General features: G+C 42.7%; 1 protein-coding gene and 1 long non-coding RNA gene across 3 annotated transcripts; one reads left to right on the plus strand and one right to left on the minus strand.

Annotated features, from left to right (window-relative positions):
* Positions 1 to 12,567: 12,567 nt before the first annotated feature.
* Positions 12,568 to 31,305, minus strand: LOC137153843 (uncharacterized). Its single transcript, XR_010919907.1, has 3 exons — positions 30,952 to 31,305; positions 14,727 to 14,931; positions 12,568 to 13,154 (listed from the first exon to the last, which is right to left on the minus strand). It is a non-coding gene; the product is annotated as an uncharacterized lncRNA (long non-coding RNA).
* A 623-nt stretch (positions 31,306 to 31,928) lies between these two features.
* On the plus strand, positions 31,929 to 59,412 carry LOC137153840 (uncharacterized). Of its 2 annotated transcripts, none has more exons than XM_067549663.1 (8): positions 31,929 to 32,109; positions 49,249 to 49,515; positions 50,543 to 50,622; positions 51,039 to 51,117; positions 52,578 to 52,624; positions 53,459 to 53,579; positions 55,128 to 55,314; positions 56,881 to 59,412. In XM_067549663.1, the coding sequence occupies exons 2-8, from the start codon at positions 49,353 to 49,355 to the stop codon at positions 57,578 to 57,580; spliced, it is 1,377 nt and encodes a 458-aa protein (XP_067405764.1). In that variant the 5' UTR covers positions 31,929 to 32,109; positions 49,249 to 49,352; the 3' UTR covers positions 57,581 to 59,412. The 2 variants fall into 2 exon arrangements, with proteins under 2 accessions (XP_067405764.1, XP_067405763.1); XM_067549662.1 differs by having other exon boundaries at positions 31,929 to 32,074.
* The last annotated feature ends 1,536 nt before the right edge of the window (positions 59,413 to 60,948 follow it).

The following is a 60,948-nucleotide window of genomic DNA, read 5'->3' on the forward strand; positions in this document are numbered from 1 at the left end:
GCTAGCCTCGCCTTGCTGATTGATTAGCATGAGTGGGCAAGATGCCCACTCTTTCTGCTGGGGTTGTTATGAAGCAACAGGAAATATTCTCTTCCTTCCATGGTCTCAGCTTGCTGCCTTCACAACAACCCCTGCCTTTGCTGGCAAGATATACCGACCAAATTCCAGAGCAAGTAATTACATTCTGCCTGCCTGAAAATGTCCCTGCAGTTTAGAGTCAGCTTATTACTTCCTTCTCATAAACTGTTGTGTAATTCTGTTAAACAATTGCCATGTTTCTGGCATGAAACAGCTGGCATGCCAGCAATGGATGCATTTCAGTTGTGGGAGAAGTGATTACCATATAATTTGATGATGGCACCTAAATATGCTGTGCACCTATATTAATTAAGTTTGTAAAGCACTTTGGCACCTTTTGGATTGGAAGGAGCTATGTTCATGTAAAATATTTTCTTAATTTTCATTACTAACATGATATGTGCTCACACTTTTTTTTTGTTTGTTTGTTTTTTAATTTAATCCCAGTTGTGTGACACTTGTAAATGTCTGACCCTATAGCTATTGACATTTTCCCCTATTGACTAAGAGAAAATGGTGTCTTCACCTACCCTCTTAACTCTAAACATTGTTGGTAGAGGACAAACATGCATGCTCCTTATGCCTGACAATTCTGAGCACCACAGGGCAGGAGGCAGTATAGAGGCAGCGTAAACTAATAGAGTGAACACCAGATAGGAGTCTGCAGTTCTCATCCTAGTTCTGACAGTGACTCACTCTGTGGCCTCAAGCAAGCCACTTAGCATTCAATAACTCAGCTTCCCCATCTGTAAAATGAGGATGGCGTTTACTTTCCTATTTCACAGGGTGTTGTCCAGATTATTTAATAATTGTACAGCACTTCTCAGGTATAAAATGCTAAGTATTCCTACAATAGGCACGTGCATGTGACAGAGAGAGCATTATTGCTCACACCATTAGCTTCCTCTCTATATCACAACTCACAGTCATGTTCTGCTCTTCAATACACGAGAATATAATCTGGATTTACACCTGCATAACCAAGAGCAGACTTGGCCAGCTGTTCCGGTTATGGCTCATTTGTATCGAAAGGGAGACTTTTTGTTTCCTGCTTCATTTTTTATTGATTTACATCAAGTCATAGACATGCATGATGCCTAGAGGTGCATAAAAACACATGGCCCTGTCCTGTGAAGATTACAATAAAAATGAATAAACACAGTAGAAAGAAGAGCGGATGCCAATGAGCAAGGGAATCCTGCCCAGGGAGTATGTTTTTCCAACAATCTGACTGAACATGCATTTAGTAACTCATCATTTGTATCTGGACAGAGTTAAGTATTCCCCCCCCCCCCCCTTTTTTTTTTTTTTTTTTTTTTTTTTAAAAGAAGTAGATAGCAACGCCTGGTGGATAAGCACAGAAATGCTTTATAGGAGAAATGCATTTTTAAGGAGGGATTTGAATGAAGACAGCAGGGTGAATTTGTTCAGAAAGACTTCTCTGATAAGATTTACACCAGAAAAAAATATCACTCTTTTATACCAAAAGCTACTTCCTGAGGACTGAGAGTATAAGAAATAAAGCAACTTTTCCTATAGCATATTTTTATTATCATCAAAGAGTGCTCTTAGACACAGCACCTGCAGTGACATTACCAGACTCTGGCTGCAGTTTCATCACAGGATTACCTTCAGAAAATCCCCTGCCATTATCAGACATGCTGACAAAAAAAAAAAAAAAAAAAAAAAAGTGTGTGCTTCGTCCAAAGAGGAAAAATGTAATTAGATTCCATCCATCAAAGTTAGGTGAACTTCACTATTGAGAGCTATTGTGGCTTTCCACTGTATGTTAACTGGCTGCCTGCACCGAAACTGCAATGCATGGATCCAGTATCAGTTGTCCTCAAGCAGGAGTTTCAGCTGAACCTTATATCCATTTCAATCAATTAACAAAAGAGTGTCCTGAAGATGAAGTAACTGTTTCAACTTGTATTGCTGTGACTGCGTTCAGTTTGATTATTTATACCTAAATCATAAGAAGATTTACACTGCTTCAATTAAGACTCTTCTCAACAGCTCCTAGTTTTTGGACTAGCTCAGGATGTGCAATAATTTATACCTTATCCTGGTCAAGCAGCGTCAATGACAGCTTTGCCATAGACTTCAACGGGAGCAAGCTCTAGCCTTGCTCAACCTCCTCTCCCCACTGCTCAACTTCTATGATCAACAGTACACAGGGCCCAAACGAGCAAACCCATTGAAGCTGATGAGATTATTCATACAAGTAAAAAGTTTGTAGGATCAACCCAAAGTCTGATCCTGCAGATCATGCCTATGCAAGAGTTCCATCTATTTTACAGGGAGCTATTCACTCATCACCATTACTGCAGTTGTGTGTGGAAATCAGGTGCCTGCACATGGAAATGGCCCTAGATGGGGCAGGAACATCTGTTATCCGAAAAGCATCCTGCGTATTGTGTTTTCTCACTGAGTGATACTGAATGGAACAAAAACAACGAGAGTCCTGTAGCACTTTGAGGACTAACATTTAATTTCTGCAGACATAAGCTTTCGTGGGCTGTAACCCACTTCGTCAGATGTCCCTATCTGATGGAACAGTAATTTTGATGGAACAGTAATTTTATTCAATTTTTTCAATTATTCAATTCAGAATTTTATTCATTTCTGATGGAACAGAAATTTTATTAATTGAAGTCTAGGGTGGGATTTTCAAAAGAAGTCAGCACTGGCCGCCTAACCACTCCCACTGACTGCAGTGGGAACAGACTTTGACCGCCACTGAGTACTTCTGAAAATCCCATCCTAAATCATTCCATAAACTTCTAATCTCAAATCTTTATGCAAGCCTCCAGTCATCACTGGGAAATCCACTGGTGGTAAAGAGGCCTACATGAGCCTAGCTTTGTAATATTGACCCTTGGGGAATAATAAAGATATTATTGGCTCTTGCTCGAAAGGGGTTGACGCCCATAGTCTGCATGAGGCTGGAGCTATTGGCCTCTAGTTGAAACCAACAGAGATCAATCAGAACCAGCTGAAGATTTTGTAATGCAAACTCTTAATCCAAACAGTTCAGTTTAACCAGTTATCTTATTCCTCAGTCATCAAAAAAAAAAATCTAATTTGTTATTAAGACCCTTTCTATGCTAAAAAATAAGTTAAGCAGCCAGATCACAGAACTAGAAGCCAGGGACTGAATTCTAATCTCAGCACTGTTGATTATTTACACTGTGGGCTTGTCTACAATTGAAATGTTGCAGCTGTAGTGCTTCAGTGTGGACACTCCCTACACTGATAGGACGGGGTTCAGGTAGGTAAACCATCTCCCTGAGAGGTTCTTCTGTTGACCTAGTGCTGCCTACACCAGGGGTGAGGTCGGCTTAACTAAGTCACTCAGGAACGTGAATTTTTCATGCCCCTGAGCAATGTAGCTGGGTTGACCTAACTTTTTAGAGTAGATCAGGCCAGTGCCTAGTGCAAGTCACTTAACCTCTCAGTTTATCCATCTATAGAATGGGGATAATATTGTTTTACCTAATCCTCAGGGATCTTGTGAGGATTCATGAATTAATGGTTCTCGAGAGGTAGGGAGAAATAAAGCTCTATATAACTACTTAGTATTACTACTAATAGACATATCCCCAGGGAACTGCCATGACTAAACAAACATTATTAATAGTGTTATTGGATGTATAGAATGTGTCTAAGTTCATTGCTATGACGACTGTCTTCCCTTAACATTCCTTGATACTGCCAAAATGTCTGCTACTTCAGAAATGAAGATTAATTAAACACATCCGCCTATTAAAGCAAGGTGCAAACACTGTTCTTTGGCCCAAAGCTAGATTCTTCTAAACTGTCAATGTTGAAACTCAGCCACAGTTGGAAACTGAAGCTAGTCCTCAAGCAAAATAGTTTGTTAAAAACTCATTTGCTGCAACCAACACAAAAAGACTTTTCCCCAAGATTAATAGTTTCATCCTGTATTTGTCTAACTGTACCCAGTTTTTGCAAGAAACATTCCTGTTGGTATTTGTATGTTATAAGAGCCAAGACATTTTAAATCTTTCCTTATAGTGCTATGATTAGCACATGATGATGGAATGCTGGGGGAAAATCGTACTTTGCAAACACCACATTAGATAAATATAATTTAAAATGATTCATTTTTCCAATATCTATGCTGTTTATTTACCTTGGGCCTTTCACTCAACTTTCACATTGAAAACAGACCAGTCAATTCACTTTCATTTATTATCAGTTTCCTCTCAATTTCACTTTGTTTCTGATGCACTAGCAACACAGTGTTTCATTTGCATTCTTAGTTCTGCAGGGAGAGTTCAAGGACCCTGTAAGCTGGTGACACAGTCCAGCCGGGTCGTTGCAACTCTTGCTCCGGCCCAGGCTCTGAGGAAAGCCACAGCACCTTTGTCCAAGGGAATAAGCTCCTGGCTTAAGAGTTTTTCAGCCCCAGCCCCAAGTGCAGCGGGCTTTCCCTGCAGTCGATAGCCCCTTGGCTCTCATGTAGGGCAGGGCTCATATGGCGCCCACAGCCCCCAGCCTTCCAATAGGCGGGTCAGGCAAGTAGTCTATTGCGCCCAGCCCCCAGGCAGGGTGGGGTAGGCAAAGTAGTCTTTAGCCCCCAGCTCTCAAGCAGGGCTGGCAAGCACACAGTCTATAGCCCCCCGCCCTCATACAAGGCAGGGCTGGCAAGCCGTCTGTTGCCCTCAGTCTGCAAGTGGGCGGGGCAAGTACACAATCTATAGCCCTCGGCCTTCCCACAGGCCGGGCAAGCAAAGTAGTCTGTAGCCCCCAGTCTTCCAATAGGGGCGAACAAAGTAGTCTACAGCCTCCGGCTCTCAAGCCGGGCAGGGCTGGTGAAGTAGTCAATAGCCCCCAGCCCTCAAGCGGGCGGGGGAGGCAAATAGTCTAAAAGACCCCAGCCTTACAGGCAGGCAGGGCTGGTAAAGCTCGGGCTCCGCTGGTGGCACTCACAGGAAGCCAAGCACTCCTGGGGTGGTTAGGGAAGGGAGGAGGAGGACGCAGGCCCACCCGACTCCACTGTGTCCCAGCCCAGGGCCCTATCAGTGGCAAACTACTTTGCCACTGAGTCAGCGGAGATGCAACACGCTCACTGGTTTCGCCACGGACTCAGCCATTTTCTAGTCGGCTGTCTCTGGGCTACTTCCTCCCACCCAGTCCCTGGGTACCTGCGTCCAAATGTCTCCCTCTGGGTCGCTGGGGTAGATGGAGAGTGGGCGTTCTGTGAGTCCCTCACCGTCGACCGGTGGCAGGTCCAGAAACTCCTCCGGGTCATCCATGGATGGCAGCTCCTCCAGGTCACAGGGTCTCAGAGGTTCCTCCGGTCCACAAGGTTCAGCCCGCTCCTGAGGGTCCCCCACGTCAGGCAGCTCTTCCAGGTCAGGGCCAGCCTCATGGGGTTTGTCCTCTCCAGTCCCTTGGGCCCGGCAATCCAGGCAGGCTTTGGAGGCTCCGGTTGGTGGGGCGGTTGCTCCAAACAGCTGCAGGGCCTGAGTCAGGCCTGGACTGCAGCCTCTGGGAAGACATCTGCCTCTGGCAGCAGCTTCCCCCCAAATGAGCTGCTGGGCGGGCCTTTTATACTTCCCTTCCCTGTTCTGGCTCCGCCTCTCTGCCCCTCTGCTCTGCGGTTTTGTCTGCAGGGCCTGGTTCTGTCCAGTAGGGGGGTTGCGACCCTTCCTCGGGCCCAGGCTCTGAGGAAAGCCACAGTGCCTTGTTACAGACCCATTTTGAAAGCCTTGCACGATGTATAAGTTGGATTTTCTTTTCAGAGCAAAGATGTACCTAGTTTCCCGTTCAACCTCCTACAGGGGAAGAGAGATCTCTTTTATATCCTTTTCCCAGCGTGCACTGCTGCCATGTCTACAACTCCTATCACTTCTAGGAACTAGCATCTCCAGAATGCTCCCTTCTATGCAGAAACAATATAACAAGACTATATAGGGCCTATTTTAAAACATCAACAGTAATGGGACAAGCTGCATGAGTAAAGATTACTCAAGTTTTCTTAAAATGAATTTGAGACTTAAAGTGACATGACATCCTCTTAGTCATAGAAGTTTGTAGGTTTTCTACTCCCTAACTCTCTTCCCCAACAGATGAAAATATCCATACGGCCCATTGACTCCAGGACAAAATATGAGCCCCATCTCTTTGCCAGAGTTTTCTCACTTAAAATAATAAATTAAACACCCTTCCTTCCTATGCAGACTGTCCATGAACAATTTTCTCAAATTCATTCATTATTCAAAGATATTTGCTGAATAGTCTGTGAATATATTTCTTAGTCTATATCGACCTTTCATGCATAGCTCTTTGTAAATATTCATTAGTCAACATTCTAGATGGGCTCATTAGTTTTTAAATCAGACACATAGGCCATGCTGCCACGTGGACCTGTTTGTTGAGATGGTCCCTTTGTGGGTCGTATACCGAGCGAAGCCATAACTGCAGGCACCTCATATGTAGGTGGGTTTATGGTGTGATCACCGTGCATGCTATAATGTGCTCAAGGAGAGAAAGGCAGTGGCAGAGGCGTGTCCTTGGATGGTGTGCAATCGCATGATGAAGGCCTTGAGCATGGTGAATCAGTCTTTTGGAAGGAATGCACTGGCATCCCGTGAGTCCAGGTAAGCATCACTAAAGGTAAGAGATTGGGTTGGCACCAGGGTGGACTTCGCTTCATTTACGCATATGCCAAGGCTGGCAAGGACTTTTCGGAACATGCACATAGTGGTGAGGAGGAGATTGCGCGGAGTCGCCACCAAGAGCCAATCCTCCAGGTAGGGGAAAAAGTGAGTGCCCCCAGTGTCGCATTTGTGCTGGCTTGACAGCAAAAAATTTTGTGAAAACACAAGGGGCAGTGGAGATTACGAAAGGAAGAACCTGAAATTGGTAATGTGAGTGTCCCACCACGAAGTGGAGAAACTCGCGGTGGGCAGAGTGGATATCTATGTGAAAGTAGGCGCCCTTCATATTGAGAGCAGCAAACCATGCTCTGGGAAAGAGGGATGGAATAATTTGGGCAAGAGTAACCATACAAAGTCAAAAACAACGAGCGTTCTGTGGCACTTTAAAGACTAACAAATTTAATTTTTGTAGGCATAAGCTTTCGTGAGACTCAGACTAACACAGCTACTCCTCTGGAACTGTCATACAAAGTCAGAATTTCCAGATAAATTGGCTCAACTTCCGCAGATCCACAATGGGGTGAATGTCTCCCCTCTTTTTTGGTATGAGACAATAGGGGGAATAGATGCTGCAACCCTAATATCTGCTTGGAACTGGTTCTATTGCCCCTTTGTCCACGGGCTGCAGAATATCCAGGAATTCATCCTGGGGATCATTTATGGCCTCCATGGGAGGTTGAGGACCCTAACCATCCGTTGTAATAGGTCCTGGTATTGTCCTTGGTCATCAGGCAGTGAGAGGGCTGTCCCACTGGTTCTGATGGAACCGTCTGTGCCAGGTGCATCCCAGACCTGTGCAGATCCTCATAAACCAATGGGGCGAGTGTGGAAGGCCCGTACAAAGATGGTGGTGCTCCTCTGCCATGGTAGGGGTCCCAGTGGTGCCAACAGGGCAGGTCTGGTGGTCCTGGTGTGAGGGTGGCCTGCGCATATAGTGGAGATCTTGTTTCACTGGGGGCTCGTATACGTGGTATTCCTATTGGTGGTACCATGGACTGTGTGCCAGCGAAAAAGATGGTCCTGGGTCTGAAGACCATTCGGAGTCTGAGTTTGCTCCAGGAAGGATGGAGCCATCGATACCAATGAAGCCTGTGCCGGATCCCTAGACGTTGAGTAGGATGGTGCCTGGAGGAGCAATAGTGCTTTGATCCCTGGTCCCCTGAGTGGGGAGCCTTACCTTGGTCGACACAATTCTGCCGTTGGCATCAACAGTGACAACTTGCCCAGTGGGCGGGGCACTGGAGGCATGCTCAGTGGCAGCCAGAATGGACCCTGTGGAATGGACAGGGCTGGAGGCATGCTGATTGCAGTTGCTGACTGTGTCTCATCCAAGTGGTTGGTTTTCTTGGATCTCTTCGGGACAGGCATCTCGGGCTTGGTGCACAACTTCTCACCCGGCTTGTCATGGCTCAGGGAAGGAATGCTGTGCTTAGGAGCCGTTCGGCTCCGTGAGCCCCCTTTGTGCCCATGCCCTTATTTCCTATGGGTCTTATAGGATTTTGTTGAAGTTGTTGATACCATAGTGCCATACTGGAAGGGGAGTTATGCACCACTGATGCGGCTGAGCGTTCTTGTGGTTCCGTTGGATGCTTCGACATGTGGATGCATTGCCTCTTCTATGAGATATTTTCGCAGCCTCAATTCCCTGACCTTGTGAATCTGTGTGGGGAAGGAGTGGCAAACTGAACACCTCACGAAAACGTGAGCCTCACCCAAACAGTAGAGGCAGTTGATGTTTGTCGCTGATGGAGAAGGAGCGCAGGCAAGAGACACAAGTCTTCAAACCGACCTATCAGGGTACAGTCCCCCAGACCAGGTGGGACTGCCAACTGTAGGTTGATGACATCGACCAGCTATACTAAGAACTTTCTAACTAACAAATACTCAAACTATATACACTATACCTATCAAATAAACTGTTTTGTTTTGTTTGTTTTTTCTATGCAGAATTTTGAAACGAGAGGAGTGTTCTGACTCTAGCCATGCGGCAGTAAGAGGGAACTGAGGGGGCATCGACCCACACACCCTCTTAAGACCTCGGACGCAACCACGTGGATCATGCAGGGTGCACAGGTTGATGGAGACTACTAGAAACAGTTCCAGCTCCAGCACATGGTGCACACCCCTGTCTGGAATCCACACAGGGACAAACACTCAAAGAACCACCACTGTTAGATGCACATCTCTGTCGGGCTGCCTCGCATACAGTCATCTTTTGGCATCAGACCATTTTCTGGATTCTGATTCAACACTGAAGTTTGTGAAAAGACTCTGATGCACTTTAATGGTAGCTCCATCAGACCACTGGTGCAGTACTTGAACCAATAATGTTCTGACCCAAAGGTGAGTTCTATTGACTGAGTCATAATGATGCAGGCGGAATATGCTCATTGTTAAAATTTGAAATAGCAAGTAAAATCATTCAGGAAAAAAAATATGGTGGGTTAACACTGTTAACTCAACGGAAACGATAGAATGGCATTAGCTTTCTGATGCAACTTCCCCTCAGCAGAAGTGAATTAACCATTTGAATGCTGCTTGGCTTCACCTAGCCTCCTATACAGGGGGTAAAATACACCTCCACATCTGCCTTATATTCATAATATGGGGAGTTCCCTTTGACTTGCCTGCATACCATGGAATGCCAACCGTAAAAGAACATCTCTGAATGCCTTCACCACACAGGATCTGCATTTGCATTCAGTGGGGAAGCAGCTGAACTTTTAGTTCATTTTTCTGATTGACTTCCAATTAGTTTAGCAGGTTGTTTGCAAAGTATTATTCTGTGCATGTGATGTTAAGTACAACTTCAGGGGGGACATGTCAAGAGGTAGTTTGGCTTGTCCTGGTATCCTGTAGGTCAACAGAGCTGTGGCTGATAACGTCCTTGGTGCCGTCTGCCCGGCACTGAATTCCACATCACAGGCATGCCTCATGATACTCAATGTTATGCAGGGCGATTGATTTACACCAGTGTAACTGACAAGTAGAGTCCTAGACCTGGTAAGACATGTGCTTGGCACTTAACGTTAATTGAACAATAAAGGATTCAAATTAGTTCTGATTGGGGCATGCATGTTCAGTCTAACAGCTTCCACAGGCTCCGGGGCTTGGGAGCATGCCAAGAGGACATTGTTCCCTCCCACTTCTCCAACCTACATGTGTTTTTGGCCCATTTATTCTTCCCCCTACTAGAGACTAAAGTGAAATATGTATTCTCTTGTTAGCAATGGGATAGGAAAGTATATCTATATCGCATGAACCAGACAACTATGCAGAGTATGCTCAGAACATCTATAAAGCTTGCTGTGACTTGCCCTAAGCCTGGACCTAGGCAGCATTCATTTAAACATGTTTTCAAAGATTGTATCTCTGCATGCAGGGTTTTATTCAGAGATGACACCACACACAATATGGAATTGCACATCCAAACAGATACTTCTTAAAGATACACTTTTTCTCAGTGCCTCAGGCTACATTTTCATTTAGAGACGACAACATATCCAGCAGGAAGATCTTTTAGGCTCCCGGGAGCAAGAACACTGTTGTGCTCCATTTCTTTGTTAAAGTTGTGTGTTATATGACACTGCGGCAGAGCATGAAAATGGGCATTGCCACATTGTCAATAAAGAGACAAAAATGTGTTTTAAGTGTGGCCCTTGTTCTTCAACAGAGATCTCTTTGAGAGTGTTTATCTGGGGACGGTCAGCATTACTATGAGCAAAACATGCCAAACTGATAAGTAGAAATGACTTCTTAACTGAGAAAACCAAACAACCCTCACCCAGCCAACCATGCTGCTAAAATTTCTCCTTACTTAGGAGAAATTAGAATATAATAATCAAGCCTGCAATTTCAAACAATTGTTTTTATCATTTTAGGGAACCGTCTTGAGCTATAAAGGGGGCTAAGTGTGGTCTAGTGAGCAGAGCACTGGTCAGGGAGATGACACTGGATTCCAACTGCAGCTCTGCCACTGACTCACTGTTTGATATTGGGCCAATCTTAACTGTGCCTCAGTTTCCCCATGCAACTCTTAAATGGGGGGAATGATACTGACCTACCTCACACACTTCTTTGTGAGACTTAATTAATTAATGTTTGTGATGCACTTATAAGTTCTTGGATGGAAGGCACTGCGGAAGTTAAACACAGATATAAACATGATATTATAGAGTCACACCAGCTCGGCTTCTGTAACGGAAAGTCAGGTCACTGCAATCTATTAGACAATAAAATAGTGATCAACAGGAGAACCAGTTGACAAAGCCTCTCAAAAACGGCTATTTAAAGAAACTTGGCAGTCATGGCTATGCTACAGCAAATAGAAAGAATAGGGATGACTGATCAAGCTTCTGTATGGCAAAATATTACAAGAAGGTAAAATGAGTTGTCCTCTCTAGTTATTCAGGAACAAGGTGACATCCAATGCAATTGAAAGGCTTCAAGTTTAAATTTGGTAATAGGAAATTTTAAAAATCAAAATACATAATCTTTAGACCTCCTAGTCAGAAGGTTACTGGCCTAGTGGATGGGAGAAGCAGGAGATGTAATATATCGCGATTTTAGTAAGGCTTTTGACACAATCCCAGGTGACATTCTCATAAGCAAACTAGGGAAATGCAGTCAATATGAATTTACTATAAGATGGATGCACAGCTAATTCAAAAGACCATTCTCAGAGTTGATATTAATGGTTACTGTCAAACTGAGAGGGTGGATCTAGAGGGGTCCCAAGCTGTCAGTCCTGGGTCAGATACTAATCGACATTTTCATTAATGCTTGGATAACAGAGTGGAGAGTATACTTATAAATTTTGCAGATGACACCATGCTGGGAGGGGTTGCAAGCACTTTGGAGGACAGGATTAGAATTCAAAAGGAACGTGACAAATTAGACCATTGGTCTGAATTCAGTAAGATAAAATTCAATAAAGATAAGTACAAATTTAGGCAGGAAAAACCAAATGCACAATTACAAAATGGAGAATAACTGGCTAGGTGGTAGTACTGTTGAAAAGCATCTGGGTGTAAGAGCGGTTCACAAATTGAATACGAGTCAACCATGTGATGCAGTTGCAAAAAAGGATAAATATTCTGGGGTATATCATCAGGAGTGTTATATGTAAGACCCGGGAGGTAACTGTCCTGCTCTGCTTAGTCCTGGTCAGGCCTCAGCTGGAGCACTGTGTCCAATTCTAGGTGCCACACTTTAGGAAAGATGTGGACAAACTGGAGAGTGTTCAAAGGACAGCAACAAAAATAAGAAGTTTAGAAAGCCTGATCTGTGAGGAAAGGTCAAAAAATTGGGCATGGGTAGTCTTGAGAAAAGAAGATTGAGGTGGGAGGGAAACCTGATAACAGTCTTCAAATGTGTTAAGGGCTGCTGTAAAGACAACTGTGATCAATTGTTCTCCATGTCCACTGAAAGTAGGACAGAAAGTAATGAGTTTAATCTGCACTAAGGGAGATTTAGGGTAGATATTAGGAAGAACTTCCTAACTGGAATAGGTTAGGAACAGGGAGGTTGTGGAATCCCCATCACTGGAGGTTTTGAAGAACAGACTGAACAAACGTGTCAGGAATGTCTAGGTTTACTTGCTCCTGCCTCAGTGCAGAGGACTGGACTTGACTTCTCAAGGTCCCTTCCACTCCTACATTTCTATGATAAGGTATCACTGAGACCAAGAGTTTAGTAGGATTAAAAAAAGGGACTGAACATTTATATGGAAATGAGAATACCCACAGTTACATTCAATGAGATAAAAGGGATATAAATCCTCACGCTTCAGGACATAAGCCAGCCACTAAGACATGGATATTAGATAGAAGATTCCTCTGTGAACAATTTATTCCATAATTTTCAAATACAGGGTTTCTTGCATCTTCCTCTGAAGCATCCGGTACAGGATTCTGCACTAGGCAGACCACTGATCTGATCTGGTACAACAACTCCTACCTTCCTAAATCTAGATCCAGCAGTGCACAGAAGGACGTTAGACAGACATCATGGAACTGGATGCAGCTTGCTCCCACATCTTTACCAGCATGTTTTGTTTCACACAGAAAAGTCTCTCTCTCCTGGGTTTCTTTCCACTGGTGTTCTAGCTGCATTGCAGAAGCAGACTTTTCTGAGTGAAGAACAAACATGTAAGAGGCATCCCCCTGACCTTCTGGATCTGAGTGGAACTATCAAAATGGAGGAGGAGCCAGAGAAATAACTGTTTGCAGTGGAAGAGTGTCCAGTAGTCAGTTACATTTAACTTCCAAGACAATTCTAGGCTCTTTACCTTCTGATTCTTCACTGGAAAACTCACAAGACGGAGGAGATAACAGAAGATAAAGATGATCCTCTCTGTTGTTCTGCTCAGGCGCCCCTATAAACAAGCTGATAAAACTTCAGTAAGCAGAGAAAAGATGGATAAGAAGCACAACAGGAAGGTGTTGGAGGATGCACTCAGCGACCATAAGATGTGCAGCTCCTGCTAAACTCTAATACTAATCAGACTAATATAAGGATCTGTTTAATAGTGGGCATTCAGTGTGCAGTTGGCACACATCACTGAAGATTCTTTGGGGAAGCTAGAACACCTTATGCCTATATGGTTAGCAAGTCAAGCCACAATTATTGGTCCCTCCTGTTCATTCACAAAAACAATCACCATGCTTTCTGTAGGTCCTACTCAAAATGAAGCGCATGCCTGTAAACCACAGTCATAGCATGTTACTGGCTTTGCGTGCGTCTTACAGAAAGTGTAGCAATTATGTTTGTTTTTAAAGGAGCACTTTGGAATCAGACTGGCATTTGCTACTTTAACAGAACATCTTTGCAAGCAGTTAGGAAGGGGGTGGCTTCATGAACTAGATATGGGGGATTGATTTGAGTGTCTTATATGGCAATTATAATTATAATATAGATATAACTGAATGTTGATATTTTAAATTTTGTGAAGGGTATGAGTGACAAATTCTAAGGGCCAGAGTCTACCACTCTTACTCACTTCAAGTAGTACCTTATTCGGCGAGCAGTCCCACTGAAGTCAGAATAAGGTAATACTCAATGTGAGTAAAGGATGGCAGAACTAACCCTATGTTAAGAGGCTGTTAAGGTAACTGATGTGAAATGTGACAGTATCCTTTTAAAATAAATCAGCTTTCGATGCTGAAGAATAACTTAGCTTGTATCTACAAAGCCACATTGCAGAAAGCAACCTGAGGATTGGTCTTCACTATAATCCTCTTTATGCTGGAAGTGGCTGCACATTGTACTTCAAAAATATTCTAGCATTGCACAGACACCAAACACAAGAAGGTCCAGTTCCTGCACCACCCAGAATGGTAGAACTCTTTACAATTAGATCTTCCTTTGCGCTAAATTACAGAGCTAGAAACAGATATTAATGCAGAAGGAGCAATACTATTTGGTACTTATGCTAAGGAGTGTTCAATGACTCACTCTTGATAAATTTGCTCAGTCTGTGTGCTTTAGGCATGAACCGAGATTAGCAGAGGAAAATGGCCTTTTGAGTCCTTTTATATTAAATTTACAACCATCTAGTAGTGTGAAACTCATTAAATCAAAGGAGATGCAACAAAGGTAAGAGGTGCTTGTCACACATTATTGCAAAGTCAAGTTTTCATTCATAGCCACACAAAGTAGTAGTTTTTTCCCCTGGATTGCCAGGGCAAATGCTACATTGTTTCATACAATGAATATGCCTCATTCCTCCCCTGCCACCCATCAATGATCTAATTTCTGTTCACTGGACAGCCCATCCGCTGCCTCTTTCACTCCAGCTATGCCAGGAAACTCAGCTGTTCCTTGTTTGCTTCACTGATAAAAAATGAAAGCGAGGGATTGTCATTCGGGTTTTATTAAACATCCCAGCACATGCACACACTTTTCTTGACACAGCTTTCTGATTTAGAGAAATGGTTGGTTTAATTAGTGGATACTCACTGTGCTCAGAAGGACTGTTCGTCTTCTAGTTGATGCTTCTTAGAGAGCATGCATGCATCAGGCAGGCAGTGGCGGAAGCAGCCCCACACAATCAGCTACAGCGTTCCAGGCCAGTTCACACGATGACTGTGGCTGGACTCCTCCTAGTGTTTCACAGGGCAAGGAGAAAAGGGAAGGGCTCAGGATGTGATATCATGCGCTTGTTCTAAACACAAGGAAACAGAGAACTGAAATGTCAACTCTTCGGAGCCCCGGGATGGAAATCATCAGAAAATTACCGCTCTGGTCCCGCTCTCCCTGCCTCTCTCAATAAAAGTTACAATAAGAAAACATGATTACTGCAAAACAATTTTTAAGATATCACCAGACTCAGCCTGAAAGGTGCATAACAGCCCAGCGACCTCACGGACTTGCTGCTCAGGCCTTTGTCCTCCTTTCCTGCTTGTTGCCCTCACTCATCATTTTATGATGAGTAGGCCCTCATCTTGCAATCAGATGCATACAGGGAGTTCCTTGTGCCTGCACAGGGCTCCATTGACTCCAGTACAGCTCATGCAGGCACGAGAGTCCACTTGCATAGATTGAACAGCAGGACCAGGATCTTATCTTTTAAATTCTTCAATCGAAGGGACCATGGGTACAATTTTCAAAAGCATCTCAGTAATTGGGGAGCCTAAGCCGCATTCCCAGGAGTGACTAGGCACTTAGGTTCCTAAATTTCATTGAAAGTAGATGTGCAAGTTCAGATCCATGCTTTGTACAGGTTTGGATCCAGTGCCAGACTTTGTGTCTCAAGCCAATCTCTAATTGTAACCCCTTGTAAAAATAATCCATGCCAGGTCCTTATAGTCTGTTTTTCAGGTTACCATTTAACTAGGGATGAATAAGTCTTTGGAGCAAAACAGATGTTCTAAATTAACGGTCACCCATTTTTCTCCCTCACATTGTCAGGATACCCCTGTTTATACAATGATCTCAAAAAGCACAGTCAGGAAAAAGTGCTATAATTTCATTACACAATCTTCAAGCACATAAAAATGTTTTCCAGGCTGATTGGTATGGCCGACTATTGCATCACGGATTGTACATGCCTTCTTCCAAATCTCCTTCCCAAGTTTACAATTCTCCATTTGCTGGACTTCCTGTGTAGTTGTTCTCCTGGTTTCAGTTCATTCAGGATTCAGCATCAAGGCTACTCACCAGCACTAGGTCTCCACAGCAAATGACACGGTAACTACTATTTCCATGCTCTTGTACTGGCCTACAGCAGCAATCTATGCTGATTTTTTAGAACCTTGCTTATGACTTTCAAGGCATTTCAGTAGCTGGGTCCTTGGGATATTTCAGATTTATTAGAACAACCCTCCATTCTTATCTGCACACCAGGGTGTTGCTATTTTCGGCTCCAGTGTTCAAACAAGTCCTGATGTGCCAGTGTTCTTGTTTGCATTGTGCTCCTTGCCCATGGAAGTCACAGCCTTTCAGTTTCAGGAACCAGTCTCTTTTATTTAAGAAGAGAGTGAAGAACAATAGTTTACAGCCTAAACTGTATCAGCATCAGCAGCATGTGGTAAAACGTTTACTTATCAAATGTTGTTAAGGTTCCCAAAGAAACCTCCCAAAAGAGCAAATAACCAACAAAATAAATTGAAACACACAAACATTTTGCCTGCAAAGCTTTTATGGTCAGAATTTGGGGCTTCTCCAATTGATTCCACTTCAGAATGGATGATTAATCATCTCCAGTTACTAGGAGGGCTTTGAGCATTGGAGGTTGGTGGCATCTGAAATTGGGCAAACAAACCTGATGAACGAAGGCCCTCCAGTACTAGGGTGGTGAGTATGGTGTAAGGACCTAGATTAATAGACACATGCATCCCCTCTTGGAGATACTGAAGCTTCCCTCCACAGAAAACATTGGCAAATTTTTGCTTCTCTTTCCTCCACCTTGATATTAAACAGTACGGTGAAACCTCTACAAGAGATCACCCTTTTTTAAGAACCTCCTGTCTTAAGAAGCTGCTCCACAGTAGTTCCAAACACACTGAGCCCAATTCTGTTCTGAGTTACACACTAATTTTTCATGTGTGTCTTTGACCTGGTTTATCCCACTGTAAACAAAATTAGAATTAGGCCTACTATGTCAAATTCTGCTCCATTTTTATTAAGCCACCTTTGTTAAGCTATCGATTTCTGCTGGTACCTTGCATGGATTCCTTGGGGTCTCTCGTGCTCTCTTCTCTGCCAGAAGGGGCCTCTTTCTTCTAAACCCTTGTGATTTTCTTTGATTCTCAAAGGCTCAGTCTCCTGAGCTCTGCCTATCCTGGACCTTCATCTTAGAGCCGGACCTTGTCTTAATTTAGGAGTTAACTTTCTGACTCCTTCATTGTAAAGCACTGAGGCACCACGTAGATTTGATGTGTTGTGTTATTATTTATATGGCACCATCGGTGCTTCCTACATAGCGATTCAAGAACGTTTGAGGCCAGTCCATACAAAAAGTATGGCCCCTCTCTTCTCTGGATTTAGGGTGTCTTCTTATTCAGATAGTGAGCATGGATCTGGACACTCTGGGAGGTGATGGGTTTTAGGTGCTGGAAAAGGCCATGAGAGGGAACCACAGCTGTGAGAAAGGAAGAAAGGAGACTAGTGTTGTGGAGAGCAGCAGAAGAGAACAATGGTGAGTAGGAGGTAGAGGGAAATGATCATGGGAGGGAAGAAGTCACCATGGAGGTGAGAGGGAAGGAGATTCTCAGGAGTTGGGAGCAGGCAGTGAATGGCAGCAGGAGATCACCTGGAGGCAGCAGGACGATCATTAAAATGACCACCTTGTAAAAATTAGTTATTGCTTAGGTACTTGTCACACTCCTAAATAAAATCTCTACAATTTCTTGACAGTGGCTGGCATATAAAATGATTTACATGAGTCTGAAGTTCATTCTACTTCCTTAAGGCTCCAGATAATTTCAAGTGGATATTGCACTCCACTCCTAAATTACTGTAAAGAGTTGCTGTGAACTGTTAAACAGCTGCATTTCAATCTTTGGTGATGTGTACTCTACAATGTGTGTGCACGCACGCATGCAAGCACACACATGGGGTCTGATTCTCCTCTCATTCCTGTGTAAATCAGAAGTAACTCTGTTGAAGTCCTTGGAGTTGAAGCATGTTTTTTCAAATGTATACTCTGATTGTTATTCTACAACATCATGAGTCACTGTGATAATTACAAATTCTAACTATTTAGCAACAAGCAATGGGAGGTGTTGTTAATTTCCCAATACTGAAACAAACGAACTCCAATGCATAAATTGGAGAAAGGAATCTTCTGCCTTTACTTGCTATTTCTGTGCTCAGGAGACGTCTGTGTGCTTGAGTTACAATTTGTTTTAGGCATCCAGAGGGCACAGAGTCATCAGAAAAAATTAAGTGCAATGCAGATACCTGAAAACAGAAGAGATGATTTAGCCCTAGGTCTTGCAGGGAGTGTATGGTCTCTTGAAGCTAAATCCCAAGAGGTTTAGACGGGTAAAGGATATTTGAATAATAAATCACATTGAGTGCTGTAAACACGTTAACTAATTCATCCTCACAATACCTTTGTGAAGTAGGAAAGGACTCAGTCTATTTGACAGATGGAGAAACACAGCTAGACAGGGCTATGTTCATGCCACACTCCATGCCAGCTTCTCTAGAGCAGTTTCTGATGGAAGAAAGCCTGTAGCTGTCGACAGCACCAAACCTTTTCCTCCACCACCATGGGGAGGCAGAGAAGGTCAGATCTGCTGCAGCACTGGGCCATGTCGGTATTTCCCCCTGTGACACTCTGAGTGGATTTTAAAGATGCCCCCATCCAATAGAAATCCCAGTGGAAGGCAAGCAGCAGCAGTCCAGCCAGTCCCCCTCTTTGGGATGAAACCACCTCTCAGTCCAAGGTAGAAGGTCGGTTCAGGAGGTGTAACCTGTGCCAGGTTCAGTGAATCTATAGTCAAAGGTTAAGGCCCCCAATTCTCCACTTTGTCCAAGCTGCATCTGATGCAGGGTGAGTGGGAGCCTCAGGGAGTTGGTTGCCGCTCCCAGATCCTTGCCTGCCCAGCCACAGCAGAAGTTAGAGTAGAGGGGCTAGTCTAATTTTCACTGCTGTAATGGAGGCTAAGCCTGCAGAGAATCAGGTGTAGTGGAGCTCTGCTCCCCCTCTCCCATCCCATGCCAGACCTGCCTTAAGCCTACTTCCAACACCCCCACTCTGCCCTCACCCCAGGGTTGGGGGAAGCAGTTGGTGAAGGAGTGTCAGGTATTCTTAGCTCCTAATTCTATGGTCAGCGTTAAACCAGTGGATATTCCCTTTACACTGGGGAAATTTTTCTGGTTCAGATCTGCAGTGGCTTTAAATTCACTTTGTGCTGCCCTTATTAACCAATCACCTGGCCCTAAGTAACCAGGACTATACAGTGGCCAAGGTAGGTTTAGATTTCAGGAGTTCCTTAGCTCCTAATCCCATGGTCACTTATTAAGACCATGTTGCCTTTCTGACTGTTAACTGTACAAGCCAACGTCAACTAACTAGCATGGTCATTGCTATGCTGGTTTTGCCAAAAGACATTCCCAAGTCTCTTTAACTGAAATAATTTGATTACCTCAGCTAAAACAAGCCCAATACAACTTTTGCGTGTGTTTGTAACCGTGTCGTTTCAGTGTTGTTCTGCCAGTCAGAAAGAGGATTTTGGAATTTCTGTGCACAGAGAATGCAATGACAGGCCAGAAAAAGAAAAGAAAAGCCCCTCTGGAAACTCCCTTCACTATCATTTCCTTTTTTGGGGCACGGTACTCTTGTTTCAGATCCATGGGCACCTAGGACTTCCCAGTTGTCACTGCACTGCACTGCACACCATGGCCCCTCAGAACTCGTGAGAGAGCAGTGACTACACAACCTACTGTGGCCTCCTGATCCAAAAGCACTTTTGTTAAAGGAGAATCTCCATTAACTTCTAACCATCTAGGCACTATGACATACAGCTGATCAATTCTGAATTCGTCCAATACTATTTACATAGTCCCTTCTCCCACCAGGCCCTGTGGACACTTTAACCACAATGCCTGTCATGCCCTCAATGCTGAGAGGGCGTTCCAACCCACCCTATATTTTGGGGCACCAGTCTCGGGCCCTAGACACAATTAACAGCTGAGGTTCATGCCCAGACAACAAACTACCATCAGAGACCATCCTGATACTGTGGAGTAGATGATGTACACCTCAGCTTTTGACAGAAAGGCTGGCTGGGCACCATAAAGATACTAGTTAGTGCAGGAAAGAAGGAAGCAGAGAAAAACAACACTTAGGGTGGGTTGCTGTAGCCAAACACTTGTGTGATCGAAGCAGTAGCAGTAAGCCCACTCAGGGCAATATAGTGCAGGTGAAGACAGCATTCACTGGGGCGGAGGAGGGGGGAAATCAGTCACTGAACTATCCCTTCCAAACCACTCATTGATAATAATACTCTGCATGGGTATAGTATCTGACATCAGAGGATCTTAAAGCGCCATACACCATTCATGAGTGAAGGCTCACACAGCCCCGTGCGGCGGAGCAGGCCTTATTTCATTAAAGCATATATTGTCATCATGGTAATGGGGCAGTGGATTGACCAGACCAATACAAATCTGAAGTAGTTATACCCCTGGAGATAATGGATTACTTTTAGCTGTGGGCCAAGAATGAAGGGCTCTGACCACTCATACTGATGTAAGATAGGAGTAACGCCATTGAAGTCAATGGAGTTACACTGGTATTTCTGAGAGGAGAAGCAGGCCCAAAGACATTAAACAGCAATAATAAAGCCAAGCTCTTTGTGCCCTGGGGAAAAGGCTTTACAGGGATTTCATCCAAAAGGGATCAAACTCTTCAACAAGTAAACAAGCAGGCTCAGGAAACTCCTTGCAGCTGCCAACAAGCGGCCTGACTCCCTTTTCCCTTCCAGCACTCTATCTGCCTTCAGCAAGCTTCCTCTGTGTACGCAAACCTGACCTCCTTTAGGTAATTTACAGCCAAAACCATCAGCACTTTCCAGGGCCATGCTATGTAAAACGCTGCATCTCTACTTCCATTTAGGAAATTATTTCTCAGATTAGGACCCGCTTCCTCCATGCTTTGACATGAATGGATTGGGAAGGCAAAGATCACAGCTTTGAAAAAACAAAACAAAACAAAAAAACCAGACAAATGCTTATCCCCTCATCAGGTTGGCTTCTCAGTAACAATGCAAACAGTACAAATGTAGGTCCCGATCCTTTAACTACATGTGTACAAGGGAATCCCTGCACCTGTATGCACCACTCCACATGGGTACAGGGGTCTGCTGGAGTGACTCCTGTTATAGAATCAGGGCCTCTGTAGCCTACATCAACTCCTCTGACAAAAAGTACTCTGGAGACTATCATAAGCATTCTCTTGCTCCCATTTCCCCCACATTGTTCCTGGAATATTGGGTTCACCCCCACACCTCATAGTACAAACAGGGGGTTCAACACTGCTGATCCCCCAGAGCTACAAAGACACCAAGGAACTGAGGGCCAACTAAGTGATTTGCACTAGGTCACACACAACAGTCTGTAGCAGAGACACGAACTGAACCCAGGTCTCCTAAGTCTCACTCCAGTGTCATGACCCTCTGACTATTTAATCTAATGCAGCCATGCTGTAGTATCTAGGCACCAGTGCATGTACCTCTGGTGTATGAACAGCACTGGGCAAATGAATCAGTTGCCGGTATGCTAAAGCTGTAGAGGCTCCATGTGAAAAACAAAAAGAGTGAAATGCATGGCACTCTGGAAGCTTTGAGCATTATAGCAAGAAATTTCCACTTTCCCATTCCTATAATACTTTATAAATGTATAAACTCCTAGGATCCACATTTTGTGATTTTCAGTACAAACCAAAATACCATCTGTAAAATTTGGCCAAAGAGCATCTGTTTTTCCATTCCCAAAACTCTGAACTAAAACAGCCTTTTTCCTGACAGCTCTGGTGCAGCGTTAAAGCAGTTCTGTAGGTCATTCTGCTCTCACCCTTTGTTCGCGTCCTGTGAAAAAGATGGCAAACAATAATAGTAAGAAGAAGTGGAGTGAAGCTGCTATGTAATGTAAACAGATTTCCAAGGGAAACGAAACAGTTAACCGTAGACCAGAGTCTGGTAACTCATCCGAGCTGCATTATTGAGCACTAGGAGGTATACTGATGATTGTATGAAGACAGGAGATTTAGAGCCCTATTGTACTTCCTTTTACAGCAGGAGGAACAAACAGCCTTATCTAAAAAGTCCACTGAAGTTAATGGAAAGACTCCCATTGGCTGCAGTCAGCTTTGGATTTTGCCCTAAATGGTAGGCTGGTGGCAGTCCTGGTGTAAGCTAGTTGCCAGATCATTCACCACGGTGTTCTCTAGCCCTGCTCAGAGTAGGTCTAGAAGACAACGTGGTTGAAGAGTCAGGGCTCCCTGGTGCATTGTGTACTCCCAAAAGTGCTACCACTTGAAACTCAACTTACGATAGCAATAATGGGAAATTGTAGCAGTGGAAAAAGGCCTAGAGTAGAAAAGGCAATGAAGAGTAAGCAGCAGTGCTGGGAATACAAAACAGGAACCCTGCCTCAAAGTCCTCCACTTTAACCTGGAAATCATTTGCCCTCAGTTCTTTATCTGTAAACTGGGTATAACAACGCCTCCTTTGCCTATCTTATCTATTTAGATTGTAAACTCTTCAGGACAGTGAATGTCTCTGGCTAGGAGCATGTACAGGGCCTACCACAAAGAGGCTTTAGCTGAGATCAGGGCCCCAAGGTGCTAATGTAAAAGAAATACTAAAAATAAGTTCACTACCAGTTTTCAGGTGGTGAGAAAGCAGTGCAAAGAGCTGTAAGAGGCCCCTGAGCTACAGGAGAGGAGAACTCCCTGGCAGAGTCACTGTGTAAGTCAGCTGCAGCATGGCACATCAGCCTCCCAACCCTCTATATAAGGGGAGTGTTTGGAGCAGGGTCACAGTTTCCAATGGTAAGACCATTCTAAGTACATCCAAGATGCAGAGCTCTTCATAAGCAGCCTAGGCAGGCCTCCTAGAGCGGCTCTAAATTATGCCGGGGGCCATTCTGACCCCCAAGTAGCCCAGAATCAAGAGAGCACCATAGTGGCTTTAACTCACCTTTGCCCCCCTTCCTCTGGGGCTGCGAGTTTTGTTCTGTGCTTCTATATAGATACAGTACTTACAAACACTAAATAATCAAGCACCATAGAACTCATGGGGTTGGCAAATATTATCAAAACTATACTCATTCTACAAACAGGTAAGCAGAGGAACAGACAAGCAGCAGGAAATCAGTGATATCCAGGAACAGAACGCAAATTCTTGAATCAGCGTAACAGACATCTCCCACCATTTACCATACTTCCTGACTGTGATTAGGCAGTTAGATCATGAGAATAATCTCTTATGCAGTGCTCTGACACTTCTACCTGCAGCTGGGACTAGAACCCAGAAGTACAGAAACAACCCCCAAGTGGAAAAAGATGGAAGTTTTTGGTGGGCCTGGTGAAAGAATTCCTGGACTGATCCAGCCATCCCTGATCTTCAGGGTGCCATTTGGACTGGTCAACAATGGAGTGGAGGGCATCCATGCTCATAAGGTTGACAGGAATACCACCACACTGCCCACCACCACCACAAGAAAAGGAGAAGAATCACAACATAGCATAACGTTACTTCCCTGTTCTTCACATACATCTCCGGAACATCTCTGACACTCTTCCATATCCTATACTGATACAGTACATGCAGGGTGTGTTAATCAGAATAGGTTCACATGAACAATAAATTGTTATGTACATGATTCCATTTTTCACTCTACTAGAGACTAGAGCTGGTCAAAGATTTTTGAATGAAAAGTTTAATCAGAAATGGCCTCTCATTTAAAAATGAAATCTTTGTGTGAAAACAAAAACAAAAAAAACAACCACAACCCAACATTTTGGATGAAAAACTTTCATGCCATTTTTCAATTTTTTTAAATAAAAACATTATCAACATTTTCATTAGTAAGAAAAATTTCAAAAATGTTTTCCATAAAAAAGTCAAATCACAATTAAAAAAAAGATAGATGAGTCTGTTTTGAACACATCACATCAAAAACAACTTAAAAAAATTTGGATTTTGTGTGTGTTTACACACACGCTCATGAAAATAGATTCTTGCTTTCCAACCAGCTGGGGTTCTTTTTGGTAACTTCACAGAATTTTGTATGTAATTGATTTCATAGCTCCAGTGGTCTAAAGTATAAGCCATTGGCCACCTAAAAAAGGGTTTGTGAGTAGCAACCCCATCTTAGTGAGATTATTAGAGTCAACGTAAGAATTAGCATTTATCAACAGGGGTGGAGTTGGGACTGGATGTTCTCTATCTTTTGCACCTCTAATTTCTAGGACTGCTGTATGTATTACAGTCCACAAACTTTGTTTCTATAAAAATTACTGACAAAAAATCCAAAATATTGCTTTCCAACATCTAGTTCAAATTCTGCTCTTTATGCACTTGTGCAAATCTAAAATAACAGCATTGCCTTCAATTAAGTTATTTCAAATTTGATGGTGCATACAAAAGATGAATTCGGTCCATCTTCTTTAAAGGACCTCTATATTTACAGCCAACCAGCACCTATTCCAAAGTGTGCATCACAGAAGGTGTCCTAAGTAAAGTTACCAGTGGCCTATGCTCTGAGAATAATCTGAATTTATTTGGTCTGCAAAACTGGGATGGAAGTTCCACAAGATTCCTGATCTTTCTGCTTCTGGTGCTAACCAAAAACCAAATGTGAAGAAACATTTATCTGAAAATGTGAAAACCTAAAAAAAAAAAAAGTCAGTGCGAGCTTCCCTCTAAAAAGCTGACAGTTCAGAAGGCAAGAGAAAAGGTATAGTTTATCTTAATTACCCTTCCTTCCCTGTTAAAAATATTGACCTACATTTTAAAAATGAAAGGCCTCCAATACTCAAGGTGCAAATTTTTCTTCTACACTTGTGTGTGAATGCTAAAAGTTGTGACAAAGAAGATGCCTAACTACCCAGTTTGCAAACTTCTACTGAGTACCTCCACAGGGTACAACACATCAATTCCAATTCCTCCCTGGTGGAACTCCATTTGAGTCAGCAAAGTTCCTCCATGGATGTAAATTTGGTCCATTAAAATAAATTTGCCCAGCTTCAAAACAATTCTGGTAATAGCCACTTATTTGATGTGGAAGGTAATGATCCACCTTAATTTCTCTCTTTAGTCTGTAATGCTTCCCTTTGTAGTTACTGGCATCTGTTGCAGTACAGCAGCATAAAAATGATTCATGGATTTGTCTGGCTTTATTGCACACCGATTAAATCATTTTGTGCAGTGTTCCTGTTAGTGTTCCACATTCATCTTATTGCTGAACTGAAATTCAATTACCCAAAGTTCAGAGGTCAGACCTGCAGATAATCCTTGTGGGACAGAGAATTGCTTCCCAGAGACCTGCAGCTTCTGCCGTAGTCCCTCTCCCTAGCTAGAAAAAGCTGGTGAAAGGGGAGTCTTTACATCTATGTAAAAAAAAAAACATTTTAATTTTCTGTACTGATAATAATTCAGTTTACAGCCCAGCAAACAAGGATCCCACCCTGCTGCCACTAGTTTCAAAAAATGGGATTTTTGCCAGACTTCAGTGGGAGCAGGATCATACCCTGAGAGAGGAATTTAACTGGTTATGTATGAGTAGTTGTAAATTTGTCATGACCTGTAGGATGGGTTCCAGATTTCTCAGCATCACATTTTTTTCATTCTAGAGGATACTGACTATTACCAATAATGCACCAAATGACACCAAAAATTGTTTGACTGTATTTTAGCTAGAGTTGGATCCAAAGCAAACTCTCAGATCCAAACATCTCTCAAATGTTGGGGACAGTTAAAAACCAACAACAAAAAAAAGAAAAATTCTCCACAGCAGGACAAGTACTTTCTACATTGAAAACATGTTTAGTTTTTCTGAAGTAAAATTAATACAATCTGACCCAAGCACAATAGCATAATATAATCACTTTGATATACTGGTACAGTATGATCAATAGGTTAGTTCTTCATACATTTCCTGTGACCATGCATATTACAGTAAAAATAATTAAAAAACTGTTTTGATTTAAAAAAACAAAAAAACAAAAAAACCCCAAGCAGACATTACTAATGGAAGGTCAGACTGAAGCTATGCTCATGCAACCTACAGTGCAAATGATTTTTTTCAAAACTTCAGAAGATCACATTTCGTCTCATGCTTTTTAAAAAAAAAAAAAAAAAAATCTAGTACCCTAATTCTAAAGACAAAGACAATTTATGTTGTGATTGGAAGAATTGTAAGTAACTACATTACATCTGCCTATGATAGCCCCAGTCCTGCAAATCCTTACTCATAGACTTTAAAGGTCAAAAGGGGCCATCGCGATCATTTAGTCTGACCTCCTGCACATTGCAGGCCACAGAACCTCACCCACTCCTGTAATAGACCGCTAACCACTGGCTGAATTACTGAAGTTCTCAAATCATGGTTTAAAGACTTCAAATTACAGAAAATTCACCATTTACACTAGTTTAAACCTGCAAGTGATCCATGCCCTATGCTGCAGAGAAAGGTGAAAACCTGCCAGGGTCTCTGCCAATCTGACCCGTGGGAAAAATTCCTTCCCAACCCCAAATACGGGGATCCGTTAGAGTAGCCGTTACCTTGTTTAGGTAAGAATCTGTTGGACTAAGCCTTAAATGGTACTTGGGCAAAATCCTGCCCCATGTGACATATGTACATATAAAGATATGTATATATCGCTTCTGAAATGCAAATGTTTTATTGCAGCTGAGAGGCTGTACTGGGTAGTAGTAGTGAAGAGGTTAATTTTTTTCAAAAGGAGTTTGAGATTAGAGATGGAAGATAAAGCAGCTGTGTTTGCTCTACCTGAGGTGTTACTTGGTGATTATGATCTTCTAAATCCAGCTAACACTTAATGTTTAGAAATAAAAATAAAATCTTGCTGCATAGAGGTCTGATTCCGAGGGCAAGAGAGACTTAGAATCTTTACAGAGGCCACAAAAAAGACCAGTTAGTTTACAAGACAGAAACAAGGGCCATGTTTGTGTAAGCAAGGTCTGAGTGTCTGAGTAAAGGGGGGGGCCCATTATTTGCATGGGCTTTGTATCTGCATGAGTACAATTAAGTACTTAGCATAATTTACGTAGGTGCGGAGCATAATGGGAAATGGTTAGCAGGGCTGGGTTTGGGTTACAAACCACTTTTGTGTTAACTGCTGGGGTAATGAATTGTTGTCCTTCAATTGTGTGAACAGATGTCAGCTAAACTGTGCTTAGTCTGTTATGATAGAACACTTCACCCCAAACTAGACAGAGCTCCCCAAGGGTGGCAGGCTGACGTTCCAGCCTGGAAAAGGTGGAGGAGTCTCTTATTGAGAATTGCAGGGAGCAAGCAAAAGGGCTGCCCCAGGCAGGGAGTGATGCTTGCCTCCCATTGTTAAAAGGTGGACTTAATGACTCACCTTGGAGTCTTTTGTTTCTTGAAAGCAGGGACATTTCTTGTATGACAGCAGAAGTTTACCTATGAGCTAAAATCACTAAGAGCTGAACCAATAGATGAACTGGAATACTTTGCCTGACCACTAACAGAGCTGAGTGGGCAACAGGCAACTCTGGTGGGAGGCTAGCACAGTTGGTGCCAGCCCAGTCAACGGAGTGGCCGGCACAGTCAGTGCCAGCAGTCGGTGGGAGATCGGCGTGGTGTTGCTAGTGGTGGGGGACTCAGTGAGGCCCACAGGCAATAGGAGACAGCAGCAGAGGGGGCCTGGACAAGCCTGTGTTGGACTGGTGCAGCATACGGGCGGAGCCACACCTGAGAGGTGGATATTGCAACTACAACAGTCAGTACAGGGGCAAGAAGGAAGGGAGAGGCGAAGGACACGCCCTGTACTCTGGGATGGGTTTGGGCTCACTGAGTTCATGAACTCTGTTTGCACTGTTTCCCAAACCAGTGCGGTGTTATCTCTGTTTTGCTATTAAAAGGTTTCTTTCTACATTCAGACTCTGTGCTTGCGAGAGGGGAAGTATTGCCCTTTGGAGGGCGCCCAGGGGATAGTGTGTAATTTCCCAGGTGACTGGGTGGGGGCTCGAGCCAGTTTGGTGTTGTATCATTTACAGGGACCCCTAGATATAGAACCTGGCCCTTGCTGCTGCCACTTGGTCTGGCAGAAGAGTTACATTTGCCTGTCAGCAATTCACCAGTTCAGGATACTTAGGAAAATGCCTCACCCCAGATCACCCAGCAGGCCAGTGGCAAAGCTGGGATAGGTCTCTTAGGTCCCAGTCTACTCCAGTCCTCTACCCACAGAGGCATGTAGTATCCCACCCTCACATATATGGTCATATTGCTAAAACCTTCAGAAGGGGCTTCTGGGTGTTATTCTGTAAGCATCTTGCCTAAAGGACTGCTGCTGCCACTGAAGTCAGTCAGAGTTTGGCCAGAATCAGAACTCCTCATGCATGGAGGACTCAAGGGCCTCCCTCATGTTATCAAATGATCTCAGAATTACCTTTGTGTGAGGAGCTGTTTTGAACCTGTAGCAGAGGGGCAGAAGAAGGTCCTGGGTTGACATTCTATCATGAAACAAAGACAGACACACACTCAGTAGGCATCGCAGTAATATTGCTACACTCTCCCAGCCCCCTACCCTTCATATTTTGATCTACAACCCACAAGAGGGCCATAAAAAGTTACCTCATATGCTACAATCCTTTTCATGCATCTGTTCCTGTAGTGCATAGTGAGCAGTAGGAAGATTTTTCCACCCTTTTGTGTGCTGTAGGCTAACACAGGTCAAGAACCACCAGTTTAGAGCATGGGGCATGACAAAAGACATACCAGTTTGTCTAAATAGGTGAGGACCAGCAGAACTGGGCTTGGCTGATATGTGCGTTACTGAGGAATTTGAATGAACAGATGGGAGGGTGCCTACGGTTTGCAAGGAAGTTTCAAAGGCTGGATAGATCTCAACTTTGGGCCACGACCAAGAAACTGAGACCACCCTCCCTTTCTTTGTAGCTAGACAGGAAGGGGTTTTCTAAACTTTTCACTTTTTTAACATAAAGTCACAGTATGAAAAAATTTGAAAGAAAAAAATCACCTGAGATAGTTGTTGTTTCCTTGTTGGGATGGGGAAGGAAATAGCTGAAGCAGGCACAAGGTTTGCAAACCTGTTTTCCTTACCCATCAGACCAGTATCAGAAAATGCTTTCCAAATTGTCTGTGTGGGAGCGATAACACTGGAGACGCATAATGAAGCAAAACTATTGTAACCTATGTAGAGGGGAGATAAGTTAATTTACTTATCAATTCTGTGCTGCAGAGTTCCTCTCTCTGACAAAGTATTTGTACAGACCATGAATTCCTATCCTTGCAAGAGACTATAGCTGGATTTCCTGTAAGAACCTTCCCAAATACTAGAAGCGGAAATTATAATAAAAGCAACTTTCTTTCTCTTCCTAGGAATCCAATACTATCTTTACCATAAAAAAGTTACCCATTCATAATTAATCATTTCAAATGCCTTTTTATTAATAACATGCTGAAAATCAACTGTTACAGCACTGCAGTTACAGTGCACCCTAGCTAAATTAATATCACTCACTAGCGATTTGTTATTTTTCCCTTTAAAATAAAGAATGTAGTGTACAACCTAATCTCCCAATATAACCCTTTACAAAATCAATATGGAGAACGGGCGTTTTGACAATCAGAGATCTTCTGCTTTCACATAGACCCACCCTGGGTATTATATTGGCAATTAAATAAAACATTTAGTTGTACTACATAATCAGTTGTTTCAGCAGCCACATTATTGAGGAGGTACCCCTGACAGAAAGGAAAAGAACTTTACAATTACTGTAGCTATTAGGCTCACACACTGTGTCTGGTTCCATGATGTAGTACTCCTCCTGAAGACTTTGGCCTCTAATCTATAAGTGCTCCGTTATGGTGTTTTCCCAGTCTCAAGCCCACTGGGTTCTGTAAAATTACAGGAAATTATTGCAACCCGACTCACAGATCAGTCTGGGTTACTCTATCTTCTCCCTGGATGGGGCTAGATCTCACTGGTGCTCTACCAGTCAGGGCACAGCCTGGTGTTTCAACAATGGATATAATCACACAAATGCAACTGCCCAACCTACTTAAGTCTAAAATTACTTCTTAGAATGATCAGAGTAAGGTAGCAGCCTTTTAGGCAAGTAGCAAACTTCCTTATGCCCTTAACTATAATCCACTACTATATTTAAAAAAAAAAACCAACAACGTTATTTTCCTTCTGGGCCCTAAGGACTGTACAGACACCTTAATATATAACTGCTGCAAACCAATAATATCCAACTAACCTGTAACATTACAGGAACCTGTACTGAGATGCAGTCTTCAAATCAGTCTAGGTTACCCCGGGCAGCTCTTATTGTCTCTCTTTAGGTCTGTGGTGGGTCTGACCAGTACTCAATCTGGCTGCCAGTTTTGTAACCCTAACAGGACTGCTGATTGCCCAGGTGCTTCCAGCTTCTCACAAGGGAGAGGAGAGGGGTGTTATGAGGGTAGATGCAAGAATGTCTGCCCTTAATATAGCCTTCCACACCAGCTTCAAAACAGCTGTCATGGTTAACCACTTTCTGCACTTCCTCTAGTGTGCTAAGGTAGCACCTATGTTTTTGCAGTCACTCAAGGCTCTATCTTGCCATCTTGTCTGAGAACAAGTGGCAACACAGCTGAGCTGTAATTACAGCAAGAAATGTTTTTGGCTGAGCACCATGAAATAAGACACACAAAAAATGGGTGTTACACTATCATGAGCAGTGAGCATAGAAAAGAGCCTGAGGAGGGAGGGCTGTGAGTGGAAATATTGTTATAGCATTTGATTAATCAGGCTGATAATTACATTACCGCAGGCACAATTACAGCTGCGCTATCGGGTTTATGATTCTAGTATTTAATTACTGATTGTTGTTGTTCCTCCTTTAGATTCAAAGATAACTATAACATCGCTGGTAGGTTTGGTTTCTGTTTACATGCGAGTGGCTGGTCAAACCCATTTGAGCACTGAACTATCTGTAGCAGACTAAGCAAGAGATACCTCTATGGCTCGCTTGATTCACAGTGGACCTGCTGCTGTTGCGAGATTTATGCTACTGGTGCTTCTGTTGTGCCTCAGCCCTTCTCCTCTGCCCCTAGACTGTAACTCCAATACGGATGAGGCTTCGCCAGGTTGAACAATCGTGAGCAAGATCTTCCCAAAACTCTGGGTCAGTGTTGAAATAAGGCTCACTGGAGGGAATCCTTGAAAGGTTTCTTCTGCCCTCCTTGAGCGCGCTGTCCCTCCTTTAGCTTGCCAGAAAAGATCTTCTTTGGCAGTGGCTCATCTGACATTCTGGTGACATGGCCTGCCCCGCACCCCTGCGATTTCACCAGCAGAATAGGGCAGCTTGGAGCGAGAACCTTGTCTAGCCACGAATGGGGGTTATAACACTGGGGCCTGCACTCTCACCGCTTGGAGCTGGTGTCCGGCTACCCGGGGTGGTGACTTTTCCGCCCACATCACAGCCCTGCTATTGATTGGGTTTAGTCCGCCCGCAGCTGATGGTTTTCACATTTATTGCAACGCGTGAGCGCAGCTGCTCCGGGGTCGCTTGTGCCAGCCTGTGATTATCGATGATGGATGGATGGATGGATGGATGGATTGCTGAGGATTACGGCCGCGCGCGGGTTTCTCTTGCCCGCCCGTGATGGTGAAGGACGATCGCGTGACTGCCGGCACCACTGACAACCCCGCCAGGGTGCGAGGATGAGGATGATGATGAGGAGGAGGAGGAAGGAGCCACGCGCTCGCCCGCGAGGGTTAGCACGCGACGGGATGCCCTGACGTGGGTGTATTCACCCCTCCCTACGCGTTACCCACCCCGCCCCGGCGGGCTGCCCCGGCTACCCCCCTTCGCCGCCAGCCCCCGCTGTGTGTGTGTGTGTGTGTGTCTGTGGGCGCGCGTGCCCGGCGGCTCGTGCTCAGCCCCGGCGGCGACCCCAGCACAACAACAGCCTCCCCCACCCCGCCCCACATCCCCTCAGGCGCGCGCCCTCCGGCCGCGGGCGCGCGCCGCCTGCCTCGGGGCAGCTCGCGCGGCCGCCAAATTCGCGGGCGTGATCAGCCGCCGTTGCCTCAGGCGAAGTCTGCCCGGCCGGCCGCTCCGGGAGCCCCGCGGGAGGTGAGAGGGGCCTGGGGCGGCAGCAGCCAGCCTAGGTGGGTGTGAGGCGGCAGGCGGCGGGGAGGGGGGACCGTGTCCCCGATTCCCCTCCTCCCGCCCCCTTCCCGGGGCTGCCGAGGGTGGGGCGTTGTCCCGCCCTCCCCTTGGCTGGGGGGAAGGAGGGAGCTCGGGTTCCTCGTCTCCACGCCCGGCCCCCCCGGGTGAGGGAGGGTTTGTCGCCCCCCCTTCCTCCGTTTGTGGGGCGTGCTCTGCTCCTAACCCGTCACTTCCCCTCCCCCCCGTATGTTTGCGAAGGGGGCCTGGTCCCTGCCCCCCACCCCTGGGTGCCGCTGTTCAGAGCGGGCTCGTCCATCCCTCCCCGCCCCTCAGCGGAGGTGGGGTGTCGGTGGGTGTGTGTGGGGAGGGGGGTGGAGTATCTGGGGGCACCAAGGCCTCGGTTGAGAAAGGCAGGAAAGGAGCCCCCAGGTCGGGGGTCGGGGCAGTTCCCCACGCGTGTCCGTGTGGGGGCGGGGCACCGCGGTGTTTGAGTTGGGGGGGCTGGATGCCTGCTGGTGGGATGTTTTGGGGCACCGCTTTGTGCTACACGGGGCACCCCAGCCCAGCTCCTTTTGCAAAGGGGGCTGAATTGCCCGGGGGTGGCGGCTTGCAGGCAAGGGGCCAGCTGTCATGGCTCTAAAAACACTCTAATAAAAGGGGAGGAATGAGGAAGAACTTCACTCAGGGGTCCCTTGTATTAACTCTCAGAACAACAATCCCTAAATACCCTTAGTCTGCCAGATTCCCCTCTGAACCAGCTGGCTACCTCCCCGCTGTCCCTGTCATGGTCCCAGATCGCTTTGCAGGCCCCCAGCTTCAGTTTCCCTTGTTTGAGGGCCCCTTAACTCAAATTGCCAGCACAAACATAAATCTCTTTTATAAGCACCCCAGCTCAGAGCTGGATTTCTTAACATAACAAAATAGTTCCCGGAAACAAAGTTTTCAGAATCCCCATCAAGACCATACTCCCAGGCTTTCCTTGCCTGAAATCTTTTTTCCTGAAGATTCACTGTTTGCTACTGGACTCTGTTAACTCCCAGCAGTTTCTACAATGTTTCACTTCCACTACATAGTGGTTGTTAGTTGCAGAGCAGAAAATGCTCAAAGAGACTTCTTGCTGCTCTACTGGGGAAATCAGTTCCTAACTTCTCAGCAGCTTCTACTAATTAAACCCCATTTCTCATCCCAGCTGTGATGATGAGGAGTAATTAGCCTGGGCTGGCTGATTCCAGGCCTCCAGCTTTTAAAGGGGCAAACCACCCTATTCCATGCTGTGTAGAATCAGTGAGGCTGCAGTATTCCTATTCATAAGGGGAAAATAGTTTTACACCTAGACCTCATTAAGGAATAGTCAACATGAACATTTCAGATGGTAAGAGCAACCTAGTACACATTAGCCAAAGTAGCTTCTTTGTACTTTTCTATTGTAAGAAAACATTATCTCTTCCACATCTTCACAGGGGATCAAAAATAGTTAAGATTATCACTATTGACAATAATGTCCAGAAGCTCCAACTGAGATCAGGGCATATTCTGCTAGGCCCAGTAAGCAACAGTCTTTGCCCCTAAAAGTTTACAAAAGACAGACAAAAGGTGAGAGAAGGGAAGTGTTCTTTTAGGGGTAGGGAGCTGAAGAACAGAGAAATCAAGGGACTTTCCCAACATACCCAGGAAGTCTATGGCAAAACCAGCAATTGAACACAATCTTCTGAGTCTGAGTTTAGTGCCTTCATTACAGGACCATCCTCTTTCATTTTGCTTTCTTCCTCTTGCTCTCCCCACTCCCTCCCCAAAAGATACCTGTCAGCTGAGATGAAGCTTGGACGACTTTAGTTGGAAATGAGAATTTTTCAGAAAGCTAGACTCATGCAAGATAAGGGACCCTCTCTTTCTGGTCCTTTTCTGATGAGAACAACTTGCCATCCTTTCTTCTAGCCCTTTAGCAAGGTAGTTTGTCAGATTCTTTGCTATGGTCTAGATCCTATAAACACACGAGTAATATCATTGAAGTTGTTGGGACTATTTTTGTGAATAAATGTGTCTCACATCCATGCATATGTGTCTACTGCTGCAGGCTCTTATAGGGATGCACATAATGCAGCCCGAGGGTCAGAGGAAACCAGCAGCATCCTTAAATGCAGCCCTAGTACTTCAGGGTAAGGATAAAGCTAATCAACTAAAGTATTTTTTTTAATTGCTGGGGCACTCAAATAATAGCGCTTGTCATTTGATAACTGTAGCCTTTTCCTATTACTCCTGGAGGAGTTCTGCACCCAAAAAATTAAGTTCTGTGCACAATATTTTAAATTTTTGTCAAATATATTCGTCAAAATAACCATATAATCAGCCAGTTTCAATTATTTGGTAATTTATTTCAAAATAACTGTCAGCAAGTATGTCTGTAACAATACAGACAGCAAAAAAGATTCAGGAAATGTTTTTTGACCAATAGTTTCCTTACTACGCATATTAATTAATTAATTATTTTGATTACTTTGAGTAATAATTCGTTTAAACTACAATACAGAAACATATTTTTGGTTTTTTGCAGGGGGAGGGGAAGGGAGTTATTATGGAGTTGGGGAGCCTCCCTTATGCAGACCCTGGCTGACTACTAGCCTCTCCTATTCAGTCAGGCAAATCTGCCCGTGTCCCCATGTGGCTCTACACCCTCCTTCTCCTCATTAGGCCCTGCACCCCCAGTCATCCATCCCTCCTCCCCGTCCCCATGTGTCCCTGCGCCTCCACTCAGCCACCCCCTCCCTGTCCCCATGTCTTTGCACCTCTTCAATCTGTCCGCATGTGTTCCTGCACTCTGTGTCCCTCACTCAGCCACCTCTCCTATCAACACACAACATTATGCTGAAGTTCTGCAAAATAGAGCAACCAACTTTTCAGTGTTTACCTTATATATGAAGGTGTAGCCTTAGTTTTGACAACATTCTTTGCTTGTTGTGTGTGCATTCTAATATTGTTGAGTTCTGTGAGAGAGGTACTGTAACAGTTATATTAGTTAGAAACTTTGCATCATAGTTTTAGGGAATTTCCTTGTCTGGACTCCCATTTCTTTAAAGGTGTCTTAATGATCTTTTATTAGCATTTTGGACTTGCAGTGGCCTAATCTTGACAGGGTGGTGTCATGCTAAAGACTTGCAATAGCTTCTTCAAGAGAACTTGATAATAATGACAAATCACATTTATGGATTCTGGTAATGTAGTGAAATCACACAAGAGAGTGAACTTCAGGCATGGTTATGGCTGGAGACAACAATTTGATGTTAGTCAGCTTCTCAAATCTTATTCAACTTCCCAAAGACAGAAAGTAAGTCTGGTCATTAAACAAAGGGAAAAAAACCCATTGGTTACCATTATAGACCTTATTAGCCTTTCTACCTTTGGTCAAGCATGGCTGAAGTGTTGGATTTGTGCATAATGTATCACTTTGGCTTTATCTAAAAATCAGTGTATACTTTAGGAATATATTCCTCAGAAGCTTCACTCAGAATTGAAGTGCTGGGGTTCATAAGAGATTCCCCTGGGGAAGACTTCCAAATGGGACTTTCTCTGGAGAGAGAATTAGTAAAAAGTTATTTTAAGGGAACTGAGTGGTTGATCTTCATGACTACTATAAAGTTCAGAGTGCACTTAGTGAAGTATTTATTCCACTATGTAAAAAGAGGATATTTGAAACCTTAATTTTTTTCACCTGTACTGTAAAGCTAGTCTAAATAAAGAGAGAAAGGATGGTTTTAGTTATGGCGTTGGATTGGAATTGAGCTCTGGGTTCAATTTTTTTGCTTTGTCACGGACTTCCTATATGACCTTGGGCAATTCACTCTATCACTGTGCATCTGTTTCCCCATCTGTAAAATGAGGATAACAGTAGTTTCTTCTCCCATCTTGTCTTGTCTGCTTAGATTGTAAACTCTTCAAAGTAGAGACTGTCACAGCACCTAACACAAGGGAGCCCTGATTTTGGTTGGGGATTCTAGATGAAACTCCGATACGAATAAAGAATCAAAATATATGTAAGAAACACAGGCCTGAGCTTCTGAAGTGCTTCATACAAGAGCTACATTGGACTTCATTTTGAATTTGGGAGCTCAGCAGCTCTGAAAATTAGGCCTTGTATTCTGGGAAATGTGGTATAAGTGTAATACAGCCAAAACTTAAGAACTAAAATTGCATCCTAAGGACTTTGAGATTTGAAACAGAAGTACTAAAGCATTGCAAGTAAATATAATTTAGTGAAAGCAAACCTCTGTAAGGACTGGCAATTCTAAATAGGCGGTCTTTTAAGAGCAATACTTCCTAATCACCCTTGCAAACCAGTTCTCATAGTGTCGTCCTTACTCACGCAAGGAACCCAACAGGAATACTTGCATGAATAAGACTGCTCACTGGAGAAAGGGCTTGTACCGTAAGCTCTCATGAGGTTCACCAAAAGCAGTCATTTATGTATACTTCTAAACAGTGCCACCACTATAACATCTGGGTGCCTAATATGAAAAACTACTCCTGGGGGAATTCTGTAGCAAAATATTAAGAATTCTACATACAATATTTTAAAATTTTCCAGAATTTTGCATATTTTATTTGTCAAAACAACACAATATAATCAGCCAGTTTTGATTATTTTGGTAATTTATTTCAAAATACCTTTCAACGAGTATGTCTGTAACAATACAGACAATAAAAAAGATTCAGAATTTTTTTTTTTGACAAATAGATTCTTTACTAGGCATATTAATAAAGAACTGTGAGTAATTCATTTAAAGTACAATACAGAAAAACATTTCCCACATCCCTCAGAAGCAGTGCAAAGACTTGAGGGCATCAGGGATAATGGAGAAGCAGAGGGAGAGGAAAGTAATTGCTGGAAAGGAACCTGAGAGTGAACCTGGAGGGTTGTTGGGTATGGGTGGGAGAAGTAGGGAAAAGTTTTTTGAGGAAGAGGGGAGGGATTGTTATGGAGTTGGGGAACCTCCCCCATGCAGACCCTGGTTGACCTCTAGCCTCTCCTATTCAGTCAAGCATATCTGCCCCTTTCCCCATGTGTCCCTACAACCCCACTCAGCAACCCATCCTGCCCTGTCCCCAAGTATCCGTGCACCCCCACAGCCACCCTTTCTCCCCATGTGTCCCTGCACCCCCACTCCCATTCAGCCCCCTCTGTCCCCCCACTAGCCCTTCTGAACCTCAGCCTGTGACCCTCCCAACAGCCCTGTGCGGCCTGCTCTGTCTGTCCCCACCATACACTGCCTCCTCACCTGGCCCCGTGAGCAGGGTGCTGTGAGGAAAACAGCCTCTTCCCCTCCCTCTCTATAGTTGGCTGAGCTGGCTGCCCACTGTTCTGGCATCACAGCAGCCCCTGGTGGGCAAAAAGTGTCATTGCAGTGCCTTTCCAGCAGAACACATTTTCAGCAAAGAAAAAAAAATCTGGGGGGGACATGAATTCTGCGTGTGCATAGAATTTCCTCAGGAGTAAAAAAAAACCACACAAACAGTACCATTTGCAATACAAGTTCTGGGTGGAAAGGCTGCATGATTGAATGCATAAGATTTTGAATATTTAAAAAAAATAAGTAGAAAAATTTTAGCAGAAATTCTTTGTTTCTGTGAAACATATATGTTGGATGAGAAATTGCTTCAGTTCTAAGGTTTTTGATTCTTTTAAAATCTGAAACTTTTCTAAGCAGCATATTAACAGAGGAAAATGAATCAAAAGACCGGTGCTGGGAAATCAGGTTGCATAGTTCAATTAATTAGTACTTTATTACAGGAAACCTGAGCTTCTTATCTGCTTGAGAAATCATGTTCTAGTAAATATACAAACAGCTATTTAATGATCATATAATATACATTTCCTGAAATTATTTCTATTTTTTCCTGTATTTCCTGAAATTGTTTTTTAATTTTTCTACTATGAAATACCAATGGGGCAACATTAATTCATAAATGTATTCTGTGCTGTGGCAAACACTTTGTATTATAGCCTTCTAGGTACAAGATATCTCTTCCCCAACACTCCATGTTGTCTAACTTGCAGTTAAATTGTGTAGTAGATATTTTAAGAATGAATCTGCAAAAGGGCTCTAAAAGCAGCCATTTTTTGTTCCCTACTGCTGCTCTGGAGACAGTCATTTGAAAAGATTCTGAATTTATTTGTCATTTGTGCAAAAAGTGGCACTTTCTTTGGGGGAGGCAATTTTATGTAGACCTGCATGTGCATTGTGTGTGTACCTATTGCTAACAGTAGGGATGTCATTTTTGTTTGACTTGAATAATCTGCTGCTATTTAGAGAGGTAAGAATATCAGAAGTAACTTGTTTAAGTCTCTTTCTTTCAAATAATAGCCAGTATTTAACTCAGCAGCTTTCATTATCCAGATCTATTTATGAGAGGTAAATATTTACAAAGGTGAAGCTGTGATCAATATTTAATCATAGGGACAATAACCATTGCTCAGCTATGTTTCCACTATCGCCATTAACTTCAGAAATGTAGCAGTCTTCCTTTGGAACCAGCACTCTTAACGGAGATTATTAAGTACCAGTGATGGGCACAGGACAAAGGCACACTTGCAGACAATGCATGCCCAAGACGTTTACATTTTAAAATGCAGACATTAATAAGTCAAGACTCAGAAGAGAAGGTAGCTTAGAGCATTATATATTTTCTGATCAAACTTTCTTTTCCTTCTTATACTCTTCCTTATAAATAATGAGATGGAGAGGTCAGTTAGCTGCTTGTGGGCCTGTTTTCACAGTCCTCAGCAGTGATTTGAATTAGGAGATTAAGGGGACCTGATGCACTGAGATTGCAAGGTCATTTAGTGCAGTAGTGCCCAACCTTATTACACATTATTATTATTAAACCTTAGCACAACCTTGTGGGGGCCAAACAGACTATTTATTTTAATAAGATTTAAGGTTACCTGTATTGATTTATAAAGTTTCGCTTGTTTCATATGTATTTAGACAGGTTGTTTCTATGTACAGTATTGTCAATTTAAAAACAAAAATCAGTGAATAAAATGTGTATCAGAATTATAGAAAATGGGAAAAAACTATAAAGAACACATAACCTTCTCCCTAATCATAAATAAAGAGTGTACTTTCTGAGTTAGTTTCTCAGCAACCAGTTTGTTGAAGTTTGGCTCAAAGTGAGACACTATCCAAAGTACAGCATGCAAGGGTTCATCTGTTAAGAGGTACTGCATCTTAGATCTATTCAGCTTTATAACTGATAAAGTTTGTTCGCAGATGTATGTGCTGCCAAAAATTGTGCCCATTTGTCTAGCAGATTTGTGCAGATTTTGGAACTGAACATTGGGCACCAGTTTCTTTTTGTAAAACATGTCCTTTAAATATGAGTTATATTGAAGTTCAATCAGTTCAATTTGCAGAGAGGCAGGGACGTTATCCGTGTTAGCAAAAAGAGAGTTTTCAAACAGACGGATGTCGCTTGCATGTGACTTCAAGTCAAACTCTGGCCTCAACATTCTCATTCAAGAGGTCCAGTCATTTTACCATTTGGGCACACGGGACAGAACACTGACCTTTTCATCCCGACTGAGTTCTTCACCAGAAGGAAAGTAATATAGTGTTTCACTCTCTGAGTGTGGTTGCAAGAGTTTCAGTTTTGCTTGAAAGGTGCTTACATTTCAGTATAGCTGTGAAACAAGCCTTTCTTTACCTTGCAACTTCAAATTGAGATCATTCAAATGGCTTGTTAAATCTGTTAGAATTGCCAAATCCCACAACCACACTGGATCTGAGTATTCAGGTACATTTTTAGGCTTTTCATTCATGAAAATATTGATTTAATTTCACAAGATGAAGAAACATTGGAGCATTTTCCGCAACTAAGCTAACGTTCCTCACTATAGTATACATATCCTCACACTCTGAATCAGTTTCCTTCAGGAATGCTTGAAATGAGCAGTGATTCAACCCATGTGCTCTGATAGAGTTTACAGTGGCTGCCATGGTTTTCACTACATTTTCCAAGTTTATAACTTTGCCACACAGAACATGTTGGTGAATAATACAGTGCCTTTCAGCATTACACAAATCAAACTCCTTATGCACCAGCCTAATCAGTCCAGTCTGTGGCCTACCATGTTCTTAGCACCGTCTATTGTCATTCTGGCAAACTGATTCCAAGACAGACTGAGTCCCCTAATAGTGTCAGCAAATCTCCGAAACAAGTCTTTGTCTGTAGTTTTTCCATGAAGTGTCTGGAGTGCTGCAGCTCCTTGATGATTTGAAATGCCTCGTCTCTTCCACAAGTGAAAATTAGCAGCTGAGCACCATCAGAAATGTCATTGCTTTCATCCAAAGCCACTGAAAAAAATCTCATGGTAGAAATGGCAGAGTTCATGATTCTAAGGAATGGTAGTAGGGAAAACAGCAAAATAAAGATAATGGATTTCAAGAAGGCAGACTTTAGCAAACTCAGGGAGTGGGTAGGTAAGATCCATAGGAAGCAAGCCTAAGGGGAAAAACAGTTCAAGAGAGTTGGCAGTTTTTCAAAGAGACCTTATTAAGGGCACAAGAGCAAACTATCCCATTGCGTAGAAAAGACAGGAAGTATGGCAAGAGACCAGCCTGGCTTAACCAAGAGATCTTCCAGGATTTGAAACTCAAAAAAGAGTCCTACAAAAAGTGGAAACTAAGCCAAATTATAAAGGATGAATATAAACAAATAACACACGTTATGTAAGGACAAAATTAGAAAGGCCTTGCAAGACACACAATGAGATTAAACCAGTGAGACATAAAAAGTAAGAAGAAAACATTCTACAAATACATTAGAAGCAAGAGGAAAACCAAGGACAGGGTAGGCCCGTTACTAAATGGGGTGGGGGAACTATAACAGAAAATGTGGAAATGGCAGAAATGTTAAATGACTTTTTTGTTTGTTTTCACCAAAAAGTTTTAGTAATGATTGGACCTCTAACATAGTGAATTCCTGTGAAAATGAGGTAGGATATGAGGCTAAAATAGGGGAAAAACAAGTTAAAAATTACTAGACAAGTTAGATGTCTTCAAGTCACAAGGGCCTGATGAAATACATCCTAGAATACTCAAGGAGCTGACTGAAGAGGTATCTGAGCCATTAGTGATTATCTTCAAAAAGTCATAGAAGATGGGAGAGATTCCAGAGGACTGGAAAAGGGCAAATATAGCACCAATCTATAAAAAGGGAAATAAGGACAACCTGGAGAATTAGACCAGTCAGCTTAACTTCAGTACCAGGAAAGATAATGGAGCAAATAATTAAGCAATCAGTTTTCAAACACCTAGAAGATAATAAGGCGATAAGTAACAATCAACATGGATTTGTCAAGAACAAATCGTGTCAGACCAACTGGATAGCGCTTTTGACAGGGTAACAAGCTTTGTGGATGGGGGGAAGCAGTACATGTGGTATATTTTGACTTTAATAAGGCTTTTGATATTGTTTAACATGACCTCATGAACAAACTAGGGCAATACAACCTAGATGGAGCTACTATAAGGTGGATGCATAACTGGTTGGAAAACTGTTCCCAGAGTGTAATCAGTGGTTCATAATGAAGTTGGAAGGGCATATTGAGTAGGGTCCCGCAGGCAGCATACCTTCTGGGATGCTATGTCAGGCTAACAGATGGGTGCCTTCATCCCCCTCAGAAAAGAGTTGCCAACCACGACTACCCTATGTTTCCTCCTGGGTGTGGTGGCTGCGATCCTTCCAGCTTTGAGAGCTATATGGCTTTTCCTCCTCCCCCTTTGGGGATGATTTCTCATCACTTGTTGCCAGGGCAGCATAAGGGTTCATTATCACTATGGTGAGTGGGTTGGGAGTAGAGATGGAGCACTGCCTGCTGCCAGAAGTAACCAGCTAGGAGCATCAACAGGGGCAACTGAGCTCTCTGGCTACACACTAAGATGACAATTGCTTTGTAGGAAGACCACATATTTAAAAAAATTAAATTTGTGACACCCACAAATAGTTTTGTCCCCTTATGTTCACAAGGGAAACATTCTCTAGTTACTAGTCTCTAAGTACTAATTATGATGATAATACTGGAATCATATTCCACCTCTTATCCATTGGGATGTCAAAGTGCTTCATATACTGTACATAGGAATAGCCTTTCTCACCACTAAGATGCAGCAACTGTTTCATAGCATACAGCAACAGTGTACAGTTGTGGACAGGATGTGAAGTGTAGCCACAGTCCTTTAAGACTATAAGGAGGATGTGAGAGTAGCAACAGGTATCATTACTAAGAGTTGTCATTTTGTTGGAGACAGTATAATTTGAGTTGCTTGATTACTGTTTTATAGGCTTAACATAGCTTTAGTTGCTTGCTTGGCTATTTTGATTTTTGTAGCATAACATTTTTTAGTTGGCAAAAATGAATATGACTATTGAGTAACTTTGTAGATGTTTTAGTTTTTGCATATTACGGCACGTAAGATGAATGAATATATATATATAATTTTAACAAACAAATTAAATATCCTAAGCAAAAGCCTTAAAAAGCCCTATCAAATCCCATAATACACACACATTTAGCCTTAAAATATAAACAAAAATTACTAAAAATATATTAATACCCTAAAAAGTAAACAATAAAAAAACACACCTAAACCTGTTAAACCTCACAAATTTATAATAAGTGCTACCTCCAAAGCTTTAGATTGCATACAAGCCCAGCTTTGGGCTCAAAAAATAAATCAAAATATCATTCACCAAGGACTTAGTAAAGTTCTACCTATATATAAAAAAAAAAAAAAATTAAAATAATGCCACCACCCAAAAAAGGGTCTTAAATTCTTAATAAAAAATATTAAATTTCACAGTAAATGCCCAGGCTCAAGTAACTACAGCATATATAACAACATCTAATGTTCACATCATAGACATACACAAAATAGTCCCCCTAAACCTCAATATAAAAACTAAAATATTATAGCCTATTAAACACCTAACAAAAATTTTAAAAAATTAATTAGTTTACAAAGCTGCACACGTGAAGCCATATTAAAATCAAAATAATATATTTGTAAAAAAACAATTTACATACCCTTATAAAAAAAATAAATTAAATATATAACATTGTTTGTTTTTACCCAATAATAGAATTAATGCTACCATTGTGTACATTGAACAAAATTATGTTTGTGTATGCACGCAGTGTACCCAAGTTATAATCAATAATATTTATTAAAAAATCTGCCCACAACAAATGTTATTGCTATGTTGCTGTATTAAAATTATATAATTTATAAAATATCAAATATATTTCAAATAATAGTAAATATTAAGTATGTTCAACCTATAATAAATCAATAATAATTTAATACAATGCATGCTAACACATTCAAACATAACCCTGCTTACACATTCAAATACAATTAAAAACTGTAAATGTAATAGTCAAACATAATAAAACTAAAGTAATCAAAGTCCTAAATGCTGCAAAAGCTGCCACAAAGCACAGTTGGCGGAATACCCTACTGGGATGGTCCCCCTCTGCCACTGGGATCTGCATCCCATTGTGCTCGCGTGTGTGTTGTAAATAGTTTCGATAATGGCTGCAGTAGGACTCTTTTGGTGGACTAAAAGATCCCTTAAGCGACTCAAGGGTGTGGAAACGGAAAGAAAAACTCTCCGATAGGTTCAGTTTGGGATACAGGGGGTTGGCGAGACAGTGATGATTCTAGGGGTTTGCTTAACCAATAAACCCTTTATTTTACAACAAACAATCCTATCCTTATAATAAAACAGTTCTATTTCTATAATAAACAGTTTCACAGCAAGCAACTGCACAGCAAACAGTGATAGCAAAGGGCAGGAGAACTCCATGCACGAAAGGACAAAATGTGCCACCCAAGACTTTAGCGTTTTGTGATCTCTCCTGGATCAACGCATGGCTGCCAGCATGTGACACTAGGGGGCCCGGTTTTGGAGTTCCCCAAAGAAGTTACAAGACAAACACAACAGAGAACAGTTAATACATACTCACAAACATTATATACAGGTATACCATGCTGGCCAAATTCAGTTGCCGTTTGCTTTAGATACTGCAGACGGGAGAGAGCCACTGTGAGTGATCAGTTCACAGTGAAGCGGGCTGGGGAAGATGCATCAGCCCGCCGAGCCGACACAACCAAGAGATACATGGGGTGCCGGGTAGATTCAATTCCTCTCTGCCTTCTGCCACCTGGGTTTGAACTTTTATAGTTTCCCCTGGTCAGCAGAGGCTAAGCCCCATTGATTGCTATTTGCTGCATGACCTTCTAAGGTCATGGCTCGGAGTTTAGCCAACCAGGTGCTCCTGATTTCCTGGGCAGGTATGGACCAGCCAACCAAGTGATTACAATTATCCTGGACAGTTGCTGACCACGCACCAGCAGGTGGGGTCACTTCATTTCCTTATAAGGAGACAGGTACATGCGGCTCATGCTGCTGAGTCAACCCTCCCTAGGCTGCCTCTTTATCCACGTGGGGGTGGGAGGCAGTGCGTGTGGTGCTGCAGACACCACTATGTGATTCAGTCTCCACAAAGGGCCTAAAAGACCCCTGCGTATGAGTGAGGCAGCACTTTGCAATATACCCTGCCGGCAAAAAGACCCTCATCATTTGGATCCCAAGCCGGGATGCCTTAAGCTATAGTCAAAAGTGTATATCAAGAAGTCGTGGTGGCCTATTAAGCTATGGCGTCCACCAAGAAGGGGAATGTTGGAGGCCCAGTACAATTTGAGTTGCTTGACCACTGTCCTACAGGCCTAGCATGGCTTCAATTGCTTGCTTGGCTATTCTGACCCCTGTAGCATAATATCTTCCAGTTGGCAAAATGAATAGGACTACTGAGTAACCTTGCAGATGTCTGAGTTTCTGCATACCAGGGCACATCAGACGAAATACACAACATGTATGCTTGCAGCTGCACATAAATAACGGTGATGAGAACAAGAAGTTATCCTTGAATGTGTTAGGGGTACGCTGTTTCATTGCCAAGGGACATATTTTTACACTGCCTCTCCTATCACCAGATGTTGTTTTAACGACTCCAATTATTATAATAAAAATAAAATGTAATTAAAAGTGAAAACCCAATATTAATAAATATTTATAATTAAATAAAAAATTAAATAAAAATTTATAAAAATATAAAAAAATCATTAAACAAAAAAGTGCGCTCCATCAACACCTGACTCCATGGGAGGTGCTGCCGGTTGGACCAAAGAATCCACTAACTCCCTTGCAGAGCCCCTAAAAAAAAGCAGTTTCTGCATACAGCCTTCTAAGTAACTACTTAGCTCTCTAGGCTTAATAAATATATTACAATTAATTTTAAGCTTTGTATTTAATTAGTATATTTATAAAAAACCTTCACATTAAACCTTATTAATCTGCAAATCAGGCATACCATATCTCACTAGTATCCACACTAATCACAAAGTATCCAGTAGCAACAGTTTGGCAAAACACCTGTTTTTATTATTAAAAATCCTGCCATGATAATTATCACCAGCAGAAGTGGTCAGGTCAATTTTCTCACCTGAAATATAACAGATACAACTGTTGAATCCATTTTGAAGTTCTTGGAAGAGAGGAAGGTGATCAGGAACAGTCAACATGGATTCACCAAGGACAAGTCATGCCTGACGAACTTGATTGCCTTCTATGATGAGATGACTGGCTTTGTGGATGTTGGGAAAGCGGTGGTTGTGATATACCTTGACTTTAGCAAAGCTTTTGATATATACAGTCTCCCACAGTATTCTTACCAGCAAGTTACAGAAGTATGGGTTGGATGAATAGACTATAAGATGGATGGAAAGCTGGCTAGATCATCGGGCTCAACGGGTAGTGATCAATGGCTCAATGTCTAGTTAGCAGCCATTAACAAGCGGAGTGCCCCAAGGGTCATTCCTGAGGCTGATTTTGTTCAGCATCTTCATTAATGATCTGAAGGACGGGGTGGATTGCACCTTCAGCAAATTTGCAGATGACATTAAGCTGGGGGAGTGGTAGATACGCTGGAGGGTAGGAATAGGATACAGAGCGATCAAGACAAATTGGAGGATGGGGCCAAAAGAAATCTGATGAGGTTCAACAAGGACAAGTGCAGAGTCCTTCACTTGGGACAGACAAATCCCATGCTACAGATTGGGTACCGACTCACTAAGCAGCAGTTCTGCAGAAAAGGACCTGTGGGTTACAGTGGACAAGAAGCTGGATACGAGTCAACATTATGCCCTTATTGCCAAGGCGGCTAATGACATATTGGGCTACATTAGTAGGAGCATTGCCAGTAGATTGAGGGAAGTGATTATTCCCCTCTGTTTGGCACTGGTGAGGCAACAACTGGAGAATTGTTCCAGTTTTGGGCCCTCCACTACAGGAAGGATGTGGACAAATTGGAGAGAGTCCAGCAAAGGGCAGCAAAAATGATTATGGGGCTGGAGCACGACTTAGCCTCTCCTCATAAGGGAACTGGGTTTGTTTAGTAGGCAGAAGAGAAGAGTGAGGGGGGATTTGATAGCAACTTTCAGCTACCTGAAGGGGGCTCCAGGGAGGATAGAGCTAGGCCAGTGGTTCCCAACCTGTGGCTTGGAGGCCAAAAGTGGCCCATGGGGGCTTTCAAAGTGGCCCGCTACTCCTCTCCCGCTGGCTGCAGAAGGAGGTCGCTGCCTCAGGACCCACACAGAGCACCTTGCTGTGGGGCTGAAAGGCCAGTGCAGGCTCCCGGCTGCAGCCAAGGGGATGGGAGATCAGCACTCCCCTCTCCCTGGCTGTAGCAGGGAACACAGAAAAACGCTCCGCCTGGGTCCCTAGGTGCTGGGGTCCCTGCTGGAGCCAGAGGGAGGGGAGCACTGATCTGTCCCCCTATCCACAGAAGGGAGCCACTGCCTAGGGACCCAAGTGGCGCGCACAGGACTACAGGATGCCTGCGATTTCCCTGCTGCAGCCAGGGGGATTGGAGAGCCTCCTCACTGAACTTCTTCTATCTGGCTGCAGGGAGGAGGGGGACTGCTGGAGGAGACTGGGGGCCCTTCAGGATAGTAAAAGTTATATCTATGGCCCTCAAGCCAAAGAGGTTGGGAACCACTGAGCTAGGCTGTTTTCACTGGTGGCAGATGACAGAACTAGGAGCAATGGTCTCCAGTTGCGAAGCACTCGCAGCAGGTTACCTAAGCAGGTGGTGGAATCTCCATCCTTAGTTTAAGAACCAGCTTTGACAAAGCCCTGGCTGGGATGATTTAGTTGGGATTGGTCCTGATTTGACCAGGGGGTTGGACTAGATGACCTCCCGAGGTCCCTTCCATCCCTAATCCCTTATAATTCTATGATTTTATTAGCATCTTCCTGTCTACAGGTCAGTAACAGGATACCCATCTTCACAGAAGCAGTGGTATAAAAGAGAACCAGTAGAGTATTTTTTAAAACCCAAAGTATTTATTGCATCACAACACAACATTCAGTTCCTCAAAGTGTGAAGTGATAAATGCGAGAATATCCACAACATAATAGTTGAAAGTCCAAAAATTATCCAAATAAATGAGCTTCACCAGGCCTCTACCTGCTTTTCCCATGGATTCTGCTGTCCCTCAACCAGACATCTCCTCCCTACAACTACTTAACAAGGAGAGCAATCTGTATTTGAAGGGTCCTTGACTCCTCCCCTTTCCCAACATGCCTTGCCTTGGAGAGTGATAGTCCGACCTTTTCTTCTTCCCTTGATAACGGAGTGAGCCAGCTTCAAGTGGTTTACAGAAGCCTTTTTTGCTTTAGAGCATATCTACTAACATCCTGTCCTGAGATGAAGAGGATAAAACTTTCCAGAATTAGCTTTTTATTCCTGTGCTGTGTCCTTAAACTGAACCATTCTAGTTTTCTAGCACTGAGGAAGACAAGTAGTTGTGATTACCTTTTCTCAGCTGTCTAATCTTAGAACCATAATAAAACATAGATTGGAAGAGCTAGCATCTTATTAAGCACTGATTTATTCTTCCCAAAGACTTTTCTTTTTTCTTAGTGACAGTTTGCTTCTTCCATAGTCCTTTACTTTCCACTTAGGTTCAATGTAAATATAAAGGCAAACTTTTTTGTTTTTGACTTGGCATGTTTATCTTGTCAAACAAAGGGTTTCAAACCTATTCACCAAGCTAGTTTAAGATATTCATTAAATATAGTCATTAAAGAGGATGACTACATATCTTCTTTTTTGCTTAGGAATTATTGTATTCAAGGCAAATGCTCTGTGTGTAATTTCTTCTAGTCCTGGAGCAGGTAAGATGGTTCCTAGAGCACTTGCTATTTAGTATGCATGCACACCCATGAGTACCATTGCCTGATCTTTTCAAATGTGCTTCACTTGCTAGCTATGTGATCATCTGTAACCTTAGCTTTCCACCTTTAGCCTCTTTAATTCTTTTCATTCTGGACTCTGGCCACCACCAAGAGTGTCCAGTTGTAAAAGGCAAATCAGTTTCAGAATAGTGGGTTTTTAAAAAAACTAAATGGCTGCCACTATTGAAATTATCTGTGCTACCATAAAATAAGCAGCCTATAAGCATTAGCCGCACCCCAACTTGTAAGGGCTACACCTTAAAATAAAAATAGTAGATGAATGGTTTTGCTGCTGCACTGGTTGCATAGTATACAGTGACATCTTGTGGCAAATTAGGTTAAAGTAGAATTTAGTTTTCTTCAGGATTACCTTGACTACAGATGCCGGCCGTCTGGGTTACTACTTGTACCCTATTTTCATCTCACTAGTGTGTCCTTCCAACTTTGTATCAGACACAGATTATAAGAGGATGTAAAACAGACCTAGCCTCAGTCCCTGCAGTTTTATTTCTGTACACCTTTCCCACACTCAGCACATTGTCTCTTCCCTTTATTTCAAGCACTTTTCCTTTCCCAACCCATTTGAATATAAGATGAATCAATGTATAAATGCTTTACTGAAGTCCAAATATATATAATCAGTGTATTACTGTGGAGTTATTGACTGACAATTTAAATGTTAGGTTTGGTGGGGCAGGAAGAAAACAGGAACATTTTGTAGCATAGACCTGCATCAAAGTTCTGACACTTTATTTTAAACTCCCTCTCACTTTAATTCACAGAGTGTATGAAGAGGTGATTGGGTCCCAGACTTTTTAGGGGGCTCTCACTCGTATGGCCACCCTTTACAGCTGACAACGGATTTGGAAAGAGCCCAGATGTAGGGATGAAAAGGAAAACTGCAGCGTGCCTATGGAAACCTGTACCACAGAGCAAGCCTTCTCCCTGCAATCGGTTCAAACATGCCTGCAGCATCTGCAGAGGGTTTGTTTATCTCTATGGGGGTCGGTGCAATAGCAGCCTAAGTGACTTCTGGCGGTACAATATAGGTAAGCTTGTTCCTCCAGTGTACATCTGGATGCATAGTCACATGGATCATTGTGAAATCAGAGCCACTCCATAGCGTAGGCCATCGGCTCCCAAACTTCAGTGGTTTACATGCCACCTTCTTAAATTGTAAAGCGAATAGATGGATCATCAAATTCACATACCACAGGTTTGGGACCCCCGCATTAGGCTTGTTGGATTTACCATATCAATCCATCAAAGTTGGTATTCTGCCTCTCGCAACTGCCAGCACTGAATGGTTGTGACATAGGTGAAAAGCTCATAATGCACCTAGCTAGTTATGCAGTGGTATGCACATGTTCCTGGTATCATAACGCACAGAAGCATGGGATTTGTTTTCCCTTAATTCTTTTAAGCCAAAAATAATGCTCTCCTTAAAACACTCTGATTCAAGTTACATATTACAAATAAAGATAATTAATTACTGCAACATTTTAGTACAGAAACAAACACATGGATGAATGATAGGTATCTGTAGGGGAAAACATCAATACCCAATATTATTGTAAGGCTGTATTATCAAATCTACAACTTCCATCACAAAGAAATTAAAATAAACCCTTTTTTTGTGAAGTTCATCGAACAGCCCAGTGTTTTGTGCTCCCTATTCTGGCCCAGTTAGCATCAGTTAACTAGCATGAAGCCCAGAACTATGTTGATGCGTGTATAATACATAAAAAACAGTAACAATTTTAATTCTATTTAAACCAAGAGATAAATAAAATTATTTACCAAATTGAAAAGTACAAACCTGTTTGTGGGAGGAAATAATTCAACCTTCCATGCTAACAGAAAAAAATGGAGAATGAACAATCCCATTAAAGTTCTTCACATTTTCACCTTCCCCCACCAGTCAAGGGGAAAACTGTGTTTGACTCTGTCAGTCTTGGCTAATTTTGGATGTGCAGCCAGAACTAAAGATGCCTCATTCAAAACATCTCATTTTCACCCTACTCCTAGCTTCCATGTGATTTGTGTATCCATTTTAGCTCTCCTTTTGTTCCCTAGAGAAGAACGAATGGGAAATGCTGGATTGTTCAGAAGATGGCCCAGGAGAACTGGGAGAACATTCAATGGTGGCTTATAAGGTGAGTTTAAATTAGTCCCGTTCCTAATATATTTTTTTCTTTGGGCTGTGGCATAAACTGTTGAGGTATGTTGCTGTGTCCTGTAAAACAATTGTCACCTCCCCCCCATGCATGGCTGCATTTCAGTGGTGATTTCTTTGTGGTTCATAAAATGTTTTGAAAAAGGCAATAAATAAGAATTATTATACTATCACTAATTGTAACACCGGATGATTTTTCACTGTCCTTTTACTTCACTCAATAAATAGGAAAATAATGCTGACACACACTTTTGGTGATCGGTTAGGATTGGGTATGCCTTTTTTGGGTTCTTTATTTGATGATGGGGGTTTTGTTGTCCTTTTAAAATTATTTTTAGATTTTTGTACAGTACTTGACTGCTTCTGGATGATAAATGAACATCCTTGTATTTGCAGGGCACCCTCTATATTTTTGGTGGGATGATGGATTCTGCTTTTACGCAGGCGAAGATCCCTCTCTGGATGTATGATATTGGTATGGAACAAGATAACCAGTCTATCCCAAGAGACAGCAAAGCAGGCTTGCTCAAATAAACATTAATTCCATAGATGGTAATAAATAGTAAGGGCCCAATTGTGTCCTCTGATGTATGCATACGTGCACATCCTCACATTTCACTTTGGCTTCACTGGGAGATGTGCATGCAAAACAGGTAGAATTTTGCCCTAAAAATTAGGCTGATAAACTGCCAAAGAGTCTCTCTTTTTCTCCACTGGGAAATGTTTTGTAGCAACATTTCTGTACTGAAGGTTTTCAGCATTTTCATTAGACTCCTTACTTTTAGATGTTTGTAAGTTGATCTTAAAGTTCTTTCGCAAGAACAAGCTTACAGATCAGGGGTTTGTCACTCGTTTTCATCTATGATGGGAGGAAAATAGTAATGTATTTTGGACTTTTTGAGAGAGAAATACATAGAAAGGCTGGCACTAACAAAGATCTAAAAGTAGAAAACTACTTGAGATGAAAAAAAAGCAGAAAATTAAAACAGTATTAAAATTTTTCCTGACTGTTAGTTTTATAAAGGCAATGGGGACATTTTAATATTATATCCAATAACTATTATAAAGTATTGTACATTATTTTATATGTTTTTCCCTGGGAAATATTATAGTATTTAAATATGCTATTAAATAATTATTTACTATTAATATTTCAATGTAACATTACGTAAGTATACATATTTTCCCATGAGAGAGAGCATGTCTAGCGACTACAGCAGAAGTCTGGGAGTGAAGCCTTCTTACTACTATTCTCCACTTATTTCACTATGTGATGTTAGGCGAGTTCTTTCCTATCTCTGCCTCAGTTTTCCATCATGTAGGGGGAAAGACTCACCTGCCCGAATTAATGAATGTTCAGATCCTCAGATGAAAACTCCTATAGAAGTGTAAAGCATCCTATGAAATAAGAAGTTTCCCTGAGTCATAGCACTAAATTGCCCATCTATAGTGTACTAAAGATTGACTTTTTAAAAAATTGCCCTTATTAAAAATTTTACCTGCCATGATCTTGAAGTAAATGTAGCTTTTGCCCATTTTCAACTGCGTTACAGTATTACAAAAGAAGAGCAGTATCCCAGCTGGCCAGCAGAAATCAGAAATTTTTATGTAGAACATACAGAATAGTGTGAGGTGTGTATATATATATTTTTATATTGAGAAACCTTTGTGTAGGAAGTCTATAATACAGTATAATATTTTTGTAGCTCAGACGCTGCATCTGAAAAGAAAAGTTAGATTGTAGGCCATTAAAATATGCCCTTTGGTAGCTTACTATACAGCTATGTTAGTGTTATACAGGTTTCTTCATCCTTGCCATATGGTAAATACACCAGGACAACACTGTTAAAAAAATAGAATAGCAATTTTAAAAGGAACAGCATCCGCTTGTGCTCTTAGATATAAACTATACTTTTGTTAAAACAATTCCTTTAGATTCAGTCAAATGGACTAAGGGCCGGCACACAGCAGCAGAAACTGAGGTAAGGAACCAGGAAATAGGAATGTGTGAAAATTCAAATTGCATGCAAAATTCAAATGCATGTTGATTAAACAGATTGCTTTAAAATGGGTTCCCCAAAACAGTTCCAGTCTAGACTCCTTAGGGACATGTTGCTGTAAAGTACCCTGCTTTATTTCCCTGCAATTTCAATAACTTAGGCTCCCCCTTCTGAAAAACAGGGATAATGCTTACCACCTTTGCAAACACTTTGATCCTAGGATGTAAGTACTGAATGTTATCTCTACTGTTCTTTTAAAACACTTCAATCAAGGGAGCCAATATGATGCATAGTTTGCTACTATACAAGAGACTTATGCTCTTAGAACTAGGGTTGTTTAAAAATATTGACAATGATATTCATAAATCTCAAAGTTTGAGGTGTTGGTTTCATAAAAATCTGGCAAATTTTTCATTTCATCACTCTAAATTAGAAAATCATTTGAACGAATGTGAACCAGTCCATGCAAAAACAAAAAACACTCCTGTTTTTGAATGAAAACCTCAAAATGTAAACATTGACTTTTTGTTCGGGTTGAGGATCAGTTTTCACATCAACGCCTCTGAAGATTTAAAATTTCATGTTTCAGTGCAAAAAAAACAAACAAAAACAACTTCATAAAATTCTGAGATTAAAGGTAAAATTAGGAACATGAAATCACCTAAAGCATTGCTAAGGTTTTCACCCAGATATCACCATTTTCTTTATCAATTTGGGGGGCGGGGTACAAAGTGGTGATCAGATTGACAAACCTATATAAATCCAGGATGTCTGTTTGTTAAAGTGATTTTCATTTCATTACTAAAATGTTTTCAGAGCATTGTTCCAGCTAACAGAAAGGGCCACAGTGCAGTAGTGTACAATTCCAGAATGTACATCTATGGGGGATACTTCGACATCAAAGGGATTTCACAAGAGTTTTGGGCTTTATGTTTTGGTAAGTTAAAGCATCCCAGGATCTGATCCAATGCCCAGTGAAGTTAATTAAATGCTTCCATCATGATGTCAGTGGGATGTGGATTGGCCTCATAAGAAACCCCTTATAAAAGGGATGGTATAGAAACCTGTGTAAATCCTCAGATTTTGCTATTTTATAATTCATTTTGAATTAATAATGAATTTTATATTTCATTTAAAAATGGTTTTTCCCCCTCACATTGTGGTTGCAAAGAAAACCCATTTTAGGCTGGAATTCACGCTAGGAGGGCAACATAGTTCTGGAAGACTCTTCCTGTTCTGCACTAGTCATTTGGGCTGCAGTCTCCAACCACAATTTCAGAGAGTCCAGTGTACAGAGATCAGCTGATAGTAATCTTGTTTGAAAAATACGACAGTAGAAAGCAAAAGCTAAAAACCTTAAGCCTCAGCTGCACTGGAAATCTTCCGATTCCACCCATCAGTGGTCAGACACCACTATAACTGCACTCATTCAGACCTCTCGCAGAGACTGGGTAAATTGCTATAAGCTGCAGTTTGCATTGGTGAATCTTCTCTCTTTCAAGCAGCAATGCACTGTACCAGTGGCTTTGCCTGCGTACATTAGCGGTTTGTAGTGGTGCAGCTACACCAATGGCCTGTCACTGGTTTTAACATTCAGGGCAAGGCCTCAGTGCTTTTTAGAATTGAACCCATCTTTTGAAGGCCTTATCTACGGCCCCATGAACACCTACTCTGTAAACAAATGAATTCCTGAATTAGAACCCTACTTTTAATCTGCCACCATTTGCTGTAAATTCATGCTTTAGCAACTGGCTTTTCAACAGGAGTCAAACTGCAAAGGAAGACAACTATTCTCAGTCATACGTCTCAAAGCTGTTTAACAGATAGGGTCTGCTCTGTCAAAGTGCATTTTACTGCAGAATTTTAAGCATCTCTAATTTCTGGGACTCAATGTAAAATACTGTAGGGACCAAAATCCTGCATTGGCAGGGGATGGTCTTATCCGCATATTCCATCACCAGCTTCTATGATTCTGGTTTGCAAACCAGAAAATGCCAGGCTCAATCTCATCTGATGGCTGTTCAATGGCCTGTTTGAAGTGAATGGGTGTATCTGGGTCACCCTTGGTTTCTTCCTAGCCACTGTCAGCAGAGACACTAATGAACAAGTCTGCTTGGCGACGGATGTACCCTCCCATGCCTGCAAAGCAGTCTTTCCAGGTGAGAGCTGAAGTGGATGGGCAGGGCAGTGTTAGGAAGCAAACAGTGCCCACTCTGCATGTTAATGACTCCAGGCTCGTGGGTTGTTGATGGCACTGTCATTAACACTTTACACTTCAAAAGAGGTTTTGGTTTTTTTTTTTTTTTTTACCATCATACATGATAATATACGAAATCTAAAGAATCTAATGCCAGCTTAACTTTGGGGAATGAAGAGGAAATAAAACTATCATCATCATAGCTAGTTGTTGCTTTGTTCTTTAAATATGGTTGTTCTCGGCTATCAAACATTTTTGATATCTCTGTAATGACCTTTTTGCTTTCAGATACAGGAGATTGGTCACAAGTATCTCCACTGTCTTGTGATACTGGTCCAGGGCCCCGGCATGGTCACTCAGCTGTGGTTTATAGCACGGGCATGTACCTGTTTGGAGGACTGATGGGGCTGAGTGAACAAAGGGACTTATGGAAGTGGGACTTTATAAGCTGCAAGTGGTCCACTATCAGAACAAGGTAAAACTCATTCATTGTCATACTAAATAATTTAGTTACAGAAGAGGGAGTCCCACTCTATGGCACTGTATCCAGGCAAACGAGTTTGAAGCAGTAGAAGTGTTTGACAGAGGACTAAGGAATAGAACAGTGGAATAACTGTTCGCCCCTGTGACACACAAGATCTTTTCAATTTCTATGATGTCTTAGGTGTTTAAGCCAACTGCATTGGATCAGCTTTCCCCGTTCTTTGTATCTGAGTTTGAGAGAGAGAATAGAGTAAGGCTATGTCTACACTGCAGCACTAATTCAAATTAGCTTAATTCGAATTACAGAAAGCGATTTATAGAAAGCGCTGCAGACTGTCCACACTACAGCGTTTGTGCTGGTTTCTTGCATCCACACTGGCCAGCCTTAATTTGAATTAGAAAGCAGTGCAATGTGGGAAGCTATCCCACAGTGCAACTAACCATAGAGGCTGTTGTGATGAGTGTCATCATCCCAGGATGCAGCGCTGCTTCCCCCCATCCTCTTCCCCCACCCCCCAACAAAAAGGCAAAGGATTTTCATGCGGTTTTTTTACTCCCCCGATCGCCCTTGCTGCAGGCACATGGAGCCCGCTGAACTATGCTCTCACTTTGACCGTGACAAATACATCGCAGCTTATTACTGGATTACTTTTTTGCCTTTTATGTTCCCCCACCATCCCCTGTATATTGCTTGCGGTTGATTTTGATTTTACAGGTGGCTGTAGAATGTAAGATAAATAACAAGTGAGTCAGTTAGTATATTAATACAGTGATACAAATGTTTCCATTTCACGGATGGAAAGCATGATATAATGTAGCCACATGTAGCACTGTGAATAAACTCTTTAGAAAGTTTCAATTTCCATGATTGGCCACTGAAACAATGTAGCAAAGAATTTCCTCTCACTGCTGGCATTTAAAACGCATTCACCACGCGGCGAGGGGGGTGGTGATATCTTTCAAACCCTTAAAGAGACAAACTGCAAAGGGCTTGTTGTGTGTGTGATCGCAGCTTGGATTTTAAACCCATTCACCCATTCAGGGTACTGAAAAGGGGCATCATGGGATACAGTCTGGAGGCCAATTAATTCAAATTAATGATGCGCTTCAGGTGCTAATCCACTTGCAGAGGTGGTTTTATTAATTTGATTTTAAAGGCTCCTTAATTCGAATTAACAATGTGCAAGTGTAGACGCGGGAGTAATTAATTCAAATTAAGGGACTTTAATTCGAATTAAGCCACCAGTGTAGACCAGGTCTAAGGATGGCAAAGGTGTGGTTTCTGGCTGAACCTATCTTTAATAGGAAGAGACTACTCCCATTTTAATCCAAATAACTTTCCAGAGTGAGAGGTAGCATCCTGGGATTCCTGGTTTCTGTGGATCACCTTTCCATATTAAAGATGAAGGTGGCTTTGGGCAAGTTGTCAAGGCAGCTCTAAGATGGACAAAGTTTTGATGCCCCAATATTATAACCATTTTCTTTTCCAACAGAAATAGTAAATATTAGTCTCTGGTTCTTCTTGTAAGGACTAAGTGTTGTCTGTCCTTGTGTTTAGCCATGGACCTCCAAAAGTGGTGGGACACTCCTCTGTGGTCTTTCAAGACAGCATGCTGACTTTTGGCGGAGGGATTTCAAACTCTAGACCTGACAGCAGCCTGTGGAAATACCATTTCAGTTCCCAGATGTGGGAAAAACTGGCTAGTACGACAGAGGTAAATCTTTCTTCTAAAAGGTATCACTGCATCCTGGGAATTGGTGTTGGTTTCCAAGTGACCCCAGGTTCCTTCAGTGCATCCCCTATCAATCACTGGCGTCCAAAGGCGAAAGATCCTCGAAAGCTGCTGACAGTCTCAAAGCAGTGTGCCCATTTTCATAGCTGCTTTTGCCAGGAGCCTGTATACCAAGCATTCAGCAATGATGGTGGCCAAGAGATAGAAATGAAAACCTTTAGCCAGCCTCTGGAGCCACTGGGCTTTTGGTCATTCCAAACCTCTTCAGAGACAGAACTATGTGCAGACAAAGCACAGAGTGTGTCGTCCAAGAACAAGCATCTTTCCCATCTCATCTCTTCTGAAGAACAAGCTCTCGCTGCTGCTGAAGTTACCAGAACAAGGAGAGGAACGGATTGTCAGCATGTGAAACCTATGAGCACAGCAGTTACCAACCATCCTGATTTGCTGCTCCTGATTGGGGGTAAGCCCCTGTCCAGTCTCTCTGAAATCTCACTCTGGCAAATGGAGCTGAACAGTATTTAAATGACCCACACATTAGGAGGGAGAAGAGAGCCATTTTCACTAGTTTCTCAGCAGAAATAATCAGGAAGTATTCTATCCAGTGGCCTACTGCACATTCTGGGTGAAAAATAGTCTTCCGAATATCTGACAAACTTCTGTTTATACAGTCTCTCTTTGTGCCCCTGGTTATGTGCTCTGGACAGATTCCCGCCCAGCTCCTTGTAGGAGTCTCTTGTAAAATTGCAGATGATTTCCTTGCAACTTCCTCCCTGAGAGGAACATGCTGAGCCTCCAATTGCTCCCCTCTATTAGTTGCCTTGTCTTTGTGTCACTTTCTAAGTCCTTTTTTAAGTTGGTGGCCAATATTGTGTACGGACATGGAACCATTTAGGTTAGAAGGGTCCTCTAGTGGCTCCTTCTAGGCCTTACAAGGGCTATTTGTAGAGTAAAATGTGCCAATTCTACCTTGACTTACATGCATGCAACCCCATAAAAATCTGCACAATGTAAATGGGGACAAAGGTTGGTTCTTTTGATAAATTAAGATTATGGTGCTACATCCAAAGTCGTTAAAATTATGCATTTAAAAGTGCCACATCCACAATATATTTGATTCATTTAGAGGACAGACTGCAGATGGCAAACACAGGTCAGTGTAGACAAATGTACATAGTCAGATTTGAAGCAAGAAAAAATGTATTGTGAATGGAGTGCTATACTGGAATGTTAATGGCTGCAATCAGCAGGTCCGTGATCTGTAGACAGTCACAGACTAGGCTAAAGCCCATGCATGTGCAAAGCATGCTATTTTCAGGCTAAATGAAAGAAGCAATTACATTCTTTATGTAGTGACAGTGGGAAGCAATACGAGAATAGTGCATAAGGCACTGGGCCATATGGTAAAGTATAAGCAAGTCTGAGGGTTTCCCTGGGATGTCTTGCAAACAGATGCCAGTGGTTCTCACAATAATTTTTTTGGTGGCCTGAGAGTGTGGCCACCAACTCTTGCTGGTGGCTGCATTGACAATTTTTCCTACTATACTCAGTTAATGTTAGGAAAAATCAAATATGCACGTATGTATGTCCAAATAATTGTAATTTATTTATGTAGTGTTTTCTCTCTTTTTCCAGACTAACAAAAATAATGTACAGTTGTCTCTATTCTTTGCTGTGCCTAACAAACAATAATAGAAACACATGAGGTTCTTTGCACATTCTCATCTTTTTTGTTTCTTTGGTAAATGTCTGTACAATTTTTAACCAAATTTAAAACACTTTGACACAGTAAAAGTCCAAATAATAAAAGTCTGCAAATGTCCAAAATAGCTTTCTCTTTCACAAAAATAGACAAGAATCAATCCAATCCAGTAATAATTGCAACTAACAACAAACAATCCTGTTATATTGTACTTTGCAACTTATTTCCTAATTTATTTTACTTCAGATAATTTTGATCTGCTGAACGTAGTTCAGACTAAATTTGGACCTGTCTCCTTTTGTAGCTTTCCAGTATGCAAACTCTCCCATTTAAGAACAAAACAACACATTATTGTTCAACTTGTTTACTGCTTAAAAAAATACAGTGTGATAATGAAATTACAGTTCTGGGTTTTGATGCATCAATGGTGTGGATCAGAATATTAGCAAAAGTTCAGGAGCTCTTTGAATGGAAAGTCTGCAAGATCACGGGTCTGCTGTGAAACTAAAGGGGAGCTTCCAGGTTAGAATCAGTGATGCGGTTTCGGTACTTGTTCTTCAGAAAATGCAGTGCACTGAATGCCCTCACACAGCACAGTAATAGAAAACATGGACAAAAAAAGCAAAGCAACTTTAGCTCAAACAGGTGTACTGTACTCCAGAACTCCTGTACTGTAACACCAGGCTGACTGAAGTATGTTTTCATTCTTGCATCATTGCACATGTGCAGTATGAGGACCTGAGATTCTTTAAATCAACAGAATCAAAGGAAGGTAATCTGTCCTGCAGGGCAGCTAGTTCATTTGCAGCCAAAAAACCAGAACCCGAGTTGCTAAAGGGGTCGGTCACAAAGGTGTACTGACAGAAAAAGTTGCCGTCACTGAAACTAGCTACATGTGCAGCAACTGCCCTGAGCCACTTGGCATGAGGCAGGGAGGGGGCTGCTTTGGGGGGGGAAGAACTGCAGCTTAGGGAGGGCTGCTGGGGGTCACTTGTGCGGCTGCAGGGAGGGAGGGATGAGTGGGTGAATGCAAAGACCCTGGAGGCAATTGAGCGGCTGGGAGGGAGGAAAAGGGGGTGGGTGCCGGGAAGGGGCTGGATGTCTTCACCTCAGCCACTGATGCAGCCGGGGGCGAAGGGGGTAAATGTTGGGAAGGCAGGGAGGATGTCTGGACCCCAGGCACTGGTGCGGCCGGGGATGAGGGAGGTGGATGTCAGGAAGGCAGGGAGGGAAGGGAGTGGGAGTTGGGGCCCCAGGCACTGGCGGGAGAAAAAGGGGGGGTACCCCAGGCCCCAGAGGCAGGTGGGCAGCCAGTGGCTGGCAGGGAGGAGAGCGGACCCTAAGGCAGACACGTGGGGAAGGGAGGTGTCACTTACCTTGGCACTGCAGTCCGGCGGCGGAAGATGCTTTGGGAGCCAAGGGCCAGGGTTATTCACCCTGCAGGGGCTACTCTCAACAAGTCCTGGCTTGTTCACCTGCCCAAGAGTGGCCAGGTGAAACCTGGCTGGGAGGATCCTTGCCCCTCCTTCCCCAGCTGCTGGAAGCTCACGTGGCCGCACAGAAACCGCCTGGTTGCCGCATGTGGCCGCATGTGAGAAGTGTTGGGCTAGAACATTGTTTGGAAACCTGTGTGTTCAAAAAGAAAGTGAGGAAAGTGCAAGAGAAGCAGTTGTGAGGATGGCCCAGAGAGGGAGAGGAGACAGAGCTTTGTGGAGAGGAAGACTTGGAAATTGTTAATAAATAAACTGCCTATTTTTACCGTGTTCAGGGAAACAGGACTTTGTGTTCAGTCTCTGTAATGAAACAAGATTGCACCAAAGAACATTCCTGACTCCCATCATCAGTTTATCCTCCTAAGTGAAACAAACATATACAAGGTCCTTAATATTGGCTAACTGCTAGGGCCAAGTGGGCAGCAGTACAATGCTATGTAAATGGAAGAGTTCTGAACAGATCCAGAAAAGGATTTGGAGTTTTAGAAACAAAAATAGCCCAGCATACAACAGCCATAAAATCAGCAAATGAGATCTTGAGTTGCATTAACAGAGGGATTGAAGAGATCATCAAAGGAGTTATATTGTTAGGCCTTGGTGGTACTTACACCTCCATGTAATGTGTGTGCTGTACGGATCACCATGCTGCAGGAAGCCTATATAGCCATGGAGACGGTGAGAGTGCTACAAGATAGATC

The sequence above is a fragment of the Emydura macquarii genome, unplaced genomic scaffold (genome assembly GCF_026122565.2).
Source record: "Emydura macquarii macquarii isolate MOO-44397 ecotype Brisbane River unplaced genomic scaffold, CSIRO-AGI_Emac_v2 contig_1253, whole genome shotgun sequence".
NCBI lineage: Eukaryota > Metazoa > Chordata > Testudines > Chelidae > Emydura > Emydura macquarii.

What these genes read in the sequence shown, in the direction of transcription:
- LOC137153840 (XM_067549663.1), top strand. Translation starts at nt 49,353, where the DNA reads ATGAAAAGGAAAACTGCAGCGTGCCTATGGAAACCTGTACCACAGAGC. An exon ending in ATTCAATGGTGGCTTATAAG is followed by an intron (nt 50,623 to 51,038) that starts GTGAGTTTAAAT and finishes TTGTATTTGCAG; the next exon opens with GGCACCCTCTATATTTTTGG. An exon ending in ACACAGCAGCAGAAACTGAG is followed by an intron (nt 52,625 to 53,458) that starts GTAAGGAACCAG and finishes AAATGTTTTCAG; the next exon opens with AGCATTGTTCCAGCTAACAG.